The sequence below is a fragment of the Anguilla anguilla genome, chromosome 2, assembly GCF_013347855.1.
Source record: "Anguilla anguilla isolate fAngAng1 chromosome 2, fAngAng1.pri, whole genome shotgun sequence".
NCBI lineage: Eukaryota > Metazoa > Chordata > Actinopteri > Anguilliformes > Anguillidae > Anguilla > Anguilla anguilla.
Genome location: NC_049202.1, coordinates 18,881,932 through 18,942,879, shown reverse-complemented (window position 1 = coordinate 18,942,879; position 60,948 = coordinate 18,881,932). Strand labels below are relative to the sequence as shown.

The following is a 60,948-nucleotide window of genomic DNA, read 5'->3' as shown; positions in this document are numbered from 1 at the left end:
ATGGTGCCCCATCCTTTATGTAGAATTCCAGACACAGGCATATTCTATACTATGGCGGATTGAAGTTGTGCTGCCAGCTTGTGGTGGCCCAGCGCTATATTAAATGCCTTCATAGTGGTTTCAAATTGACTTCAAATTGTTATATTTTAGTCATATTTATATTTATATATTATATTTATGTTATTTATAGTGTTGCACCACTAGAGGGAGACTGAGAATTAGAATTCAGCAGGTTGCTATGGGGCAGTCTATGAAAATCAATGAAAATCCGAAAAAGCATGGGAGGCTGTGTAGCACAGTTCGAAGGGCAGCTGACTCTCAACCTGGTAATACCTGTCACATAACTCTAACAATGTCGAAGAATTATCTCTGGTGCTATCTGGATCTATATAACGATGTGAATTACTAAAATAAGCGCATACAGTATGGCAGTGAATATTTGTCATAAGCTGTAACGTGACTGTAACTGGTGTCTTCAAAAAAAGAAATTGTGGGGGGGGGGAGAGATCTTTATGTGAACCTATCGTGACACGATCTCTTTCGTTTCTTCCTACATTTACCACTTTCTGTGGAAAAAAATAGGTTTAGGAAAACAACGTTAAAAGTGACTCGGAAAATAAGACCAGCTGGCGTTTAATGTAGGCCAAGCTGTTTTCACAGATCCAAGTGCATTCAGTATTTAAATCGGTGGCATCACTTTTTTTAACGGAGAACGTAGGCTGTCTGGTTTCATTGACGGGGGAGCTGTTAAATCTACAGTACATTGCCATGATAAATTGAAATTTATCTGCTATGTGGTAGGCTGAGTTTAAGGCATGACTAGATGTGTTTCCATGGAAATAACTGAATGTGAAATTTGCATCGTGAAACCTGAAAGTCCAGGTTGTTGCACAATATATATTTTTTAATTAGCCAGCTACCTCATCAATCTCCCTTCTTTAAATACCCCACCAAGCACCCCCGTGGTCATTTTATAGCCTATGGGTCAGTAGGTGGCGTATCGTGGCTGTAGCGACAATTCCCTCCCATCCCCTTGGCTCCTATCTCGCGCTATCTGCTCGGTAAGAGTCCGGGGCGCTAGGACTGCACTGATTGGAGGGGTCGGGACACAGTTGATCACGTTTATGCGTTTGGTTGGAATGTTCCCCCTGCAAGAGGCACAGCCACGAAAGTGAGAGAAAGAAAGCAAGATACGGTGGAACACAGCACTTCTTTAAGCTCCCCCATACAACATTTTCCATGGGAATTATCTGTCGTTGCTACAGTTGTATGTACATTTCCAAGTTGCAACAATACAAATATTTGGCTTGTAAGACAGCTAAGTTTGGAGAACGGATTTAAAAACGAATAGGCTATTGCACTAGAAAGGTGAGTGGGAATTCCGGATCTTTAACTTACGTATTTTCTTTCCGGTTGAGGGGGAAAGTTTGTGTGGGCTAACAAAAAGTTGACCAAATGTTGCGTTTACATTTTAATGACTTCTTGTTTGTATTCTTTTGTGTATTTTTGAGGTACTGGGTATGTCTTTTTATGAGAATCGAATTGCGGGTGAATAATTGGGTAGTTGGCGTTACGCTAACTACCAGCTAACTTAGTTGAATAGCCGAAGTTAGCCGTCTGTCGTTGATCTGGAACAAAGTCAGAATTTAAGTGACCCAAGGCTGGAGTTAATGTATCCTCTTTATTTTAATTTTACATTTACCTTTGTCTTGTTTGCGGAAAAATTGTGACGTTGCATAATGTGCTGGTAGCAGTAATAAGTCGACGTTCGCTAGAAGCTGGAGCCAGAGGTAGGCGAAGTTTGTACGAGCAAAATAGTCGCGGCAAAACTAGTTAATTTACAGGCTCCTAATATCAATGTGCTTGCAAGCCGTATGATGTGACAAGCTTAAGGTTTAAGGCAGTGCTTTATCCATGTAGCCAGTTAAACGATACAAGTACGACTAGTTAATTTAATGCGTGGTTCTATTTAATTGGTTTGCATTTCTTTAGAGCCTTCTAGTGAATAAATGCTGATTATCACTCTAAGCTAAAGGTAACGAATTTTTTATGTTTTCATTGCCCGACGTTATTTTTTTTTATGTTAGTGCAACATTTTGCTCGAAACTAATAATATTGGTTGATTGAAACTTAAAATTTCCAAATATTCTGGCGAGCCGCTGTAAATGAGGGAAAAAAGCTTAGTTATTTTTAGTGACGCTCCCTGTTTTGCCACGTTTTGGTTTCTTCGAAGGAACTGAAGCGTCTTTGTAATTTATTATCAATCAATACCGAGACACTGTGACTGTGATCCCAGAAGCCTCTGAAACACCGCAAGTGGAGTTTTAAAAGCAGTAAATGTGTCACCCGTTGTTGTAGTTCAAAGCATTTTTTTAAATGCGAAACTCCAATTTTTGGTTTATGGAGCATGAAGTGTCTTTGTAGTTTCTAACGTTTTTAAACTGTGTGAAGTTTTATATTTTAATGCTGGCACATTTTATGTATGCTCAGGTATGCATTTGTAACGTAAGCCCATCCTAAAATTGTGGTTTTCTTATTAATTCAGCCGTGCATATAGTAATACGTTTTGCAAATGGAAAATCTGGTGCCAACACGCAGAAGTAGCCTATATTTAAAGTATTTGCATTTATGATCCTTAAAGAGTCCAGTGAAGCAACAGAAAAAATATGTTTGTATTAATGAGCATGCAAGTCATTGTACATTTTGCCATATATCATCCACTGAATGGGAAAATGTAGCAGGTCCTTCAAACCTCAGTCAACTGACAAGATATTTTTGATACTTTGAATGAACTTGTTGTGTTTTCAACCTTCTAAATTGTTTGCAACTTAGTTTCCACAAGTTTTAAAACACTTTATTTGAAGTCCATTTGGGCAGGAATGTCAGTGAAAACTTGAAGCGGTTGTAGAAATTTGAGTAATCTTTTTATATGAAATGTTTAAAATACAGGCTTGTAAGTGTGCTTCTCCATTAGGCTACATTGTACAGGCAGCAAACATCAGAGACCCATGCAAAGTATTGTTTGGTTAAGACTGGACAGCAGTGGCTTCTATGATTTTTCACAGCAAATAAAAGCGCTTTGCGATTGCTTGTTCTCTTCGCAGTTCAGAAAGTGAGAGTGAGGTGATCGGTAAGCTGAGATCCTTCTTCAGTTTTGTCAATGCAAACCAGCCCAAACGGCCCAAGAAGACTTAGTCTGAGGCCTGCATCAGGCCTGTTTGTTCAAAGAGTAAAAGTTCCACCACGTTTCAAACGTGCCACTCGCTCAGACTGCTCTGATGGGTTGTCTGGGTGATCTCACTTTTTTTTGGCTGAGACAGCAGTGATTCACTATCACCTGCTGTAAAAGGGTCAGGGCTGTTTGTGCGTAAGACCTCCACGCTGAGATAAAAGAAAGAGGAGGCGTGCATGTTTCAGCCGTAAGGTACGCACTTTCAGAGGTCTAAGTTCCATGGCTGTTACCGGTGAGGAAATCCATACAAGAGAGAGAGAGTTTAGTTACTATGACGGTACATTCTTCTACTTTTTGAGAGGGAAAAAAGAATATTGGTCACAGCTCTACTAGAAGTCCCCAGACTTATGACCTTTCTATGTAATGCTAGTGCTTTTAGTCCCGTCCCCCCACCAAAAAAAAAAAACAGCAGGATAATAGTTTGTGGTATACAGTTTACATTTTTAAAAAATGTTTTTCCCTTCCCTGTTTTTGTCAGAATTACTCTCCACTGGCACAAAAGGGGGAGAAATGTGCCAAGTCACAGTGTGGACCGATGACACAGTTTGAGCCGTGCCGAATTAGTCATGTTTTTCAAACCGGCCTTGGCGGTTGCCTCTCGCAGTCGCTCGCCGGCCTGTGCTCAGGTAATTGCGGTCGGCGTGCATGACGTGGTTGGAACAGCCAGAGGCGCAGACTTCCTGTGGGTTTGTTTTGAAGGCTCGTCCCCCCCCCCCTCTTTCGCCTTCTGCCGCTTGACAAACGAACGCTCTCTGGAGTCTTTCAAGTGCAGCGCAAGGGGGCCGGCGTTCCAGCAGTCCCTCAAGTCAACGGCAATGCAGGGAAAACGAGGGAAACTTTGGGGTTGGGGGCAGGAGGGGGGGGAATGGTTGGACGGTGTCCGGGGGGGGGGGGGGGGGGGGGGGTGGAGTGGTGGTTGCTGCGATTACAGGCAAAATAAATTTGATTTCCTCTGTAAACGCTGCGATTTATCCCCCTCCCCCCCCCCCCACACACACACACACCATTATCAAAAGAAAAGAAAATCAGAATCTGTGTTTTTTTCCCCCCCCCCCACCTTTCCGGGCCATATGCCGCCGTCTCCCCAGCAGGCCTGCAGAATGGTGTTTGGAGTACAGAGCTGGGGGGAGGGATTGAGTTGCCTCAGAGGCCACTCTTTTGGGGGTGGAGCGGGCGGATCGTGTTTCAGCTCCTGAGGTTCTCTGTCTGCTCTCTGCTCTCCGGCTGCAGACGCCGTGGCTGAGCCTCTGCTCACCGCCTGGATGGCTAGAGCTCTCTGGGGGCTTAAAGAAAGAAAAACGCTTATATTTGAGGCCCCCCCCCCCCCCCCCCCTTAAAGAAAGAAAAACGCTTATATTTGAGGCCCCCCCCCCCCCCCCCTTCTTAGTCTAATACAGAGGCCCCTCACACACGTCTTTGGAAGGGGAGCTGGCAGACTGGCCGTAGCCCTCCTTACATGGCGCAAACACGCCTGCATCCAGCGCCAGCCATGCGGGTTGCGTCTGAGAAACACGGCCCTTTCCACGCTAACCGCCAACAGCGGAGCCCTCGAGCTGCGCCGGAGCCCCCATTCACCTCGGCTCAGAGCCGTTCCCGCCCCGCGCAAGCCACAGCTCTTTCAGCCCTCTGTTTGTGAAACGAGTCCATTCACAGAAATAATGGCGGTTAATTTGTCAGCCCGAACAATACGGCGGCGGCCCTCAAAGTCTGACACGGCGATGCGACGGGGCCCGCGCGGCTACTTCACTAGAGCAGCGGCGCTCTGTCTGCTTCGTGTGTATCCCGGAACACTCAGCTTAACCTGGCGCAATGTAGACTGAGCCGTTTCACGTAGCAATATGTAAGGAACTATTTTAAGAGACAATTGCAGGGATGGAATGGGCCCTCCCACTGCGCGTGCAGTTTGAGCCGCTGTTGGCGGAAGCAGGATAATGGACCGCCAACCAGCGGGTTCCGCTCTCTGCACGCCAATTTAAAAACCCGGGGCTCTTACGCCATCCATGATTTCACCATCACGAGGGGTGCGAGAGTCCGTCAGAGGGAGCGAGTGTGACATCGAGGTGGCCTTATGTTTGTGCTCCCATCCATCCCCCTCTTTATTGGAATACAGTAAAGACATTTTCTCACAATCTTTTTTTCAAATGCACAGTCTCTGTAATAATTCTGCGTTGCTGTGTTATTGAAGTACTGTGAATAATGTGAACAGTGAATAAGTGCCTGGTACTGATGGGATGCACCTTGAAAAGTAGGTTTTTTTAAAAATTTGAAGCCTGTGGTCTAGAACTCATCCAATTGCTCATCCAATTACAGCACTGCAGTGTCAGCAGTTCTGAATGAGCAGCAGGTGTAGGCCTGTAGTTTCAGACCGTGTATTTGTAACATGTAACAACACTTGTTTTACGTCAACTATCTTGGTTACATCAACACTGAGCAGTTTGGTGTAAATATGTAACATATTTAGTTTAGCAAGTGTCATCACAATAGGCGCTGAATTGAATGAAAACAGTTTTGGGTTTTTAAGCAGTTGGGAGTAAATGGCTAGTTAGCTATCCAAAATGGAAGACGTGCTGTGAGACTATTTTGACCCGTTTTAATACTAAATTACGCAAGTGGCAACAGACCTTGCATAACTCTAGCTTGCTACTTGACTAGAAGGAGATGGACTAGAATGAGTATCTGTTTGGTTAGGGTTTGGGCAATTAGCTGAAATCATTTAGTAAACTTTCCATTGTATTGTGAGCCGATGTTTACAGGTCACAGTTATTGTTTTCCAGTTATTAGCCTGACCCTGTTTTTCCAGGGAAATGGCACCTCTCTTGCTAATAACCTTTAATTTCGAATGCAAAGTGTCTAATAAAAATAAGCGAATGGTCGTGTTTTAATTATTTGTGTGCATGGTATTAACAGGATAATCCATAGCCAGATGTGCGGCTAGCCTATATGATTTTAATGCACTCCGCATAGGGTGGTTCTTTGCCTCTGCATAACATAACATAAATCATAACACAAAAGTAACATGCATTGTAAAATGTGTATATATTTAGGCAAAATAATGATACTCTTCACAACTAGGCCTATATACTGTATCCTAAAATAAAGAATCACAATACTATATCAGCCTTTCCCCCTTGCTGATGCCCAAGTGCATAATGGGGAAAATGGAATCAAGGTGTAATGTGCAGCATTATTTAATTAAAAAAAAAAATAACTTTGTTAAAATATCTCTCTGCCATGTGAAGTAGGCAATATGGGCCAAATCCAGCATTTTAATTTTTCCTGGGAATTGTGCCAAGCACACCTAACATGCCAGTGTGAGTGTGTGGGCTTTTCCCTCTGCAAGGCTTGGGGCGCTAGCTCTCTGTACACTACATCCTGGGACTACAGTTCCCACACTCCCAGTGTACAGTGTGGGCTGATCACATGACTGCGCACCGTATGTGGGGGTGGGATTCCAGCCCTCTCCCTGCGCTCGAGTCAGCCAGGTGTTGGTGATGTGTGTGTGTGTGTGTGTGTGTGTGTGTGTTTAGTGTTTTTTTTCCCTGGCTCGGGAATGCAGTCTTAGTTTACGGCGGGCTGGCGCCAGGGCCAGCAAGTCGCCGTGGAGATGTGGAGCTCTCACCACCGCCTCAGACTGGGCCGAGCGAAGTGGCGGGGGCTGAGCCGAGGGCTCTGATTGGCTGAAAGCGCCTGTGAAAACAGCCGAGCCTCGGTACCTTGCCGTGTCAGCCGCCGGCCAGGTACTGAGAGCTAATCACGAGAGCTCGCGCGCTGGCCGTCCGCCCGGCTGGAAAAGTAAACACAGGCGTGCAACGGGAGTAATAAGCAAGTGCAGGCAACTGACAGCTCGCCTTGGCTTCGGGGCTGCTCTCTCGAGCTGTCTCTCTTCCTTTCGTCTCACTCTACTCCTTTCTTTTCTCAATTGCACACTCCTCCCATTGCTGTCTCCTGTCTTTATTTTTGTGTGTGTGTCTGTATGCATTTGTCTGTGTGTGTGCGTCTGTATGTATATCTGTGTGTGTGTGTATATATATATCTGTGTGTGTGTGTGTCTGTGTGTGTGTGTGAAGAAGGCCAGCTGCAGGAAATAATGTCTGCCTTCAGCTGCCTACATAATGTCTCCTCAAAATGTCCCGTCCTTTCATATTTCCTCCTTATATTCTTTCTAACCACCCTAATTCACACTGTCACTCTCTCTCCTCTGCCCTCCCCCTCCACACTCGCTCTTTCTGTGTCACCTTCCCTCACCCTCAGGTGCCCACACCCTGCACACAAGCGAACCCCCCCCCCCCCCCCCCCCCCTCCTGTGCACACAGCCAGCACAGTAAGCCAGTATTTATCCCAGCGATGCAGAGCAGACTGGGTGTAGGCCCGTCTGTTGGCCCCGCAGCCGGGAGGTCCCCCAGTGGAAACGTGAAATGTGTAACATGCACCAGATGTGACTGCTGCACATCTGGGAAACGCGTTGAGGTCCGATAATTAACGCGCGCGGAGCGCCGTGTCCTGCGGTGTGCGTGTTGAGGTCGTGGAGTCTCACACACGCTGGACCCAGGGGAGAGGTGGAGTAGATTGAGGTTCCCCTAGAGGAAAGGAATTTCGGCGAATGTGGACAGAGTGCACTCATGCCGTAAAAAGCTCTGGAAAGCAGAGTGCAAATACAGATACGCAGTTTTAAAGTCTCTTGCCAGAGAATAACATGATATTTTATGGGTATGTATTTAGGTACAGTGCAGTGTGTATGTCTTCGGACAGTGACATTTTTTCTTGTTTTGGCTCTGTACTCCAACACTGTATAAAAAATGGCTGTAATTCCAAAATGAGTCACTGGATATGTATGTGAATACCCTCAAATTAAAGCTGACAGTCAGCTGACTTCAGCCTCATATCCATTGTTTCATTTCAAATCCTGTCTGCTGGAGTACAGAGCCAAAACAACAAAGATTGTGTCACTGTCCAAATGCTTACGGACCGCACTGTGCATACGTAATTGCAACCAAGAGGCACAATCCGGTAATCCAGTTTAAATTGCACTAAGTTCTCCAAGAACCAGATCACATGTTGAGGAGAACAGACCATTCAGCCTGTCTAGCCATGTCATTTGCTTACCGTCTAGATAGCATCTAGCACTGTGCCAAACCTGGTCTTTAATGTCCTTAGGTGCTCTGCTTCTACTATGAGTCTGGATAGGATAATTATTGCAAGCATTAACTTTCAGTGTTGGGGGAAAGGTATCCTAGAATCAGTGTCTTGCATCGATAGAGCTTCACTTAATATGGCCTCCGTCATCCATTTTATTGAAGTGTCTAACACTAGAGTATTACATTGTAACCATGTAGACTGTATTCAAAATAACTTTTTTAAAGTTATCTAATCTTTTTTAAGCTTGATTGAAATAAAATTGAAAAAATTTAAATTTCACCAGTGAAAATGAATCAATACTCTTTATTTGTGATACATGTTATACCAGGGAAATGGGAGCTAACTGTGTACCCACAAGGTTTACCATGATCAAGTATAAACCGCTATGGTGCACAACTGGTGATGTACACAGGGAGGGAAGGGGAAGACCGAAAAGGGCAGAGGAAATCAAAAGCCTACATTACGTAGTAGGCTGGGCCTACATATTGGCCTACCTTTCTTTCAAGGATGGTCTCGCCCAACCTGACTTCACATTGCTCAGTCCAACGCTTCACATTTTGCGGGATGTTCGACCTCTGAATGTTTTTGCTGTGTTCACATTTGCCTTGTTCACGGGTTCTCCGCCTGTGATTCTAACCCGCAGACTTCCGGTTCAGAGGCACAAATCTTCGATTTTTCTCTGGACGTTACGGCGTGTGCCAGAAGCCCTGTAAAGAGTGCGTGTAGCTGAGTTACCCCGGCCTTCCTTCTCCACCTTTTAATTACACGTAGAGACCGTTGACTGTTCACTTCAATCACGTTCGCTGCCCTCACCAGGCTCCTACAGGGTTTCATGTGCACCGGTGCCGTCCTGTTGGTTTTGCTAAACCCCCTGGAATTAACTTGAGCAATGGAGTCTTCAGATGCCTGATCTCTACTTCCTACAACAGTCCCTGCTCGCTGTCTTTCTTTCTGAAGCCAACACACACACACACAGACACTTCACTCGAATATTCTTCTTTGGTACTTGTGTGTTGTATATTTTTTTGCCTGCTGTACGGTTGTTCTACGTTCTGTGCATGCGTGTGTTTGCTTTCTCGCCTGTCATACGTTAGAGAAAATGGTTGCACAACCGGCTCCATACTAACAGACAATGGCCTGGCTGTTTGGTTAAGGCAGTGCAGCATGTAGGTGTGTGGAATGACGGGGTAGTCCTCTCTTGGTAAGTGTTTGGGAGAATTTGTGTCTGACCTTGCCTGTGCATACTGGTGGGATTACAGGCTTTCTGAGGATCAACATTGTAGAAGAGGACTGATGACTCTTTTTCATTTCTTGTTTTTGTTGTTTTTCGTGAAATGCGTATTGAAAATCATGTATCAGTGGGTTAAATTGGCTTTTCACATGTGTTGCTATCCAGTTCAGTTTAAAAATGTAAATGTAAAAATGTAAAATTGTTTTTTTGATGATTTATGTTTAAAATTGTTGGCTGGTTTGATCGCGTTTGTTGGTTAGATTTTGTTGAGTGTCATTTTCTTGAAGGTCACATCACCAATATGTTGCTGTGATTTTATCAATAATGTCTGACAAAAGAGTGTTTAGGTAGTGTTTTGTCTTTGATGTAAAAGTTTACCGTTGTCAGGGGGTTTTCCCTCCTTGTCAGGTGTGAAAAATGTGGGTGGCAGTTCACTTTTGATCTGGGTCGAGGGGGAGCACTCCTTGAGTGTCCTGGGCAAGCGTCAAGACGTCTCTCAGGTTGGTGAGTGGTGACGGAATGTCTGATCTTATGGACTCTCGCTCTGCTGCCTAACCCCCTCCCCCCCATTGGTCAGTTGCCCTGACTTTGCCAGCCCGGTAGCCTGAGATGTGCTTTTAATTGGGCTACGTTCTCCTTAACACATTGGTTTGGAAGACATGCTGCAAGTCTAATTTCACACCAGCCGAATGTTCTTTCCTGTAAAACCACCAATGGAAAGCAGAGAATGAGTGGGCTAATTAACATAGAGCGCATTGAAAGCATCACCATGGGGAGCCTGCGTGGGGCCGTCCAGGGTGCTTTCTCTGGGCTTTTCATGGCTCAGAATGACAGGGACGGGACTTTATTCACGGTCATGTGATCGGATTTACCACATCTTGGGGGTAATGCGTATTAGCCTATCCTTTTTTAGCGGCCATTAATGATCAGATGATGACTGTACTGTCTTTTGACGTGCTGTAGCTTTGCGGTCTTCAGTAATGCTGCCATTGCAGTTACGCATGGTAGGAATCCACCGGGCACAGCGCTTGCGCTTACAATGGTTTTTCATGCCAGCACGGGCAGAATTCAGTCAAGTCGGCCGCCTCAGAATTCTCTGCGCAGGAAAATCCCTGTTTCTGCGTTGTGCCCCCCTCTCTGATTGTGACCTTTTCTGCTTTCCTCCATCTGAACAAATTAAAAAAATACATAATGGAGCAGGGACTCTCCACTCTTGTTTTTATGAATCAATAAAATGCCTTGATGGCCTGTGTAGCTATAGCCATTACTGAATGTGTATTCAGGGAGGGCTGTGTCTAAATTTATACGTGCGTGCGTGTGTTGTGTAATGTTCGATAAGACTTCTGGCTCATCTCATCATTCTCTCTGTCTCACAGTGTTCCTGCAGTAGTTTTTCACCCCCATACAGAGCTGGCCTCTTGCGCAGGTCGAGACTGATAAGACCATTGATTGCCATTGATAAAAGGCATTTTAAAAGGCTCCAGATGCATTGTAAATAATTCATGGCTGGCTCACAGGCTTTTAGCTATGCAACATCATTATCCCGAGTACTGTAATAACGCTGCAATGTTTCGTGCATATTCATTTGACATTTATTTCCTTTTAAAACGGAAAGCAAGGGCAATGCGAAATTTGAGGGAAGTCATTTCATGCGTAGTGCTTTGTCTGTACGCTGTGAGCACATCTGGACGTTTTGACCCATAACCTCTGTAAAACTCGTTTTTGAAACTACCGTTCTAAACAAGATAAATGCAGCTCCTACTGCTTGCCACTCCTGATACCCTTGTGTTTAGGGGGGAAGGTCATCCTTTTTTATTTTATGTTGCCTAGCAACCACAGGCATTGATTTATTACCATTTTGTTTTAAAGGTACATGCCTTTCTGTAAATGGTAGGCTATCTTGTGGATTCAACCATTTAAACCAGTTTAAACACGCACTGTCTTTGGCAGAGCTGAGAATCTCACCCCAGTAGACTTCTGGTCATTACTGGCTGTTGGCACTGCCGAGATTCGAACCTGCAACCGTAGGGCTCGGCTCGGTCCTGATGAAGTCCTGTCTGTCTGCAGCAATCAACAAGTGGCTCTTGTTCCACGGCCTACTACAGACTGCTTTTACTTCCCCCCCCCTAACAAAACTGTGCTCTCTCCCCTTCCTCTGATCTCTCAGGTTTTTATGGTACTGTGCTGCCTGATCTTCACCGTCCACTGTTGGAATGACATCAATCTGGACGCAGATGAGAGCAACCAGTGCTGTTCCTTCTTCTTGGATGTCTTCGGCTCCTTAATGAGGTAGGACACTCTCTTGCCACATGCGGTCGAGCAGGCAGGAAATTCTGCTGCCTGTACTGCTTCAGCTCGCAATGAGTAGACTCCAACTGTTTCATTGGTGGTCTTCTATGTTTGTTATTTGGCCCCCACACACCTGGCAAGCCAGTAAGAAGGAGGATACTTGTACCTCCCTCCAACACATAGGCTAACCCTCCCATATCCTACAAATGCATGGATGGTCAGGTAGGGTTCAGACATGGACCTGTCCTTTTGGGACCGTTTTTTCTACTGCATTATCATCAACCACTTTTGAGATAGATATGGAGCCTGAGCTTCAGAGGAACTTCCGGCGTGAGCCTGTATGCCCCTGGAATTCAGATTGAATGCCAAGTACTCTACTGTCTTGGTTGGATGAAAGTATGGATTTCCATACACTCTCTGGGCCTTGCGTTTTACCAGGGCTATGTCACTCTAGCTCTGAACATAGCCAAAGATGCATCACAATGTGCTCTCACAAGCTCCTCTAGATGGCCAAACGTCTGTATGAGCGTGTCTGGTCAGGGGATTTCTGGGCGACGACACCAATGTTTTCCATCTGAAGCATTTGTGATGCGTCCCCAGCATTGCTTTATTTTTTTCAGTTTTCCTGTGTTTTTTTTGTTTTTGCGAGGGACTGGAAAGTTTAGACGGGGGGTAGGTGGCGGTGTGCACGCATCCACGCGCTTGGTTCCCACTGGGCAGAAGAGCGCTAGACGGCGTACGCGCTCGGGAGTGTTTACAGAGCCAGCGCTGCTGGGGCGGAGCGAGTGGGCCCATCTCGTTCAATCACAGCCACATGTTTTCCGAGTCTGACTGGCTTCACGCGCCAGACTGACTCCATCAGCACTGCACCTATGGGAAGATCTGACACACGCCAGCTCTCTCGCTCTCTCTTTATCTGCTTTTCTCCACTCTCCGCCCCCCCATCCCCCTCTGTCAAGGATGCAATCAGGCTCTATTAGCCTGACAGGAGTTATTCAGTCTTTTATCTCCCCCCTTCCCTCCCTCCCTCTGTCTCTCGCTCCCTCTCTCCTGCCCGTTTTGACACATGCATGCACGCACATACAGCGCACAGAAACACACAACAGTGATGTGTAATTCAAGTGACTCAGTGAAGTTCACTATGCCTCAGCATTGTTTATTGTGACTCAGTGTAGTTCACTCTGCCTCAGCATTGTTTACTGTGGCTCAGTGTAGCTCATCCTGCCTTAGCATGGTTTACTGTGGCTCAGTGTAGCTCATCCTGCCTTAGCATTGTTTACTGAGTCTCAGTGTAGCTAACTCTGCCTCAGCATTGTTTACTGTGACTCAGTATAGCACACTCTGCCTCAGCATTGTTTACAGTGACTCAGTGTAGCTCAGAGGCCCTCAGCCTTGTTTACTGTGGCTCAGTATAGTTCACTCTGCCTCAGCATTGTTTACTGTGACTCAGTGTAGCTCAGAGGCCCTCAGCATTGTTTACTGTGGCTCAGTATAGCTCACTCTGCCTCAGCCTTGTTTACTGTGGCTCAGTGTAGCTCACTGCCTCAGCCTTGTTTACTGTGGCTCAGTGTAGCTCACTCTGCCTCAGCATTGTTTACTGTGGCTCAGTGTAGCTCACTCTGCCTCAGCATTGTTTACTGTGACTCAGTGTAGCTCACCCTGCCTCAGCATTGTTTACTGTGACTCAGTGTAGCTCAGAGGCCCTCAGTCTTGTTTACTGTGGCTCAGTGTAGCTCAGAGGCCCTCAGCATTGTTTACTGTGACTCAGTGTAGCTCACTCTGCCTCAGCCTTGTTTACTGGAGCTCAGTGTAGCTCATTCTGCCTCAGCATTGTTTACTGTGACACTGTGTAGCTCACTCGGCCTCAGCATTGTTTGATGTGCCCCAGCGTGCCTGTTTTATTTCCCAGTCAGACTCTTGGGGATGGTGGAACACCTGCTGGGCCAGAGTATCCAGAGGCCGTTTGACACTAGAGGCTGATTTGGACTGAAGCTCGGAATGTGTTTTTACAAAAGTTGTTTTTTTTGTTTGTTTGCCATTCTAATTAGTCAGAATGTTAATGGCACCCCCCAGAAACAGTCCTACTCTCTCTACCAGAGGGTGTTTATACCTTTGTTTTCTTGCTGTTTTCTCACTAATAAATTGCATGCATTTTGAATGGGCTGGTCTTCCCCCTATAGAGCTGGGGCCAGGCTGGCTCGTTCTAGCCCTTTCCACATTGCAGAGCTAGAACCAGCCTCATTCCCCCACACTGTATGCGCTCACCCCGTCCGGGGGAGGAACATGATGTGAACATTAGTTCCCAGGAATGTGACCGCAGAGAAGAATAGTGTAGCTGAATTGGCCCCTCTTCTGACCACACCCCCAACCCCCCTCACTGAATCCCACCCATTTACGGCCCCTTCATGGCTGCTCTGGAAGGGGGGAGGCGTGTCTTCCTGTGTATATTTGTGTTTTTGTTTTGGATTTTGAGTTGTGAGTCAGCATGCCAAACCTTTGAATTCATGGCAGAGTTTACATCAGGGTGCTGATATGGAGGGCCCTCTCTCTGTCTCTCTCTCTCTTTGTTTCACTTTTTATTTTGTTTGGCTGTTTTGTTTGTTAGACTTCAGTACTTTCATAAAAGATGGTAACAGTAGTGTTCTATAATGTAGTTCTGAGCTTCTCCATTCAGCCCCGTGTGTGCGGGTTGCTTGTGTGTGCGGGTGTGTGTGTGTGTGTGTCTGTGCTGATGTGTGTGTGCAGGTGTGTGTGTGTGTGTGTGTGTGTGTGTGTGTGTTTGTGCTAATGTGTGTGTGTGTGTGTGTGTGTGTGTTTGTGCTAATGTGTGTGTGTGTGTGTGTGTTTGTGTGCTTGTGCTAATGTGTGTGTGTGTGTGTGTGTGTGTGCAGGTGTGTGTGCTTGTGCTAATGTGTGTGTGTGTGTGTGTTTGTGCTAATGTGTGTGTGCGGGTGTATGTGTGTGAGTGTTTGTGTGTGTGTGTGTGGGTGTGTGTGTGTGTGTGTGTTTGTGCTAATGTGTGTGTGCGGGTGTATGTGTGTGAGTGTTTGTGTGTGTGTGTGTGTGTGTGCGGGTGTGTGTGTGTGTGTTTGTGCTAATGTGTGTGTGTGTGTGTGTGTGTCTGTGTGCTAATGTGTGTGTGAGGGTGTGTGTGTGTGTTTGTGCTAGTGTGTGTGTGTGTGTGTTTGTGCTAATGTGTGTGTGCGGGTGTATGTGTGTGAGTGTTTGTGTGTGTGTGTGCGGGTGTGTGTGTGTGTTTGTGCTAATGTGTGTGTGCGGGTGTATGTGTGTGAGTGTTTGTGTGTGTGTGTGTGTGTGTGTTTGTGCTAATGTGTGTGTGCGGGTGTGTGTGTCTGTGTGCTAATGTGTGTGTGTGGGTGTGTGTGTGTGTTTGTGCTAATGTGTGTGTGTGGGCAGGCAGGCAGGCACATGCGCTAGCCAGTCCTTTATGACGTGCTTTGAACAGGCCTCTGAGAGAAGTGTGCTGAGCGATTGTAACCTTTACAGCTGGACCTGGCCCTGCTTGCCAAGGGTGGAGGCTGGAGGCACGGCCTTTGATCAGGGACCGTACCCCCCAATCACCCCCCCCCCCCCACTGCAGTCCTCTGGGTGAGAGGGGGGAGGGTGATGACAGCAAAAACTGTTTACAGCGCTCCACTCCCCAGAACGCAATAGCAGGTAATGGAAAAGCAGCCCACCCTCTCCGAGCCTCCAGCATAGCAACCTCCAGGGAGAGCGAAAGGAGATCTCTGGCACCAGACTGGGGGGGGGGGGGGGTTCACGCCATAAAGAAGTGAAACAGTCTGGCCGAGCAAGAAAGCCCGGCCCGGCCCGGCCCAAAAAAAGTGCACCCCGCAAACGGGGCGGTGCCGGTCAGGTCGAGCGCTGCACCTCGTACGAGTCCCTCCGTTTGCTTCAGCGGGCGGAGAAGGGAGAGGGGGACGCGCGCACTGGAAACCCATCGGTCGCGGTGCGTTCGCACGCTTCCCTCGGCCCTGTCGTACCGCTTACGCTGCTGCGGGCTCGCCGCCTCCTGCCCTTTCACAGAAAACACAGTGTCATATTAGCGCTCGCGTGAACCGCACAGTACCGAGTCCGAGAGCGAAGTACGGCCTTAGTGACGTTCCTGAGCTCCGGCTCGGACGCAGTTTTACATGCTGCCATCAGCGTAATTTTAGAGTGCTGCTCACTTTTTAATTTTTGGTGACGTGTATGAGAAATTAAATGTGAAAGTATTGGCTCGGTGATATAATTTTGTCTTTTTGGTTGTGTACTCTAGCGCATTGGATTTGAAATAAAACATTAAGTGTGAGGTTAAAGAGCAGACTGTCAGCTTTAACCTGAGGGCATTTAGATCTAGGCTATATCAGGTGATCCATGTAGAAATTAAAGCCTTTTTTTATATGTAGTCCCTCTTTTTTGGGGACAAAAAAAATTTGACAAATTATCGTAGTCTGAAATGAAGTTTAGCACTTGGTTGCAAATTCTCTGCATTTAATGTATGCCTGAAGCCGTTTAACTTTATATGTGCCCACATATTTTGTTTTGGTATGTGACACAGTGGGACACATCAGCCTCTCTTCTGTGGGTAGGACGGTATGTTCTTTGCTGTAATTTTTTGGGCCATGCTTCTCGTGATGCAGTAAGAGGAATGTATTGGGGAAAACGTCAGCTAAGCCTCAAAACAATGTGCTTGCATACCATTTCAGCCTGAACCTTTTTCTCTGTTGTTTTTAAAACTGACGTCTGGTTTGGCGTTAGATTAAGGCTCCCCACGCTTTGAGTGTGTGAAAAGAACTTCGACAGGACCATGGCTTTAAGAAAACTGTCTCTGTCCAGACTTCTGTTCAGACCATGTAATGTTCGAAACCTTTTGACTGCAGAATGCTTGGTCTTGGCTTTCTGTGGTAAAAGGTTTTACGCAGGGTTTGTGTCTTTGGGATATTACCGGGTTAATTGACTTGACACAATGAACAGCAAGCATCAGTTAAAGAATCGAGTAATAAACATATTGTCACATGCTGAAGGGGAGGTATTTGTATTTGTAAAATGAACAGTGTCTCATTTTAGGCTACTTTTCGCAGTTGTTGGCCCTATATTTGACAGTTTGGTCGTGGAATGTGTCTTTGTGCCTGAGCCAGTATACACCTAATTGCAGCCAGTAAGAATCCGGTTAAGGGTAAAAGAATCCCAGAATTTTCCAACTGGTCCAGCTGTGGGACTATGATGCCCCTCCCTTCCTCTGAATCGATGGCATGTTGTAGTGCTGTGGAGAACGCATGATATGGGCAGTGGTGTGGGGTTGTATGAAGAGAAGCGGTCTTGTAACTGGAAGGCCGCGTGTTCAGGTCACTTTAGTCCCCCTCAGGAAACGGCACTTAACATTTACTGAGCATTTCAGTCAAAATCGATTGATTCATTCAAATTGGCTAACTGGATATTTAAAGCTGTCGGTCATTGTAAAAATATAAACAGTCATAATTGTGCTTACAATCATTTGCACAAGTGCGCCATTAATGCTAGCTTTTCGCTTTCGATCATAATTATGTTAAAAATCAGTTACAATACTGCTGACACTTTATTTCATAATTGAGAAGGACAGTGCACACCATGTCAACAATTAAATAAATTCCCAAAGTGCCGGAATTGGATAAACTGCTGATTTCCATCTGTTGAACAGACACTACGTAAATTATTTAAAATGTCTGCATGGAAAAGAGTGAAGATTATGCAAACGTGCTCATGTTTATGCTGCTTGGAAAGAAATGTGTGCTGGAGGTCCCCTAGGACAGCGTTGACAATCAATGATATTGTGAGAGAGCTGTTTATATTATAGTGCGTGTCGATTGGCTCGGGCCTGATTATTGTTTGAAGGGCTGACTGCTGTGTGAAATCGAGCTCCAGGTCTGTGTTGGAAGAGGAGTTTTCCTAAGTGGAAATCTGAGAGCAGACGCACTGCTGGGATTACTGGAAAGACTGCAGACTGCAGAACTGATTACTGGCAGGAATTTTTTTTTTTTTTTTTTTTTTTTTTTTGAGGGGTTTGTGTAACCGGGGTGGGGGGATGGAAACTGGCAACCCGGGCCCGTCGACAGACCCGCCAGAGTGTCTCGCGTGCATGCCGGCGCATGTGCCCACGCAAGTCTCCCTGTCAGAACATGCGATGTCAGCGCTACCCCCCCCCCACCCCCATGTCATTTTCATAAACCTAAACAGAAGGTGTGCTTGGAAACACCTTCCAAGAAAACTTTCCACCGTTTTACAGTCTTGCCTACAACCCTCCCCAGTCAATCTCTTCACGATCTTGTTTTTTTTTTTTTTTTCAACATTTTTGTTGAAGGAATGTGACAGCATGAGTTTAAAGGAGGCCAGCGTTTACTGGACGCTGTGTGTGTGTGTGTGTGTGTGTGTGTGTGTGTCCAGTTCTCGGGGTTATTGTCTGCTCCACGCTGGGAAATCAAACAGAGTGCCGGTGCTGAGGCTGGAGGACACACCGCTCACTGTTATGGAATGCAGCTGCGTTTAAAAAGCCTAAATAAACACAAATCAGAGCAGTTGTAGTCAAAACAAAAATAAATCTGTTAGCAATTTTGAAATTGGAGCATGAATCAAAACGGACGTGGTGTTTCACATCATGGAAGGTGCCGGTCCCACCCCCCCACCCCCCCCCCCCAGTCTGCTCTCACACACTTTTTTGATTAGATACTTCTGTGAGGCAAAATGTCCCTGAAGCATTATGCCTGACTGGCTCTTCCATGATTGTGTAGCGGTGAGAGGCCTCTTCGTTCTAGGGGTGGAGCGCTTCTGCCATTTTCTCTGAGCCGAGGGTGTCAAACACCAGGCCTCGAGGGCCTCGGTGTCTGCAGGAATTTGGGGTTTCCTTTCAGTCAGCAGCCAGTTAAGGCCTTGAGAAGACATTGTGTGGACTCTTTAGCCAATACAATGACTTAAATTAATCAGTAGTGCTGAAACACAGTAAGAACCAGCAGACCCTGCAGCCCTCCAGGACTGGAGTTTGACACCCCTGCTCTAAATGATAACTCGTATAAGCTCATTTGGAGTGTTATTTTTTTGAAATATGCGTTTAAAAAAATGAAAGATTGCCAATTTAAATTTTTTCTAAATGTTTAAGAATCTACTGTCGAGTAGACCTACTCCTTTCCTCTTGAAAACTGTCTCCTCCCTGATACCAAAGTCCAGGGGTCAGAAAGTAAAAGTCCTGCCGTGTCCTGATTTCACTAAATAGTTCTACCTTCTGCCTGAATGATTGTGCTAATTGGCAAATCCAGTTGATCGGAACAAAACACCGGGGAGGACTTTTGCTGTCTGAGCCTGGATCTTCTACTTTTTGTCTGTACCCAGAACTTTGGCACGGTTCCATGGAGCGTTGCGCTTTCTTTCCCCTCCCCCCTCCCCCTCACTCCCCATCTCTGGGCCCGCCGAGGCGATGGCTGCGATACAGGAGATACGACTCCGTCCAGCTGGAGTCCCGTTGCTGTTCCTGGACCAGTAGATGCATTCTGGAATGAAGGAAATTGCCGGTCGTCCTTCCGGCGCATCCGGCATTAAACGTTGTCTGGCCGTTGTGAGGAAACCTCATCCAGTTAGAGAGAGAGGGAGAATGAGATTTGTTTTTCGGGATATTTTGACATTCTTAATAAACAAAGTCGAGCCGTCGGCTGGTACACAGGCATAACTCTTCGGTCGTGTCATATGAAGGTCGTCGAGCTTTTGCAGGCCTTGCGTTGCAAGTCCGAGTCCGACGTGAGGAATTAATTTGCAACGCGGCCCCGCCGTGTCTCGCGAATCACAGCTGGCTCCAACGTGCTGCTCCTCGGGTTTCACGCACCCCTGAAAGATTTCGACCCCCCCCCCCCCCATCTGAACAGAGGATCAGAGGGACCCTCTCCTCCCAACTGCCTCCGTCACGCAAGGCTGATCCTCTACAAAGGGCCACTGCACAGCGAATGCTATCTGGGCTCAGATAACAGCGCCCCCTTGCCCCCCTTTGACTTTCCCTTTTAATTAACGGGGGGGACCCCACTGCCGCACAGCGATCAGTTTCCCCATAGGCTCTCCGGCATGGCCCACTTAGGGCGGTGTCTCTATCTTCCATGATCTCGAAGCTAACCCCCCCCCCCCCCACTGCGTTCCCGAAATGAATGAGATTTGTTTTCTGCTCTTGGTGCAGGTTTTTAATTCCCTTTTCAGTAAAACTCAGAATAAGACTGCACAGGGTGAAGTAGCCACTTGCCTATCCTATAGCCACAGTCCAGAGACGGTCACACGGGTTCACCTGCTGTCCATCATAACCAGAGAAGTGTGCGTGTCTCCCAGAGACGAACAACAGGCTCTTAACTTCCTTTCTTCCCTTGAGGTGATTTCTTTCTTGGTGATGCAGTGCTTCCATTTTGTGTGTGGGTCAGCGACCGTGGTCACTTGATTGCCACCACAACATCATGCTAAGGGTCTGGTCGTTTGATGTAGTGAAGCCTTGGTCTCAGTAGAGGGTGGTTGGTCCACATGGGTGGGATGGGCGGAGGCTAACGGGGTAAGGGAGCACTTCCCTTTATCCGCTTCCTGGCCTGGGGGGTTGGGACGGGGCTCTTGGCATGTTGAGGCCCATTCTGCAGGGATAGTCCCCAGGCGTCACACCCGTATAGGTTTCTGACCGTGCTTCTCGTGAGCATGCATTCGCACGCACTGTCCTTAGCTCTGTCCGGGGAGCCACAGACCACACCATTGCTGTGGAGTTTAAAATGTTCTGATCTGAAATTGGGTGATGATGTGCAGCCAAGGTGGCAAGTTTCAAATGACACAGGGTGCCTGCTGGTCCACAGGTTTCTTCCGTCATTGTTGAACTCCCTCTACAACCAACACCCCCCAACTCAAAGAGCAGGCCATTCGCCTGTCTCGTCCTGTTGGATGGAGGAGAGCTTGGACACGGTAGAGTATAAGGATCACCACAGGTCACTGGCCACGGTCCCCCACATGCACCGGCCCTCCCCAAACCTAATTTGGGTGGGGGGGGGGGGGAGACAGGGGCTAAGCACTCATAACTACAGCACGTCCTTGCATAGACATTTCTACTGGGTTTAGTTGTTTAGGAAGAGCGCCCAGCTCACGGGGTGAGGAGGTCGAGCCCAGCGGGGCCGAGACTTGGTTTTTGTTCCTGGATCCAGTTCTGAATTTGAGCCCGTCTTGCCTGCGGGTGTTCATCAGAGAAAAAGCCTGCGGTTCAAATGGCTCCCGTTAAAATGTTATCTGGCGAGCGCCGATTCGCTGGAGAGTGACATCAAGAGGAAAGGCTCGAGGGAGCAAAGAGGTAGCTGTCACGGTTGACTCGGCTTCATCAGAGCACGGGCTGACCTTTCCTCACGACCCCTGACCTATCACCTCTGACCCTTCCCCTCACATGCATCTTACTACAGTCACTGTTTTCCTTTGTTCCCTCGTTCCCTTCCCTTGCACCCTCGTAAGTTGACCATCGTAGTTTGTGATTCCAGGGGATCATTAAACATAAATGATAGTCAGCTACTTACAGTAGCCGATCGCTATTTGTTTTTGCCAAAATGCCTTTTTGTGAAAATTTGTTGTTCGTAATTATTAAAAAACATACAAAAAAACAAAGAAAATTTAAAAATATAAAAACCTTTTTCTTTTTTTTTGTACCAGAGAGAGCCTTTTGTGATTTGCACAGTTCCGCTTGATTCCTTTTCAGGTATTGAATTGATTTCACAGCTATGAATTAAATTTAACTAATTCGAATGTTATCTCTTGTTTCAGGATTGTGGACGAGAAGAACCAGTGAGAAGATAGCTTTCGTTTTTCTGCGCTCTCATAAAGCTCCACCCCTTCCATCTTTGGGCGGGGCCTTGATAACTCCCCCACAGGCCAACCGTGTTGCGGGATTACGAAACTCCAGTTTCTTAGCGGGATGGCGGGAATTCTGGCCCACGTCACCGTTCTAGGAGCCTGCTTCTTCCTCACACTCCGGGCAGAAGGTAAGAGCCTATTAAAAGAACATTAACTATTAGAAAAACACACATTCTCTTTATCTCTATCACTCTGTCTCTGTCTCTCTGATATAATTTGGGTCTGAGATTTACCGCAGCAGTTAATGCGGAGAAGATATTGAGAAGTGATTTTGGTCTTTAAAGTTTGGCACGTTGTGGATTTTCAGTATGTATCTGCTAGTCTTAGTGATTAGAGCAGAGGTTACACTGTAAGTGCCCTGACATTCCCTTGTGCAACTTCTAAAGTAGTAAGGTGTCCTGCTCAGCCCAGCTGAACACAAAATGCTCGCACAACGTTACTTGAATGTTTTATCAATGTTATAACTTTGCCGCTTCATGGCAGCAACATTGTGAGAATGTTTTGTGCTAGCTAGCTTGGCCGGGTTACCAACTGGGCAATACGGGGAACAACCCCAGGGGCCCCTGAACATTGGAGGGGTGGGGTGGGGGTGGAAATAGGAAATAGTTTAGCATGCCTGTTAACGTGCATTAATTTAATTTAACGGAGGAGGGGAGGACCTCTAAATTGTTTTGCCCTGGGGCCCACTATGGGTATAGTTCAGCCTTGGTCCTGCTCTAGATCCCCGTCTTGGCAATGGAGCCTGTTTAGTCATCTGGTAACAAGCCCATTTCCTCAACCACTGTATGTCACTTGGCTGTATCTATGCTGCAGTAAGTAACTTTCTTTCCGACCCCTCGTGCGAGGTAAGGCCATTTCTAATGTCGCCTGTAGCATAGGCTTCCATTTCCTGGTACTGGCCTGCAGCCGGGAGCCGTAATGGCGGCTTACGCATAACGCGCGCTAAAGTCACCAGGATTCCACATGTAGAGTTTTGCGAAGATGGGTGTTGTTTCCTGTCCCACTTCCAACTAGCCATTAGCCATTACCTGACCAATCAGGACAGACTGGTCAGTCAGAGGTTTGGAGAGCGTGAATGTAGAGGCAAGGAAAAGTGTGTGGAGCGTTGTGTTGGAATGTGTGTGTGTGTGTGTGTGTGGGGGATGGGAGGGGTGTTATCACACTGTTTGACTGCTCTAACGTGAGAGGGTAGGGGGTCTTGATTGAGTGCTCTCAGTGAATACAGCCGCCCCACTGAGAGCCATTTGGCTGAGATACACCCCCCAACCCCCCCCCCCACCCGCGCTCCCCTGGCTTAGACAATATTTACCCTCCAGATAACCTCACAATGGAAACCGAAACGCAGAGACATTCAGACCGCCCTGATCACAGAGCTCCGTTACTCAGCTCCGCCGAGCGGAAGAGGCCTTCACAAACACGGCTCGGCCCTTCAGAATGCTGGGGAGCGTGTGTTGCTCGGTCCTCTTGGCAGCGCTCGGACTCGTTTGACGTCAAACGTTCTTGGCCCCGGCGTTCAGCTCTAACGGAAGTCACCGGTTTAGAGGCCGGCGCCCCCCGTTATCGTTTTTTGTTTTTTTTGTTTTTTTCTACCCTCAGCGTGTGTCTGGTGCTCTTCGGTCGTGTCTTTTCATCGCGGGCTGCGGCCTAGTGAAATAGCTCGCCGTCAAACGACAACGGTGCTTTAAAAAAAAAAAGTTTTGTCCACTCTTTTTTTTTTGTGGCGGCTTCTGGAAAGCGCGTATGGAGAGCAGCGACTCAGGGTTAGCAAGGAAAACCAAAAACCGTGAAGTAGCAGAGCCCGTCCCTGTAAAAAACAGTGAGGGGCTAGAGGAGAGCTGTGCGTCATCTGAACCGTGGGGTGAGGGGGTGTGTGGAGTCTTTGGTGGGGGGGGGGGGGGGTTTGGTGGTGGAGCTGGAAGGATCAGTTTTCTCCCCTTTATCACACCGACTCCAGTGGGTGTAATATTTGCGGTGCTGTTGAAACCAAAGGAAGGGAATAAAAAAAGCTTACTCAGAGGAAAAAACGCTCTTCCCTGTCATTAGGAGTAGCAGGAGCAGCGCCCGCCCCCTCTCCCTAACTCCTCCCCCCCCCGTCACCCACCACGTCAGCTCCTTTCACCACGGCGCTCCGTCACCAAGGAAACGCGCGTGTGGAAGTGGCCGGAGAAGCAGTAGGCGAACGAACATGGGCATGGGCAGGGCGGAAGCATGGCCCCAGGCCTCATCTCGCAGGGACCTCCCAAACGACGCGTCAGCCGGGCTCAGCTGAGCTGTGATGACAGGGGAGCCATGTGCTAGACATTAAGGGTCTGGCCCGGTCCAGTCTCACCACCCCTTCACCTTCTTCCTTTTTTCCCCCCCTCTTTTTTTCCCAAAGGGTACATGCCCCTGAAAATTCCCCTAATCCTGAGGCCTGAGGTTAGCAGGGGGCTTGATTTACAGCGCCCCCTGCTGCCTGGGTTCACCCCGCCCCGCGCGCTGTCCTCCCTCCCTCCCCCGGCTCCCCGGGCCTCTCCCGGCCGGGCCCTGCTACAGGAAGCTCGTTGAGCTGTATTGTCAGCGGCCCCGCGCTCTCTGACACATTAACCGTTTCCTGTATTGCGCCGGCGGGGACCTCGTACAGCTCAGCTCGTACGCTCCACACACCCGTCTGCCCTCCGGAAGTTTCCGTGGGGAGGGGGGAGGAGGGAGGGTGGAGGGGGGGGGGGGTTGAGGCTGCTGTCAGCCGCACGAGTGGGAGGGAGGAAGGTCTGACATAGGCCAGGGTTTACAGACCCGCAGGAATCGCCCTCGTAGGGTCGCCCGCTCTGAATTAGGATCCTCTGCTGGAGGCCGCTGGGCCTCAGAACCAGAGGAGTTAGCGTTCGGCTGTCCTGCTACGCTTTCTGCAGAAAGCTCCACGGCTTCTGCTCGGGCACGTCTAACCGAATGCCCTTTCCCGGGTCGCGCTCACAAACTCTTAAAGAATTTGTTTGTTTTTTTTCTGCGGCCCACTTTAAAATAAGGATAATAATCTTAGCCGGAGGCTGGTTCGTTTCGCCTGCCCCAGCTCCGTTTTCTAACACCAGCCACCTGGCAGGTTTGAGTTCCCTTCGGCGTCTCCCATTGACGGTTTTCGGAGGAAACAAAAGAGGTGAAATTGGCTGTTAGCGGGTTAATGGGCCTCCCCATTGCCGCTTATTCATCTTTTGTTTAGTCTTTGTTGTGCTGACAACAGGGCAGGACAGCTGGCACGTCCTACGCCGAGGCTCGTCAAGGTGTGGAGCAGACAACCCCGCGTGCCCCCAGGCCTCAGCGCTGGCTAAATGACTCCTGTACCCCCCTCCCCCCTCCCCCCTCCCCCACCGACCCCTCCTCCTCCGTTCAGCCGCTCGCCGAGCCTCCTGCTGGCCACGTGCAGCACTGCGCCCTGAGGGTTGTTGTTGTTGTTGGTTGTGTGTGAGGGTGTTGGTTGTGTGTGAGGGTGCTGGCAGGCCTTGAAGTGTGTGATTCTTCATTACTGTGTCTGTGTGTGTGTGTGTGTGTGTCTGTGTGTGTGTGCGCGCCTGAATGTACACTGTTTGCCTTCAGGCTCCAGAGACACCAGTAGTAAAGTCAGGCCACATGTGCAAGCAGGCTCTGTGAAGCTCTAAGACCCGAGCCTTTCTGTGAGGCACAGGAAATTCCCAGCATCACCTTTTCCTCAAGGACTCATTTCTGTTAAGAGGCACCGGGATCTCAGAAGACCCGAGAATTAAAAAAGAAAAAAAAACAAGTTTCAGCCCTGGGTCAGCCCTCTCTCTTCTGCTAACTTGTAGTTGTAAATGTCCTTATTGTACCCAGAATCCTCTCTGAGACACCCATCACATTCTGTTGTAAGGGTTACCCCTCTTTCGTCTCTCTGCTATGTTTTTTTGGGTGTGAAGTTTGGGCTGCTCGCTGCGCGAGCTCGCAGACTGTAGGAGAACCCACGTGGACTTTCGGGTGGAGTTCAGGACAGGAAACCGCGTTAACGTCGCCGGCGTCACGCGCCTCCCTGTCTCCTCCAGCGGACCCTGACCCTGACCGGCGAACCGCCCGCGTCTCTGCTGAGCCCAGGCACGATCCAAAACGAGGCCGAACGCTTTAATGTGCTCGTTGGGCATCACAAACATGCGATTAGAATGTTCGTCACTGAACATTCCGATGCTGACGGGACAATCACTTCCGATCATTCTAAGCATTGGAGTTCTAGAACACTAGAGTTTTTTGAAAAGGAAAAAACATTCCAAAAAGCCTACACTTTGAAAGATTACAAGATAAATGAATTCAAAACCTCCCTTCGGTGGATGATTAACACTCTTATTAACAACGAAAATAAGATTTCTGATCTCTGACGCACACGAGCGGTTGCAGCGCTTGGCTCGGCTGTGTTTTTCTTTGATTGCTCCTTGCGTTGAAGTTTAAATGGGGGAGGGAGAGCTGGGCCTCGGCTCTCGTGTTTAAGAGCTGGGGTGTTTGATCTGGCTCCAGCCTGCAGTGTCTTTGGGCCCTCAAGGGCATTCGAGGGCTTTCTTGGTTAATGGCCTTGCAGCGCGATCCAATAAATATAAAACAAACACGGCCTGCTTTAGCCCTGACCACAAATTTGAAGCAGAAGCATCCACTGTTATGGACCTAAACCCCCTGAAGATATCATTAAACAGAAACATCCACTGTTTCAGACATAACCCCAGAATAATCCACAGTTTAATACCTAACACCGAAATATCATTGAGCAGAAACACGCAGAGTTTCATAACTGTTCTTCTGTCGCTGCGGTCTCATCGATTGGAGGCGTAGACCTTCCCCGGGGTTGAGAGAGTCCGTCTGTGCCACTCTCTCAGACTGGCCCAGGGGCACCACCCACAGGGGGCTTGAGCTGCGTCGGCTCCACCAGACCGTAACGGCTCACCTCACACGGGTCGTCCGAGCCGAACTCAGCTTCAGGAGACGGGACCGGAAGACTGAAGCAGCGAAGGCGAGCCGCTTCATCGCCACGACCGCGACGAAGGACGCGGACGCCGTCTCTCCCTGGCAGAGGCCTCGTTCTGCATCGCAGGGTTTCGATGAGCTCAACTCAGAATTCTAACTCATTTCGAAGTAAATAACTAATTAATGAAAACTAATGAAAGTTTGTTTGGGTGCCGGGTCAGAAGCACATGTAATGAAAGAATAATTAGCATTTACTTCTTGTAACAAAAAATTAGAAGGCCATAAGCAGTAAAGGGCAAACTTGTGTTGGGCTAGGCCATTATCCCCCAGAGGGAGGCCACGTTGTTGTTAGACGGAATGTGGCTGGAGATTAAGAAGTACTGTTGGGGTTTGGGAGTTTGGGAGGGGGAGAGGGGGGGGTTTCTCAGTCACAGGGCTGCCTGTGCAGTAATGGGGGTGTAGGGGGAGGTTGTTGGGGGGGGGTGGAGGTGGATTAAAGTTGTGGGAGCCCTGTTATCTCTGCTCTGTTTTCTCACTGATATAAGTGCTGTGAGATTCAAAGCCGCAAGCCCCCCCCCCCGGCCCCAGAGGTTTAGATAGCTCCCCCGATAATGGAGCCAATTGTCTCCCATTACGGTTCATTTTCTGGGGCCCCGATGGACCCCGCCTCGCCGTTTGCCTAATCGCTGTTTGCTCTGGGACTCTTGGCCTTTGTAGTTTGCGGTTTGTTGTTCAGCAGAAGAATGCGTGCAGCCCCCCCCCCCCCCCCCCCATTCTTCTCACATCGTAAGTTTAGGAAGTGCTGTTGTGATTTTCCACACTCCTCCTCTTTTATCGTTCTGCCCAACTCCACCCCTAACTTTTTTTCATTTTATTTTTTTTTTTAATACAGGCATGCAGTGTACACGTACCCACTGGCATTTAGATTGCCATCTCCAGATATGTGGCAGCGCTGAGACACTACAAAAGGGCTCCTGTTCCCCGTAGTTCATGACTTCACAGAGTCCAATGAGTTTGATACGGAAACATTAGCGCTTTAAATGCGTGGAAGCAGGCTTAAAATAAAGCAGCAGTGTATTACGGAGGCCAAGGCTGATCTTAAATGGCGAAGACGTCGGTGTTTTCAGGACCCTGAGGCACAGTGGTTGTAAAAATGGTCCAGGCTGGGAGTGTGGGCTGTGTTGGAGACAGGAGGGAGCGGGAGAAGCTCAGAGAGCTTTGTAAAGTGTAGGTTTGGAGGGCTTTCATGGGCATGTCTGAACTGGAAGGTGCGCTGTGAGAGTCTGCAGGAAGTGCCCCCCCCCCCCCACCAGGGAGGCAGTGCAGATGGGGAGGGAGGGAGAGAGGGAGGCCTTCTCATGTTTCAGCACATATTGCTCTTTCTTTCTCTGTCTCTTTTTTCTTTCTCTCTTCCATCCTCTCTTTCCCACCTTCTGTCTCTCTCGCTCTCTTCTTTTCTCTCTCTCTTTCACTTCTCTACCAAATGCCCATTTTCAATTGATGACTATTTAGAAAAAATGTAGGCCTATATATTTAAAAGTAAGAAAAAATCGATTCCATTGTAGTCGGTGGTTTCTCCTCATACCACCCTTGCTGGCCCCTCTGCTGCATTGTTGGCCAGCTTGGTTGTTTCCCTTGTACCTGGCTAATAATCCATCAGGGTATCATCCCCTGACCCTGATGCTGCACTGAGCTGCTCCGTTCTTACAGAGTGGAAATCGTACCCCTCCCCGGATGATCGCACGCTCAGACTGTTTAGGGTTCAGAACCCTGCTTCTCACCGTCCCCCCCCCCTCTCTCCTCTCCTCAGGCGGACAGGACCCGGACTACGTGCTCCAGGGCACAGGGGTGAAGCACAGTCCCGGCCCCTGGAGGGCCCCGGGGCCCGGGGAAGGCGGGACGCTGTCCCCCGAGGATGCCCCGCGGTTCCTCAGCTGCTACTGCTCTGGCCACTGCCCCAAGGACGCCACCAACAGCACCTGCAGGTGAGCATCCGCCCCCTTACACAGGCCCGCCCCCTTACGCTGGCCCGCCCCCTTACACTGGCCTGCCCCCTTACGCTGGCCTGCCCCCTTACACAGCCCCGCCCCCTTACACTGCCCCCTTACGCTGGCCCGCCCCCTTACGCAGGCCCGCCCCCTTACGCTGGCCCGCCCCCTTACGCAGGCCCGCCCCCTTACGCTGGCCCGCCCCCTTACGCTGGCCCGCCCCCTTACGCTGGCGCGCCCCCTTACGCTGGCGCGCCCCCTTACACAGCCCCGCCCCCTTACACTGCCCCCTTACGCTGGCCCGCCCCCTTATGCAGGCCCGCCCCCTTACGCTGGCCCGCCCCCTTACACAGGCCCGCCCCCTTACGCTGGCCGGCCACCTTATGTAGGCCCGCCCCCTTACGCTGGCCCACCCCCTTACGCTGGCCCGCCCCCTTATGCTGGCCTGCCAACTTTCCCAGGCCCACCCATTTTGTCACCTTTTTTAACGTTATTATTCATACCCACAATTCCCCCCTCACTGATGCCATGACAGTTTCACTGTGCCTCACTTCGGGCTTCCCCTTTTCGGGGTGTCAGGCCGTTTCCCTGATTGCCCGTGCGTGTCTGTGTTGCGTATTCTGCGTGCTCACTCTCGCGCGCGCGTTCACTCACAGGACCAACGGGCAATGCTTCGCCATCATAGAGGAGGACGAGCAGGGAGAGGCCGTCCTGAGCTTCGGCTGCGTGAAGTACGAAGGCTCCCACTTTCAGTGCAAGGTAAATGAGGGGGAACAACATCCGCATTTATTATAACGTATATTACAAAGCGCAGTTTTGCGATTTATCGTTGCAATGCTCGTCTCATTTTAAATCTATTTATTTAATGGATTCTGTCGTACAAAGCGCTTAGCTCAGAAGGTTAGCATCGCAGAATTAAGTGACTGCTGTAATAAAAGTAATAATCCTCCCGTATCCCAGGATTCTCCGCTCGCCCAGGCCAGACGGACGATCCAGTGCTGCCAGACGGACTTCTGCAACCGGGACCTGCAGCCTGAGCTCCCCCCGGCCGTCACACGAGGTGAGGTGTAGCATTTGACGTCAGACTCGCCGGCGGAAGCAGCGGCTGTAGCTTGGCTATTGCGTAGCGACCGCAGTGAGGTGGCGTAAAGCTGAGGCCTCGCAGCGAGTTACGAGACCGTACCGTCGACACAGCCCTCCCATTCAAAATAAGGGCGTCGCCCTCGGCCAGGCGCGATTTCGCCCTTTGGCTGTCTGGTAACGCGTTTGCCTTTGGAGTCCTTGGGCGAGTTGGAGGCCCACGTTCAGTTCCCACCTCGAGCGAATATAACTGGTCACGCTAGTCCGGCTGCTGCTACCACGGTCACTGCTACCACTGTCACTGCTGCCGCTGTCACTGCTGCCACGGTCACTGCTGCCACGGTCACTGCTGCCACTGTCACTGCTGCCGCTGTCACTGCTACCACTGTCACTGCTGCCGCTGCCACTGCTACCACTGTCACTGCTACCACTGTCACTGCTACCACTGTCACTGCTGCCACTGTCACTGCTGCCGCTGTCACTGCTGCCGCTGTCACTGCTACCACTGTCACTGCTGCCGCTGTCACTGCTGCCGCTGTCACTGCTGCCGCTGTCACTGCTGCCGCTGCCACTGCTACCACTGTCACTGCTGCCGCTGTCACTGCTGCCACTGTCACTGCTGCCGCTGCCACTGCTGCCGCTGCCACTGCTGCCGCTGTAACTGCTGCCGCTGTCACTGCTGCCACTGTCACTGCTGCCACGGTCACTGCTGCCGCTGCCACTGCTGCCGCTGCCACTGCTGCCACTGTCACTGCTGCCACGGTCACTGCTGCCACTGTCACTGCTGCTGGGGTGATAATGATCCGTTTTTTTCACTGAGGCGTTCATGTGTAGTGAAGTCCCCGTCCAGCTCCGTGGCTGAGAGCCTGACCTCACAAGCCCCACCCCTGATCTACGTCACATAGAGAATGTTCTTCTTCCTGTTCCCACAGACCCGCTGTTTTCCAGCGCACACTGGATCGCCATTTTGATCTCGGTGACGGTCTGCTGCTGCACCCTCATCGCCGTCATGGTGGTCTGCTATTACAGGTACAGTTTTACATCTGCTCCGCCTGCACCTGCCCTCCCCCCACCCTCCTCCCCCCTCCGCTTGTTCGTTTGGCCATGTGCCTGTTTAATTTACCGCGCTGGGGAGCTTCAGGCCGACGACGTTCTCAGCTGGGAGAGACTGAGTCGTGTCTCTAGCTGGGTGTCTGGCTAATTGATACTGGGTCGTGTTCAGATTCTGTGCTGCAGTACTAACTAAGAAAATAGCACTGCTTTAAAAGACAGTAGGAAAGCTGGGGAGAGATTGTTTATGCAGGGGGGTGATAGGGATGTGATTCTCCCTCTTCAGATGTAACTGTATGACTACTGAAAAAAATTCAGTTTTAGCAAAGGGGGGAAAAAACTGCTCTGCAGGTAAAAGTGTAACATGCGCTTTGGAGGTATAAGTGTGTAACATGCGCTTTGGAGGTATAAGTGTGTAACATGCGCTTTGGAGGTATAAGTGTGTAACATGCGCTTTGGAGGTATAAGTGTATAATGCATGTGTGTTTTGCAGGTATAAGTGTGTAACATGCGCTTTGGAGGTATAAGTGTGTAACATGCGCTTTGGAGGTATAAGTGTGTAACATGCGTTTTGGAGGTATAAGTGTGTAACATGCGTTTTGCAGGTGTAAGTGTGTAATGCACGTTTCGCAGGTATAAGTGTGTAACATGCGCTTTGGAGGTATAAGTGTGTAACATGCGCTTTGGAGGTATAAGTGTGTAACATGCGTTTTGCAGGTATAAGTGTATAATGCACGTTTCGCAGGTATAAGTGTATAATGCATGTGTGTTTTGGAGGTATAAGTGTATAATGCACGTTTCGCAGGTATAAGTGTATAATGCACGTTTCGCAGGTATAAGTGTGTAATGCATGTGTGTTTTGGAGGTATAAGTGTATAATGCACGTTTCGCAGGTATAAGTGTATAATGCACGTTTCGCAGGTATAAGTGTGTAATGCATGTGTGTTTTGGAGGTATAAGTGTATAATGCACGTTTCGCAGGTATAAGTGTATAATGCACGTTTCGCAGGTATAAGTGTGTAATGCATGTGTGTTTTGGAGGTATAAGTGTATAATGCACGTTTCGCAGGTATAAGTGTATAATGCACGTTTCGCAGGTATAAGTGTGTAATGCATGTGTGTTTTGGAGGTATAAGTGTATAATGCACGTTTCGCAGGTATAAGTGTATAATGCACGTTTCGCAGGTATAAGTGTGTAATGCATGTGTGTTTTGGAGGTATAAGTGTATAATGCACGTTTTGCAGGTGTAAGTGTGTAATGCACGTTTCGCAGGTATAAGTGTGTAATGCATGTGTGTTTTGGAGGTATAAGTGTATAATGCACGTTTCGCAGGTATAAGTGTATAATGCACGTTTCGCAGGTATAAGTGTGTAATGCATGTGTGTTTTGGAGGTATAAGTGTATAATGCACGTTTCGCAGGTATAAGTGTATAATGCATGTGTGTTTTGGAGGTATAAGTGTATAATGCACGTTTCGCAGGTATAAGTGTATAATGCACGTTTTGCAGGTATAAGTGTGTAACATGCGTTTTGCAGGTATAAGTGTATAATGCACGTTTCGCAGGTATAAGTGTGTAACATGCGTTTCGCAGGTATAAGTGTGTAATGCGTGTGTGTTTTGCAGGTATAAGTGTGTGATGCATGTGTGTTTTGCAGGTATAAGTGTATAACATGCGTTTTGCAGGTATAAGTGTATAATGCACATTTTGCAGGTATAAGTGTATAACATGTGTTTTGCAGGTATAAGTGTATAATGCACGTTTCGCAGGTATAAGTGTGTAATGCACGTGTGTTTTGCAGGTATAAGTGTATAATGCACATGTGCTTTGCAGGTATAAGTATATAACGTGTTTTGCAGGTACAAGTGGCAGGCGGAGAGGCGGCGGTATCAGCGGGAGCTGGTGCGGGACGAGGCCTTCATCCCAGCAGGAGACTCACTGAAGGACCTGATGAGCCAGTCGAGCACGGGCAGCGGGCTGGGCCTGCCCTTACTGGTGAGAGAGACACTCTTTACCCTCTTCAGAAACACAGCTTTCTGTCATATCCACCACCAGGCCTGCCCTTACTGGTGAGAGAGACTCTCAGTGTGTCTCACACACTCTTTACCCTCCTCAGAAACACAGCTTACTGTCACATCCACCACCAGGCCTGCCCTTACTGGTGAGAGAGACTCTCTTTACCCTCTTCAGAAACACAGCTTACTGTCACATCCACCTCAGGGCCTGCCCTTACTGGTGAGAGAGACTCTCAGTGTGTCACACACTCCTTACCTTCTTCAGAAACACAGCTTACTGTCACATCCACCACCAGGCCTGCCCTTACTGGTGAGAGAGACTCTCAGTGTGTTTCACACACTCTTTACCCTCCTCAGAAACACAGCTTACTGTCACATCCACCTCAGGGCCTGCCCTTACTGGTGAGAGAGACACTCTTTACCCTCTTCAGAAACAGCTTACTGTCACATCCACCACCAGGCCTGCCCTTACTGGTGAGAGAGACTCTCTTTACCCTCCTCAGAAACACAGCTTACTGTCACATCCACCACCAGGCCTGCCCTTACTGGTGAGAGAGACTCTCAGTGTGTTTCACACACTCTTTACCCTCCTCAGAAACACGTCTTTCTGTCACATCCACCTCTGAGCCTGCCCTTACTGGTGAGAGAGACTCTGTGTGTTTCACACACTCTTTACCCTCCTGAGAACCACAGCTTACTGTCACATCCACCACCAGGCATGCCCTTACTGGTGAGAGAGATGCTCAGGGTGTTTAACACACTTTACGCTCCTCAGAGACAGCTTTCTGTCACATCCAGCAATGACCCCCCCTTACTGGTGAGAGGCCTGCAGAGGGGTTCCTCCATGCACAGTCAGCCATGGCATTGGGCCAGGGAGGGAGGGTTTTAGGCTGGATATTCGTGCCACACACCGAACACCTTGTAGTCCGCCTGCAGAAATTCTGCTGCCTTCTGCGCAGTGACTGCTGGGTTGCAGAGCGATGAAGTGGAAGGCAGCTGCGCGCCTTCTTTCAGAATGATTTACATATTAATGCATACCCACGCAAATTCACGCACGATGCTGGAACTCTGCAGTTTCTCTGTAAGCAAGGCTCAGGTGAACTGTGTCACATAACTGTGGTTATATATGAAGTGTCTAGGGAGAGGTCAACTGAGCTCCAGGAACCCCTGGACCCTGTTTTAGTGAGGTATTCGGCTTCCTGTATTAAAGGTCAAAGTGTGCGCCTAGTCACATGTCTGCCATTGCCGAAGGTCAGAGCTGACGCCCCTCCCCTCCCCTCCCCTTTCCCTCCCCCAGGTGCAGCGCACCATCGCTAAGCAGATCCAGATGGTGCGGCAGATCGGGAAGGGCCGGTACGGCGAGGTGTGGCTGGGCCGCTGGCGGGGGGAGAAGGTGGCCGTCAAGGTGTTCTTCACCCGCGAGGAGGCCAGCTGGTTCCGCGAGACGGAGATCTACCAGACCGTCCTCATGAGACACGAGAACATCCTGGGTACCCCTTTATTAAGACATCCATCCTTCCTCTTATTAGGGAGGCGCGGTGCTGTGTTTCACCCCAGGGTGGCACTCCTGGGCTGTTCCGTCAGGCCAGGCCTGTCGGTTATGAAGGTTTCCTATGAGCAGTGTGTGTCTGCGTGTGTGCGTGCGTGTGTGTGTCTGCGTGTCTGCGTGTCTGCGTGTGTGCGTGTGTGCGTGCGTGCGTGTGTGCATGTGTGTGTGTGTATGTGGGTGCTTGCGTATGTGTGTTGCGCATAAGTCTGTTTCTGTGTGCTTGTGTCTCTGTGTCTCTGTATGCGTCTGTGCTTTTGAGCCTTTGTGTACAGTTCTGTGTCCCTGTGCGTAAGTGTTTGCGGTGCATCAGTCCAATCAGATTCCCTGAGATTATGTGAAGCCAATAAAAACGCTCGTAGCAGCCTTTCCCCTACGCCATCGCGAGGCTTGCTGACCCCGCCCCCCCTCCCCTCCCTCGTCTCCCCCAGGGTTCATCGCGGCGGACATCAAGAGCACGGGCGCCTTCACGCAGCTCTTCCTCATCACGGACTACCACGAGAACGGCTCGCTGTACGACTACCTGCGCTGCACCACGCTGGACGGCCGCGGCCTGCTGCGGCTGGCCTACTCCGCCGCCTGCGGCCTCTGCCACCTGCACACCGAGATCTACGGCACGCAGGGCAAGCCCGCCATCGCCCACCGCGACCTCAAGAGCAAGAACGTCCTCCTCAAGAAGAACGGCGCCTGCTGCATCGCCGACCTGGGGCTGGCCGTCAAATTCAACAGGTGTGTGTGTGTGTGTGTGTATGTGTATACGTTACACTGCACCACATTATACTACACTGCACTGTAGGCTACATTACATTACATTACACTTCAGTACAGCACATTACCATACACTGCACTGTAGGCTACATTACACTACATTACATAACACTGCACCACATTATACTACACTGCACTGTAGGCTACATTACACTACATTACATTACACTGCACTACACTATACTGCACTGCACTGTAGGCTACATTACACTACATTACATTACACTGCACCACATTATACTACACTGCACTGTAGGCTACATTACACTACATTACATTACACTGCACTACACTATACTGCACTGCACTGTAGGCTACATTACACTACATTACATTACACTGCACCACATTATACTCCACTGCACTGTAGGCTACATTACACTACATTACATTACACTGCACTACACTATACTGCACTGCACTGTAGGCTACATTACACTACATTACATTACACTGCACCACATTATACTACACTGCACTGTAGGCTACATTACACTACATTACATTACACTGCACTACACTATACTGCACTGCACTGTAGGCTACATTACACTACATTACATTACACTGCACTACACTATACTGCACTGCACTGTAGGCTACATTACACTACATTACATTACACTGCACTACACTATACTGCACTGCACTGTAGGCTACATTACACTACATTACATTACACTGCACCACATTATACTACACTGCACTGTAGGCTACATTACACTACATTACATTACACTGTACTACACTATACTGCACTGCACTGTAGGCTACATTACACTACATTACATTACACTGCACCACATTATACTACACTGCACTGTAGGCTACATTACACTACATTACATTACACTGCACTACACTATACTGCACTGCACTGTAGGCTACATTACACTACATTACATTACACTGCACTACACTATACTACACTGCACTGTAGGCTACATTACACTACATTACATTACACTGCACTACACTATACTGCACTGCACTGTAGGCTACATTACACTACATTGCATAACACTTCAGTACAGCACGTTACACTACACTGCACTACACTATACATATACTAGATTAAACTGCACTGCATTACAATACACTGTGCTGTATACATGTATGTGCACACACACACACACACACACACACACACACACGCCAACACATACCCCTGGGTTTGGCTGTCAATTTCACATACAATTCAATACTATCAGGTACATATACAATACTCTACACTAAACTACAATACACATACACAGCTGTAGTGGGCCAAATTGTGTGCATTACATTTGCATGTGTGTGTGTCCCTCAGTGAAACCAGCGAGGTGGATGTCCCGCTCAGCTCGCGGGTGGGTACCAGGCGATACATGGCCCCAGAGGTGCTGGACGACAGCCTAAACAAGAACCAGTTCCAGGCGTACATCATGGCCGACATCTACAGCTACAGCCTAATCGTCTGGGAGATGGCCCGCCGCTGCGTCACAGGAGGTCAGTGCTGTTCCTGTAACTGCTACCCCCATAACTATTGCCCCCACGAAACAGCTACTGTCCCCAAAACGCATGTTACAGACATCAATAAAAAACACACTCACACACACACACACAAAATGCACGTTACACACTTATACCTGCAACTACCGTCCCCACAGGACAGCTGTTGTCCCCACAAGTACCGTCCCCACAGCTTTTGTCCCCACAAAACGGCTACAGTCCCCAAAACTAGTGTCCCCGCTTCACAGCTACTATTCCCATAACTGCTACTCTCATGCCAGTTACTATTACATTCTTTAGCTCTGTCTTTCTGATTTTAGTGGTGTAATGGTAAATGGACTGCATTTATATAGCGCTTTTATCCAAAGCGCTTTACAATTGATGCCTCGCATTCACCAGAGCAGTTAGGGGTTAGGGGTTAGGTGTCTTGCTCAGGGACACTTCGACATGCCCAGGGCAGGGGATCGAACCGGCAACCCTCCGACTGCCAGACAAGCGCTCTTACCTCCTGGGCTAAGTGGCCCCATGGTGTGTTCTCCTGCTGCTTTATTGACTCTGTCTCCTGTGTGCAGGTATAGCAGAGGAGTACCAGCTGCCGTACAGCGGCATGGTGCCGGCAGACCCCTCCTTCGAGGATATGAGGGAAGTGGTTTGCGTGAAGGGCCTGAGGCCCACCGTGTCCAACCGCTGGAGCAGCGACGAGGTAGGGGCGGCTGTGGGAAATAATAATAATAATAACAATATTATTATTCATTTATTCATGTTATTTTTACAGAATAGCGATTTTAATGTCAACGTTGCTTTTATTTCACTGGTCACATATTAAAGAAGGGAAGGTGGTGGAGCTGTCGAATGCATCGTGTGTGCACGCAGAGCCAGCTGAATGTTTTTCCTGGCAGCTTTATTAGAAGTTAATGGCAGGCTTCCCTCCCCGCGCAGTGCCTCCGGGCTGTTCTGAAGCTGATGTGCGAGTGCTGGACGCAGAGCCCCGCCTCCCGGCTCACCGCCCTGCGGGTGAAGAAAACCCTCGCCAAGATGGTGGAGTCTCAGGACATCAAGATATGAGGCGGGTCCGTTTCGCTCCCGGGCGGACGGAACTGCCAGCTCGGGGCGTGGTTTCTGATGTCACGGCTGCGAGGGATCCAGGCTTCACCTCAAGGAAAAGGAAAAGGGGGGGTGGGGATGAGGGAGGTGGAGAGGGGCGAGCCTGACTGTGGCGGCTCCTCCCACCCTTCGTATACGGCGCTGGCTCTGGCGCCCCCTGCTGGACGGCACTTTGTGGACCATGTGTTAGACAGTCAGGCGCGTTGCTCCATGGACCCAGAGTGCTGTCAGCACAGGCTCCCCCTCCCTTTTCTGAACTCACACTCTGAGGACCAGAGTGACATCAGTGCTTTCTGTGAAAGCCGCATGTTAAATCAAGCAGGAGGATGTATACACACACACACACAGGAGGAACGCGGGAAACGAGTCGGAGAGGAGTCATTCGATCCCGAGTCCGGGCCTTTCGTTTGGCCTCGCAGTCGACCCCGTTGGGCGCGGTTGGCCCCTGGCAGCTATGAGGAGTGGCGATCTTTGGTCCCGTCAAAATGACTCTCGCCGTGTGTCACATTCACATTCCACAGAGCTTCACCAGAAGTGAAAGATAATGGCTTCTCTATAAAGACAACTGTCGGTGGCGGTTGGTCAAAAAAAAATAATTCTGTGTAATGTGTAAAGTTGCTGGGAGAATGAGATATGTGTGTGAGACCCGTCCTTGGCACAGGCCACATTTGAGTAGGTAAATGCTGTCACGCTGGTGTCTCAGTTTTACTGACGGTAAAATCATTTGTTTAAAAACCAGCCCTTTCCTCCAGTCCTCAACACTTCCTTTGATGATTTTCCACGTGGTAACAGCAGGTTCCGCTTGTGCCATACTCTAGATATGGATGCTTTGTGTGCAGCCACACCCCTTCATGAATATTTAAAAAGGCACCCGGAAGTCCATCTGATTGGTCCAGGCAGACTGTAGCGTGTATATATGCATGTATGTATGTCTGTCTGTACACACATCACATGAGCCCCGATTACTGATAAAATCACACAGTGAATAATGCTGAGTGTGTGTCACAAACAATATAACAATTTAATTTAATCAAGTGTGTAATAAAAGAGGCAAATACAATGCATAATATTTGTTACATTTTATTTAACATTTTGAATGTAAGCTCTGGGGGGGAAAAATGTAACAAAAAGAGAAACCTGGGAAGAAGTCGTGTGATTCTCACTGACTGTTAGGAGTGGGTGCATTGCCTCACATAGATGGAAAACATTTGAACTAAAATCAAGAACAAGTTTTGCTTGAGCTCATTTCTATTTTCTCCAAGGTTGGATTTTTTTTGTAGTATGTTGGAAGGAGACAATGTTTGATTTGTTTCAGGAGTGAATTGTCTACCTCCTCGCCCCCATCTCATTTTTACTGTTGGCACAAAACATCTTTAAATTTAGCTTCACTGAGAAGACCCGTAGCCATTTTGGCACACAAAAAGATTGCAAATGCTTTCTGTATTATTGGCTGGACCGCAACAGCGGGGCCAGCCCTACAAACGCGAATGTCTGTGACTGAGTGAGTAAGTGATGAAGTTACACCATTGGTCGGCCGGATCACGTGTGTTAGGTCCAGCCATACGCTAGGTTTTAACCTGGTCTTGTTTGTAGAAACCAGCGGATGAAAAACAATCCCTACAACTATAAATCATGCAGAATGTGCATGTGTTGGAAACCATGTCGACAGTAAGGTTTGCACCTGTTTTATAGTCATTGTGTAGGTAAATAAATTTAGCTATGTGTAGTGTATGTTAATGGACTCCCAAGCAGTAGTAGTATGTTCTCTCCCTTTGTCTATGTGTTATATATATGCATATAAGAATAACCTCTAAACCTCTATAACTTCTTTGTATTTTGTACAGCATCTGGTCCAAGTAAAAGGTGCCTTAATATGTTTACCAAGGGAAAATGAAACATTCAGTACACAGATTATGTCCATTTTATCAGTTTTTAATTAAATAAGCTTATTTTAGTACAAAGCATTGTGGTCTTGTCGTATTTGCTCAATGGAGTTGTTCAAGAGAGACCGTGAGGTCTTATAACTCTGGTAAATGGGAAATAACATAGAATGTCTGCAGTCAAGGGCATCTCAGTGGTTTCCAAATTGGTATCCAGATCCTACTGATGAATCAGAGGGAGATTGAGGTGAGTTGAGAGGTGAATGTTTAAAAAAATATTTTACAAAACCCATCAAAATGCCATCGATTTCCACTATGCATTCAGTCAGACACCAGTCAAACTCTGCAACTACTTAGTGAAGATGCAGGTGGCATGTATTTCACCATAACTGGCTACACATTGAGTGGAAGACAAAAACATTTATTGTATTTGTTTAAGTGGGTTCTGCAGTCCTGCACATTTGCAGGCATTTGAGTCTTTAGCCACGTGTTCCTGTTGATGGAGACATGCTGTGTGTCACACTAACAGTTGTAGAGTAGTGCGGAGGTGGAAACTCCAGGGGTCAGAAAGTAAAAGTTTGGCTATGTGTTTCTTCCACCCATGACCTCAGCCAGCTGATTTTACTAAACAGCACCACCTCTTCTTGCTAAAGAATTGTGCTAATTGGCAAATCCAGGTCATTGGAACAAAATATTGGGAGGACCTTTACTTCCTGAACCTGGATTTTTTACACCTCTAGATTTGGGTATTGTTGGGTAAAGGTAGGGAAAAGTCATAAACACTGCATATATATATTATTTATATTTTTATTTTGCCCAGTAGCACCAAGTGGGCTTTTTACACTGTATCATGGTCCCTGATGTCTCCCAGGTAACCAGCGAAATGTAAAGTGCTTTAAATGTACACACTATCACACAGAGGAAATGCAAGCACAGAGTGTCTTTAAAAATGTTTGTGAAACAAATAATTGTGTATGCTCTACACCAGAGTGCTGTCTACTATAAATATATTATGGTGTACAGAAAAGATCGGTCTTGTATAGTCTTTAAGGTGGGCATTGTCATAGCCTTGCATAGTATTACCCCCACCTGCTGGAAAGCAAAAGCATTGCAGCATGAATACCCCAGACTGACTCAATGGGATTGTCTCTCCCCACCCTAGTTTAATTCCTGAAGATTGCCTTAATCTAGGTGCCTGTAGTACCCATGGTCGGAGAAGTGACTGGTTTAACATGCAGTCTGGATTCTGGATGTTACTATCTAAAAGCCCTGTAATACTATGGGTCGCGTTTGAAAGACGTGGGTAAGATGGAGCCCAGTAATAGTGGAAGTCGCCCCAAAGTATCTCAGCAGGGCTCTGTGCTACCATTTTTTCGAAGGAGTGCATGTGCTCCAAAGTCGAAATATTTTGCAGCACATTAAAGCATCCCAACTGGTAGATGCACTCCTGAATAACTTTTACAGCTAGCACACATCGGTTTTTCAGAGCAAATTCTCCTAAACTGGCAGCGCTGTAGAGCCCTGCTTAGCCCCTCTCGCTTGCACCATCGTTACAGTTGCACGGTAATATTCCAAAGCTGCAGCTAGTGGATTCTGTCCCTCGAATCCTCATGCAGTAGCCGACTTTATACACAAAATGGCAGGGTTTGAAATAAGGAGGCATGAAGCTGATCTTGGGTCAGTGTTTGGGGGACAGGCTGACTACACGGTTTCCCCAGTGTGAGGCGGTTGCTCCTCAGGTGGTCCCCAGGACCAGCAGGCCGGCGAAGGCGTTGTCCGCCGGGTTTCCGGGCCCCACGGTCCCTCGCTCCAGCTCCAGGTGGACCCGCTCCCCCCGCCCCAGCTCCAGGGCGCAGACCCGGGTCACGGCCCCGCCCGCTTCGCCGCGGCCTCGCCGCACGGTGGCCGCCGGCGCCCCGTCCCTCTTCAGGACGGCCGCGCCGGGGCCCGGGCCGAAGTCCAGGGTCAGCAGGAAGAGGTAGAGCCCCGCGCGGGGCGCCCGGAAGACGCCCGTCCCCGCCGAGTACGCCCGCCCGCGGTTCAGCGTCACGCTCTCGAAGGTGAGCGGGCCGGGCCGCTGGGCACCGTCGCGGCTGCGGGCCAGGAAAGCGATGGAGGCGTCGGGAAACTGGGAGAGGTCTGGGAGAGATGGGGGCGGGTTGAGAAGATCAGTTCAGAACTGCCTGCGAACGCCTGGAACTAATGTAACCCGGGTAACAGTAGCCCAAGAAACCCCAACCAGCCTGTAGCACGAGGCTAACTGTGTCCTAGACTAGGCATCCAGTCACAGCTTATGACCTATTCAGCTCAAATTTATGACTATAGGTATATGTGAACTCCATTATGATGGCCCAAATATGATGCTCAGAATATCTTGAGCTTGAAGGTCAAGTCATATTGTAGGAGAACAGAGATGGGAAATAAATTGAAAATAATAAATAATTATTTTGAACAATCCAATCATGGTGATATTTTGTAAATATGGGAGTAAACTGAATGATGTAGACCTTAATATAGTAATTTGTACATCCTCTTGCAGTTTTCATAGGTCCCACAAGGAGGCAGTCTTGAACAACTTAGTTGAATCTTTCATGATATTCTTACTGTGTCAAATGGCAAAATTATACTATTAGGTTCAATGAGAGCATCTGAATACTACATTTATTTTCTCTAAGTTAGTGATTAAATGTATTAAGCTTATTCCACAAGCTCACAGTATGTAGTTATCTCGTGTCTTCAATACAGATATACACCATGGATTGCTTTTCCTTGTCTTGCATATGCAGTATATTACAGGATATCCCAGAGTGAATTTTAATCTTAATAGTCAATATCACTTCACGTCATGTAAGTTCTCATCTTCCATTTATTCAGTTAATGGTGTGCAGCTGTGCCTTGTTTTTATGTGACTTACTGGGCTACGTATATGTGAAAACAAATGTCCTTTTTTTGTGATAAAGGATATATATATATTCTAGATGTGTCCTAAAAAAATACTGATTATAGGTGAATGGCATCTTTAAATCAAACTGATGTATTTTTTTACCTGCTGCCTTTGGGACCGGTTCCCTTTTACTGCGTGAGTTAATCATCTCTGCTCTGTGACGGTCGCTCCTCCCCTCGTCTTTCCTCTGCTTTTTTAACTTCTTCTTCCCCTCTTTTTCCCTCACTGCTGCCCACAGTACTTCCAGGTCCAGCGTCCCGTTGGAACGCTCCAGGCCGCCCGTGTTGCCAAAGACGTTCCGGAACACGTGCAGGTGATCCTCCAACTCCCTGCGCAGCGTGACAACCTCGTCCTGCAGTTCCACCGCCAGGCCTGTGGGGGCAACGGTAGTGGTGCGTGAGGTGCAGTTGCAGCAGCGGTCGAGGCAACTCCGACCCTCCAGCTGGCCCAGCCTGGTCTCCAGCTCCTCCACCTCTCTCCCCAGGCTCCAGAAGTCGCTGACAGAGTAGTCCTCGGGGCCGTACGCCGCGTCAGCCTCCCTCTTGAACCTCTCCGTGAGGGCGGCCGAAGGGTCGTCGTTAGCAACGGGACTTTCCAGAGCGGCCAGGGTCACGGCGTGACTCCCGACCTGCTCCTGAGCGAGCAGGATCCTACTCCGGAGCAGGGGTATGGAGTACTCCCGCTGCTCCTCGGGCGGGAGCCTCTTGAACTCCAGCACCTCCTCCTCCAGCAGGACCTCCAGCACCTCCGAGTGGCGGATGGCGTCCTTCAGCAGCGAGGAGAAGGAGCCGGCGAGACGGCGCATCTCCTTGGTCTTCTCGCCGTCCCGCCGCAGCAGGGCCAGGACGTCCCGCTGGACCTGCTCCTGGGCGGCCTGCAGCCGGGTCACGTTGAGCGCCATCGCGCGACCCCTGTCCTGCTCCGAGGCCAGAGAGTCCCGGACCTGCCGCAGCCCCTGCCGCAGGTCGGACAGCGAGCCGACCCCAGGGCCCGGTCCCGGTCCCCCAGCGCCCTCCTCCCGGGCCCGCCGGTCCTCCTCGGCCGCCCGGGCGGCGCCGGCCACGTCCCGCTGCAGCTCGGACACGGCCTTCGCCAGGGCGGGGCAGTCGCATCCCGGCGGGGCGGCGGCGCCGCCGAGCCGCTCCCGGAGGTACCGCATGTCGGAGTCCAGCTCGCTCAGGTGCTCCCCGTGGGCGGTGAGGTTGTCGGCCAGCTCGGCCACCCTGCCCAGCATCGCGGCCTTGGCGTCCTCCACGTCCAGCGCCGTGTCGCTGAAGTGGGCCTGGGTGCCGCGTCCCGTCAGCGCCAGCTTCCCCTCCAGGCCCCGGAGGCCCCTCTGCAGGTCCCCGAGGTGGCGGACTGCCGTTTCTGATTTCCCCTCCAGGGCGGCGACCCTGGCGCCATTGCTCGACACCGTGGCCTGCAGCCTTCCGATGGCCTGCCACGCGGCCGCTCCCAGCCCAGGCTCGCCTCCGCCCCCGACGCCCCACCCCAGCGCCGCCTCCTCCAGCCGACGCTGATTCAGTATTACATCCTCCAAGGTTGCGTTCAGCGACCGAAGGCTGGCCTGGAGGTAAACAGGGCACAGGTGTTCTCATTCACTATGTCTGTTTGACTGAGCACGCTAAACCAGGATATTTAATTATTTCCTATCCTCTGGCCTGTGTGTCTAATGCAGGGGTGCACAAGTCTGGTTGTGAAGGGCTGGTCTGCAGGCTGGTTTTACTTTAGTTTAGTTTTCCGACAGCTTTATAAACTGTGCTGGTTCACTCCTGTACTTGAACATGGCACAATCTTTAGGATGCACTTGCAGTCTGCGGCTGTAGGCGGTGCTATAGCACTATATATGGAGCTATAATTGCCAAGCGCCTCACCTCCAGTGTAGTATCAGTCATAATCGACACTGGCATGGTCAGGATTCAGTCTGGACTGTGGGTCCAGATTTTGCCCTTAACCAGGGTAGCAAGCCAGTTAAACTTTAAATAATGTAATTTATGTATCAGGAGAGGTATTCTGTGTGGGGCCCATGTTATTGTGCAGAATGTCCAGGAGAAACATAGCAGCCGCCAGTTAGCTTGCGTTCTCACCTGATTTTGCCCAATCTTGATGTCGGTGTCGGCCTTGAAGGCGGTCAGGTGGTGGTGCAGCGCAGCATGCTGGGATTGCAGTCGACCCTCAAGCTCGTTCTGCCTGGCGCTCAGCAGGGCCCTCACCTGGCCGATCTGGTTAGTGCTCGCTATGAGCCGGGCCTCAAGATTGTGGCCTCTAGGTCCTCCTCCTCCTCCTCCTCCTCCTCCTCTATGTGGGGCCCCGCCCTGCTGGTCCCTCCGCAGCTCAGCCAGGCCGTGGGAGAGGCGCCCCACCTCCTGGGACAGCCGCCTCAGGGTGCGGTTGAAGCCGTCCAGCACGGGGGAAAGTTGAGCCATCAGCGCTGCAGTGGTGTGGTGGAGGGGCGGGGTCCCAGATGTAGGCGGGGCAGGGAGAGGCACAGAGGCCACAGCCCCTCTGTGCTCACCTAGAAGACACAGCCAAAATGGGTACCTTGATCATACACGCAGTCCCATTCTTTCCACGTTAAATAATATTTGACGAGACTGAATATTTCAACTGAAACGGAGTGATATGCTGCTGAGCTGTTTGCAGAGGCAAGTATAAGCTGTGTCATTTCCTACTGTTACACAAACATTTTTTTTCCTTGTTGTACTTTTTTTACAATCCCAAAACGCTTCCAGGATGAAGCCCAACCCATGTCCCCACTCCTGCCCTCACCCATGCTTTTTATTATTATTCATGAACCCTTTTATTTTTTATTTATAAGGGAACATGTACAATATTAAATATACATTTTGCCATTTGACATATTTTATTATAGTTAGCTCAAGCTAATTCTCATCTGCCATCCTTAAACAGGTTACAATTAAATACAAACATACATACATACATACATACATACAAACAAACAATCCATACAATAATACTACAGATACTGTACATAACACTAGGTCAGGCTGATGACAAAGGCTAGACATGGGAGAAGCTGCAAAATTGAAAATTCAGGGCAAAGTAGGCCTCCATGTGCATTAAATTCTGGTCAAGTGTAGTCAATAAGTCAGTGATTACATGCTTATTTGGCTGTAAGCCAGGTTTTTAGTTTGGCTGTAATATTGCTAAAGGAACTACAGCTCTTAGTAACAGCCGGAAATATGTCCCATTGTCCGTCGAAAAAGTACAGTACGATCTGCTCTGATGTGGCACTTATTCCCTTTAGAACCAGATTGTCCGTTAGAGAACACACGGTTACTTTGTGAGTAATTGAACAAAGTTGAAAGGAAACTGCTGTGTCGGGTACAAGATGTGTGGCATCTATATTACAGCTGAAAGGGATCATGGGAAAGCATACATGCATTTACATATATACACGTACCAAAACGTACACCAAAACACATGCACACATACGCACACATCCTCACATAAGAACTTCCCAGTGTTTAGATTGATGGTTCACTTTAATACATTCTTAAAAATTAAGATTTCATATATGCGAAGCTGGTGACTATATTGAAAATAGATAAGCAAAACACAGGAGCAGAAAATGGACTCCTACCAGTCTGTTTGACGTCACGGGGAGAGACAGCGGGGTGTGGTGAGTTGCCAAGTGGGTCCCCGGGAGGCTGGAAGTCCCTCTGTTCCCAGCTGAGGTCCTCTGAGAGTTGTGTCTCCCGAGCAGATGCTTTACAGATAGAGAGAGAGAGAGATGGAGGGGGAGATACAGAGGGAGAGAGAGAGATGGAGGGAGAGATACAGAGAGGGTGAGAGAATATCTCATGTCATGCTATTAATGCTCATTTGGATCCTTTATTCCTCAAATCCATCAAATAAAATGCCTGTAGGGTTGACCTTCTTCCCAGTCTACACTCCAGCAGTTGACTGATGGCCGTAGGCATGCCAAGATGCCAATGTTTCCATGTTTAGCACTCTTTCTGTTTTGGTTTCACCCCATTTTAACGTGCCTGTAACTGCACATTTTGTGTTTGATTTGGGTTTTTTTTTGCACGAATGTCCTTGTCATGAAACAACAAAACAAAGTGCTCCAAATAAAAATGGGGGGGAAAAAATGAGGAAAGCGTCAGGCCCTGGGGAAATGGGCTATGCGCTGATGGACAGTTTCCTGCAGCTGGGGTGAATTCACCTTGCTCCCTGATTGGTTCTTGGAAGTCGCCTTCCCCGCATTTTGGCCTTATCTCATACGTTCCATATGTACACGCCTTTGTTGACCTTTGTGATGTGGGAGCCATACCATTACTGCACACATCTAGAGGTCATAACACTGTGGCAGACTCCAAAAGCAAGGCCACAGTCAAACTGCAACCCACTTGCCCTTATCTCTGAGTCGAAAAAGGTTTGGTGACAGCAGGCGTTTCAGTAGCAGCATTGTGAATGCGCTTGTCAAGGGTGAGGAAGAAGGAAACGGTGGGCGGGGTCAGATCCTGGGCAGAAGAGGCACGAGTTGGGCTTGGAGGGGTGGAGTGGTTGTAGTAGATTCGTATCTCACAGGATATGAGTATGAGTCACTGAGGACCCCTGGTTTAGGAAGTGCTGTCAACAGGGGTGTGGAGAGTGCTGCTTTAATGACCTGGGAATTTACCCCCCACTCCCCCCACCCTTGTTTTTAACTGTGTAAAAAAAAAGCTGCCAAGAATTTTAGGATCTATTCAAAACATGCCCATGTCTTTCTATTCAAAACATGCCCATGTCTTGTGTATTGTGTGTGTGAGAGAGAAATGTCTGGATGTGTGCGTGTTTGTGTGTGTGTGTGTCTGGGTGTGTGCGTGTGTCTGCGTGTGTGTGTGTGTGTGTGTTTGTGTGTATGTGTGTGTCTGTGTGTGTGTGTCTGGATGTGTGCGTGTGTGTGTGTGTGTGTGTGCGTGTGTGCGTGTTTTACTCGTGAGCTCTGTTTAGGGTTTCTCTTCCGCATACGCCCTCGCTTAATGCCTCTGCTTAATGCCTCTGGTTGCCCTGAGAACCGGCCGACCCACCCTTTCCTTCTCACGGCGGTATTTAAAGGCCCTCGCCCGGCCTCTCGGAGTTCCCCTCTCCCCGCAGCGCGCCGCTTCCTCCGTTTGTCCGGGCGAGCGAGGCGAGAGGCGGGGGAGAGAGGGCAGGAGCGGCAGGCTGACACACCCCCGGCGGGCACACGTATGGCCACCCTCCCGCTCGGAACGGGTAAACATCCTACGGCAGTGCCAGGGGACCCACCCTGCAGCTGGGCGTCGCCGAGCCCCTCCCGAGGGTCCCCAGCGGTCCGGTCCCCAGGCTCCGAGGCATGGGCATCTGCCGCTGTAAATCACACAGAGGACAGTGGCGCTTCCCCAGCTTTCTCAGGCAAAATTTAGCCACGGTTCCCACGCTTGCCTACGCTGCCGAACCAAAGACCACAGGACCTTTCAAGGCCGCGTTTCCCCAATTTCAAGGACCAATACAATCCTAGTTTGACATAGGTTAGGTCAGAGTAATGTTTCCTGTGTGAACTGGACTTAACGTGTTCGTGGCTTTGAATAACTGTTACATATTGAGTATTGGACCTTATCGGACCTGTGTTTTGTAGTTATTCCAACGTCCTTCGGTACGCACTTATTGTACGTCGCTTTGGATAAAATAAGTGTAATGTAATACAAGTGAGCAGTAATGCAGCAGACCCTCAGTACACCTGTTAGCTTCAATATCCCTAAAAATGAATGTGCTTTAAACAATCCAGGTCCCTGTAGAACAGAGTAGAATGTAGATTCTACTCCAGGACATATTTTATTGCCATGGGGTATAAATGAGGTGAGGCGTAATGTGCAATCAAGGGGTCAGTGATTTGAACTAACCAAATATTTGGAGAGCCAAATATATAAACTGGTATATATTGGACAGGTTCGGGTGAGCCAGTGATCAGCAACTCCCAGTAACTCATCCAATACAGGGTTCAAAAAGCCTCAATTTCCTTTTACAGCTTATAGCCATTGCTTACACAGGAAGTCTATATTAGATGTTCCCTGATTCTAAATCAGTAGGTATGAGCTAAGGCTGGCTGACTGAGTAAGCAAGCCAAATTTTACCAGTTGTTTGTATGTACTGTATAAAGAAGATGGGTGACTAGCCCAGAATACGTCTATCTATATAAGATCTTCCCACCGAGCCCTGAAATGGAGGCCCTGTATTTGAAGGGAACTTGGCAGGGTCTTATTTATGACAGAAATGTTTAAACCATATTTAGGGAAAAGCAAACAGGCTTAAGAACTGCAGTATTTATGAATAAGTCTGTACTAGGCCAAATCCAGATGACTGTTTATTTTCAAAGAAGGGTTTCTTGAGAGGGTTTCATACAGAGTAGTTCACCTCACTATGCCTCCACAAAAGATGAACCTGATATTAGCGGGCAGCGGTGTTGGGAAATCTACTCTGAAAGCGTAGTTTTACAAAGTACCAATTACTTCACACTGAAAGCATTTGAATTACAGCAAAGCTACCCTACAGAGAAATGTAGCTTGTGAAACTACAGTTACTCAAAACATGTAGTTCAAACTTTAGAAAATTATCATAATCATGTTCTCCAGACACGTGAGCAATGCCTTTTTATACACTGGGAGAACCAGCAATGTGTGGCAAATGGTAGTTTTCTGTTGGAAAACGTAGAGTAGCAGAATGTTTCTCACCAATCAGGATTAGAGGAAAAAGAGAGAGAATAGGCAGTATTTGGTCAATGAGGTTTGAGGAAACAGTATTTTAGGGCCAAAAGTAGTTGGTAGTTCATGTACTTAACTACACCTCAAAATGACAAAAAAGTAATTGACTACTCTAGCCACTACAAACATTTAAATAAACTACCAGCAAACTACTGCAAAATTTAATTAAACTACTACACTGTTTGGCAGCTATATATTTTAAGCATATTTTAAAAGTAAAGTAATGCTTAAATATGTAGTTTAGATCAATTTTAGCCAGAACTTTAAAATTTCAACAAATTTCACTTTCATTCTGTTCAGGTCCTTGTTTAACATTATATGTATTTTTAAAGTTTTCCATGGGAAAAAAAGCAGCAGCTAAAATGGCTTCATAATCATGTGACATAGATTCTCCTGTGATTAACGGCTTGAGTCTTGGTGACATCACCGTACCGGTGGCTTCACAGTCATGTCCTCCAAAACCCGGGCAGCAGTGCCACAGAAGAGACGTGACAATCTTCTCCTCGTCTTTATATACAGGCCTGAGAGAGACCTTGTACCTGTTAACACACACATGCGCAAACAGCCGTTGTCAAACATTTACAAACCTTCTTAGCAAAGCAGCATATAATTTGGCTGAGATTTCAAAGTGTGCTTTACTTCTGTGAAGCAGATGAAAGCAAGTGAAAGCTTTTCCCTAGAATAGTATTAACACATACAAACTGTCAGGCCAATCAGGGAAATGTAGTTGCTACCTGCAAACCTGCGGTCAGAACAGTGTAGTAAGGTACCAATCCCAATATGACCTCACTAATATAAATATATCTGCTTTAACCAGAGGTGAAAGAGGACCGTCCAACCTTCTGATCAATCATACAATAACAGAGTAAATGAGACTGAGATTACAGCTGAAATTACAAATAATTGAGAGGATTAATGCGGTGGAGTACCAGCACATGTTTACACTGCTAATGTTCATTTGGAAAAAAAAATTACATGTTAGCGTGCTGGTACTCTCCACTTTTGAATGAGAGGGTAAAGACAGTGACATGATGCAGAGGTGTGCGTCTATCAGAGTCTTGCTATTCTTTTTGTTGTTGTTTTTTTATGGTAGGGAGTGCATTGTGGGATTGTGCTTCCAGAGCGTGAGGTACTCACATGACCACCCGGCAGTCGGCCTGGCCGTTGGGACAGGGGCTCAGGGACTTGGCTATGTAACTCTCCTTGCCCACGACCACAGCTTCGGTGACCTTGTGCTGGTGCACGAAGCTGCACCAGTTCCTACAGAGGAGAGGAGACTCGGTAAGCCTGTCGACTGCCCACCCTTCGGTCCTGCTACACCCAAAAGCCAGCAGCCACGCCACCATGTACTCCTCCTGCTCCTGCTCAATGGCTGTAGCTAAGCAAGTGTGGGCTTGGTTAGTACTTGGACGGGAGACCACCTGGGAAAACTACGTTGCTGCTGGAAGTGGTGTTGGTGGGTCAGCAGGGGGACAATCGTCCCTCTGGTCAAATAAACTCCAATGTCCCAGTGCAGTGATGGGGACACTGTGCTGTAGGAGATGCCGTTTTTCGGATGAGACGTAAAACCGAGGTCCTGATTCACTGTGGTCATTAAAGACCCCATGCCATTTGTTACAAAGAGCAGGGGGTTCCCCGGTGTCCTGGCTAAATTCCTGACCTGGCTCTCTCGAACTTGCCACCTAATCATCTCCTGATTTAATTGGCTAAAAAAATGTTCTCTCACTTTCCACCTTAGCTAATGTTTGGTGAGCGTTCTGGCGCAAAATGGCTGCTGTGCATCACCCAGGTGGGTGCTACACATCGGTGGTGGGTGAGGTGAGTTCCCACTCATCACTGTAAAGCACTTTGAGCATTTGGAAAAGTGCTATATAAATGCAATGACTCATTCAAAAGACCAGCAGCAAGGATAAATGGGGGAAAAAAGAGTATAATCTGGAACATTCTTCTTTATTTTCAGCTAGACAGTTGCATCCAGATCAAATGTGGTCTCTACTGTTTAGGGTTCCTACTCTTAAATAATATGAAGATCTTTGCTAAGAACATAACACATTTTCACATACATTGATGCCCCTTCACTATTTTTAGAGACCTCAATAATTGTAGATAATTGTTGTACAGTATACAAAATGAGTAAGCTCAGTTCTGTTCAGCCACTTGCGATTTGGTCTTTGGTCTTTGAATTTGGCTGGCCAGGGCTTTTTTTGAACAGCATTTTGAAAGAGGCTCTTCATCTTCAACACTCTCTGCTTCTTTTCTTCTCGCCGTACCCCAAAATTTCAGAATGAAACCATATGGGAACAGTGCCACAGAAATGACTGTGAAACTTTGCATCACGGTGCATGCTGTGCGGAAATCATCAGATCTTGCTTTAGTAGAGAATCTCATACATTCGAATGCTGTTCTCTTTAGAGCTGTGTGCTCAGTTAAGCACGGACTATATTCAGCGTTCCTTTTGCCCTGCCCTTCAGAGATAGTTTCAGACAAACTAACGGCAAGGAAATAGGATTAAGTGACAAGATGTTCCACTCTGAGAACCTTAGATATCATATCTGACTGGGTCATTTGGGAGTGAAATAAATTTGTAAGCATCATTTTCAAACTTGCAATATATTGGCATCTTTTTCAAAGTTCTTAAAGATATTGAAAAATCTTAACATGTTCCATTTAAATCCATTACATGTACCGTGTGACATATGCATTAGTGAAAACAAATTGCGCCAAGACTTCTTCCTTCTCATTAAAATTAACGTATTACACAAATCATTTTCATCACTTATAAGTTGAATACAACAAACATGCAACCAACCTTCAAGTGAAATATTTTGAATAATAAACAAATATTCATGAAATAGACTTTGTTTTGAACCAATCCACGTTGGTTCTTTGCAGGTGTACGTCACATGGTGAACAAATTATTTTTTTGCCCACTACCTAAACACTGGTAAAGGGATCCTGAAAAGATTAGCACTTGCCCTGCCAAACAAGTTAACGGGTGTGGCGCAAGGCCGACAGGAAGTGACATGAGTCACAGTGCGTATCCGTAGACCAGAATACATACTTCCACAGATAGAAATTCAGATTTCCAAGTCCCCCATGTAATTCATGCCTGCGCAGAGCATCTAAAATCTCTCAAAATCATTTCATTTCAGGTAAAGGTTATACCAAATTTGCAGTACCCCCTGTTGAAATGCCAGCACGGTGGCCTTGGCTGAAATAAGTGGGAGTTTGGGACCTGCATGAGTGGCCTTCAAAATGCATGAGACTTCAGGCCTATGTGGCTGTTGTACTGAAGTGGACCACTAGCCATATCAGGCCTAGTTAGCAGGCTTTGGGCGGGCATATATTATACGATGATCTCACGGGTTACGACGTCGGGAGATCGGATGTCTTCTCACACTTAACGAGGTTCAGATTGTGACAACAGTTTGGATGATATCATGGACTATACGAGCTCACGACCAGATCAGATGACGTCGGCAAAGCACAGCAGGTAAAACATCATACACAGAACCACCTCCTGATTGGTCAACGGGAATTGAAACACAGAATCAGTTCGCATGACCTCTCACACCTGACGAATTTAAGCCGTTTGACGTCAGGAAACAGTCGGGAGCCCGTGAACCAGTTGGATCAGTTCGGAATGGATGTTATGACCTAACGTTTTTCTTACGATTTGGTCCCGATCAGAAAAAAACTATGGGGAGCCTGCAACTCATATAATGTACACCCACCCTTAGAGCACCAAGCTTTCCCAAAATGTAATCTGTCCCAGTGAGAGAAAGAGAGGAGGTCTGGGAAGGTCTGGTGCATTGCAGTCCAGTGTTAAACTGCAGAAACAAAGGTTAACGTGGAAAATGTGTCCCGTACTGCCGGACCCAAACAGGCTTTGGCTTCCTTCCTGTCTCTGCTGACATCCATCAACTGATCCAAGGTCAGGTTTCCCACTAAGGTGAAACACAGTCAAGATAACCACCACTGATCCAAGGTCAGCTTTCCCACCAAGGTGAAGCACAGTCAAGACAACCACCACTGATCCAAGGTCAGCTTTCTCACAAAGGTGAAACGTAGTCAAGATAACCACCACTGATCCAAGGTCAACTTTCCCACCAAGGTGAAACACAGTCAAGGCAACCACCACTGATCCATGGTCATCTTTCTCACAGGCTGAACACAGGCAGGACACCATCCACCTCCTAACCTAATCAGCTTTCCCACAGAAGGCTAAGTAAACAGCAGGGCTACCACTGATTTCAGATCAGCTTTCTCTGTGGGACATTCAAAGGCACGCATTACCTAATACATCTAACTAAAGTCTGTCTTTGTAACACACAACTCACTGTAGCTTGAGTCAAACATACACTCAACTTACTTCCATGTCACGTGACACATATATCACAATGTAGGTCAGGCCAAACTCAACCAAATGTGTAAACTACAGTACAGACCGCGTGCACTATATACTCAGCTGACTGAAATATCATACTGTAGACTTCAAAGAGCCTACAATGCACTCTGTACGCTCATTTATCTATTGGGGGGATGTCAGAATGGTGAAGTCAGTCTGTAGAGAACACCTATCAAGTGAAGAGTTCACAGTTACAGGTCCTCTCGTTACTGTACCTCCTCACAGCCGTAGGTGAGACGAGCTAACTGTGTAATCAACTGCTTTAAGTGATTCATTGATCAATGAATTTCTGAGTAAGGATGACTACCAGACTCTGCAGCTCTTCAGGACCAGGGCTGGTGATGCCTGGTGAGACGCACTGCTCTTCATCACACTCATCATTAAGCGAAATATTTAGCCAAACTGAAGACCGAAGAAAAATGTAAACATTAACCATGATAATAAAATTAATATTTTCTTCAAGGCATCGACAGAGAATGGCACTAATTTTGTTGATGTGCAGTGTGTAGCCGCTTACCTATCCACAATGTATACGGCTTTGAGTATGGAAGCTCCTAGCAATTCCTCTTTACATCCCAGAGCTGGATTTCAGCCCAAGCATTGTCAGAAGGTCAGATCCTATCACTCAACACAGGAAATATATAGCCCTTTTATGCTTTCCGCTTATGAGAGTGAATTGCTATTGATTTGTCCTGGCAAAGTGAGTACACATGCAGACTAGTAACAGTGGACACATACCACACAGAGGCATTAATATCCAGAACACAGCAGTGATCAGCTGCATGTTGAATACAGGATAAAGGAGGAGAATTTGATGTGTTGTCATTTGCTTGTGAAACGCATCACTTCTCTTCATCCTGACCATGTGAGTTCAACTTGACACCAAACTGTCATTCAACAATAAAACTAGATGACAAAAGTGACAATTTTATGTAATATAATAATAATGTAATAATTGTAATATATTATTATTATTATTATTATTAGAAGTAGTAGAACATGATCATAAATATTATATCCAGTATTTATTTGTTGTCTATAATACCACATCCTGCAACAGGTATTTCACTCTGAATTCTGTTTTTGTCACACCATAGTTACACGTGCCACTTGATGAAACATGCTCGCACTACTCATGATACTGGGATAGACACTCCCACTATCGCAAAAGTGCGTCCCCCCCCATTCAAAAAAACCCAGCATTCCTGAGCCGCGGATCACTCTGATACATATTCAGTCTCAGATCTTGGCTGATAATACATCTGCTAGACTGATAGCATCTACGGGGCGAAAGCAGGACTCACCCTGTTCGCGCGCCATTGCTTTGAAACTTCCCCGAAGGGGGCGCTGACTCCTCTCGGCTTCCCACGTGGGGGTACACGGGACCCCCCGGTAAAGGGCCGTATCCGGGGACAGGGGGGCTCTTCCCGTGCACCCCGAACCTTTGAGGCTGCCACCCCGCGTGACCTTGAACCCCGTCCTCCTCGACCTCAGGGTCGCGAGCCCTGATGTCGCAGAGCGCCTCCAGGAGAAAGCCCAGCAGGAGTAGGAGGACCCTCGCCATCGTGTGCTCTGCTCCTCAGCCCTCAGTCTGAGGATCTTTCCGGGGCAGGCGCTCGTTTAAGAGCCCCTTCTCCCAGGCTCGGAAACGCCCCCCCCCCCCCCTCTTCTTCCCTCCTTTGAGCTCCGGTGGACTTCCCCCCCACCCCTCCCCTCCACGCTTCTCCTCCTGCTCTGCCACTCGAAGGTTTCAAAGTCCTGCTCAACAATGCCCGGAAACAGGGCCGCCCACCCAGGGCAGGCCCCCGTGTGGAAAGGTTGCGAGCGCTGGAACAATGCCACCGCGCTTCAGGGAGGGCGAGGGGCATCGAGCCCCGCCCCCTTCTTCTCTCGGCGGGTCCTCGGAGTTCTCCTGAAGGCCTCCCCTCCCTCCGCGGTCCAGGAAGTTTAAGTCAGCAAAAAAAAAAAGTGAGACTGGATGCGAAGGAACGGGTGAGAAACGTGACCCAGGTCAGGGAGGTGCGATTTGTTTTCCCCGCTGACCGCCGTCTCGGGTTGTGAAATGCGTGGGTGACACGGGTTCCGGAGGGCCATAGGTCTTGTCGGGTGGATGTGAGGGAACAGCCCAGAACTGGAATAAACAGAGGGACAGGGACATGCTAACCAAAGAGCAGGCCCTATGTGAGAAGACATACAGAAATAAATCCTTTCCCTCTGGCTATGAACCAAGCAGTGCAGCACTTGATTTGATGCTGAAGGAGCGATTTCTCATAAACACGACCAACTGAGCAGAAGATTCCGGGATGAAAATAAAACCTTCAAATTCACTTATTCCCGATCCTTCTCTGTGCTACCAGCAGGTGGTGGCATACTTACACAAAAGGAGCAATCAAAAGAACATTTCACAGCAAAGGAACACTTCATTCGATTAGTAAGATTACATCCGCCCCAGGAGGAGTGCATCACACAGGCAAAGCCACGGTGACACGTTGGAGGAGTAGAAGGAAAAAGAGAGGTGTTCAGAGGTGACGCGAGAGGCTGTGCTCCACTTCCTGCTCGGGTCCTGTGTTCACTTCCTGCCTGCTGTGGAAGGCAGTGCGCCCCACCTCACTACCTCCAACCCACTGTTTGGCAACTCCTTAAATGCTGCCCAGGACCCTTCCCAGGACCTGGCAACAACCTGGCAACCCCAGATGGACCATGGCAGCTGCAGATACGCAACAGAATTGTTTGCGCTGCCATAGAGTTCGGTGCGATGCTGCATTGGGCATTCTTCTATTCCCTAATTGAATTTCTGTTCATTTCTCAATTAATAATTAACTGGCTTAACTACTGAAATGGAAATGGAAATTACCCCATTGGTGTGGTGGGAGATTCCTCTACTGTCAGGAGATGTTACATTTTAAGGCATTAATCATTCTTAATAATAATAATTAATAATAATACTAATCATTTATTACTTAATTTATTTGCTGTTCATTTTATAGGGAGGGATACAAACTAACATAGAGACATTGTATTAAAACAGCGATCAGGTGCATTGCCCCAAAACATTTATATGTTCAATTTTGCTTGTGCTTAGATGGCCCGTTAAAGCAAATCAATGTCAAAAAGAGTACCATCTGAAAATCAAACATGCCAGCACTGTGATAATTCCAAAAGAATGACTTTTGATACAGAATGACACGTTTACATTTCTGAATGCGCATGTGGGTAAGTACTGTATGACTCTAGGCTCACTGCTGTCTAATGCGTCCCTTGGTCTCTTGCTGTTTTTCTTTCTCTTCTTTCTCTAATTTTTCTCCCCAAATTTAGAATGACCAAGTCCACTGTGTCGCTCAAGCCTCACATGAGGAGCCCTGAAGCACGCACCCACTGATGTTCTCACTTGTTAAGTGTTAAGACCCAACACAGTAAACATTTTTGTGGCGAAAAGTCGGTGAAGTGCCGTTTGTGTGGGGTGCATTTTGAAACCATGCATTAATGTAAAACGCTGCTCTTGGAAAGGCTGAATGTGGAAAAATGTAGCAAATTTTGAGTGTGCAAATTTTTACAATAGGCAGCCCCTACGTTTGGACAGGTGTAAAGTTGGTGAAAACCCAGCGAAATTTGATTGAAAAGTAAGTTTTCATGCTGACGAAGATGAATCCAGTGTAAAACCTGAGCTATATTGGGGTCAGCCTAAAACGTTCATGTCAAAATATCTCTCAACCTAGATTTCCACCCTAGATATTCTGACTTTTTCTAACTGGGAACCCTTTGATCCTTCAATATATACGAGCAAGACCCTCATTCTAATCCTAAGTGAATGTCCAAGACCCTAATACTTGTAGAGAACAGAGCGTGTGTGAGTGCATTCAATTACAGGAAGGGTCTGTGACTCATAGTCATCACCCCAGCTCTCTTCCTAAACATCTAGAGTCACAGTTCGTGGGATTTCCTGTGAAACAGCAGTATATCCAATGTTCTGTTATAGATCAGTTGTTGTGGATGTAACACACAGGTCACAAGTTGTACAATTAAGCATGTTGTATGCCGCAGAGGGTACACTTGCTGTGTAGCACAGAGCTACCACCTGCCATTTCGCTGACGGGAGTGCTGGGGAGAATGAGGTGTTGTCGGCTCGTTGAACCTCGGGGCACCCAATCAAGAAGAGGAAGAAACCTACTAATTACAAGGTCTTGAGGGCAGGGTGTGGTGTTGGAATTCATCTGAGCTCATGCAGACAGAAAAATCAGCGACAACAAAATAAAACACAGGAAATTTTTTCAAGCAAAGCCTTTTTAAAAGAAATGAGAGCACCTGCCACGTGTCTGTGTTTGTCAGCGACGGAGGGCAGAAGTCCAGCAGGGGTCGACGGCGAGACGACAAAGGTCCAAGCCCCACGTCAGACCTGGAGCGCGGCTGTTTATTCAGTTTCGCTTTATGTGTGCAGTGAACTTTATGCTTCCTGGAGCCATGGCAGGAGGAAACTGCAGGGTGTAGCCCGCGAGCCACCGCTCTCTGCAAGGGGTGTAAACAAACTGCGCCGATTCTCTTCCACAGCCCCGCAGAAGCATTTTGGGAGGAGGATTCTGGGATTGATATCGGAGACCTGCTCATTTTTGAGGGGCACGTATTGCATTGTGTGAACAAGTGCAGGCTTGCCATTGTCTTGCCATTGGCAAGTACAGGCTGGGTGGCAGTGTAATAATAATAATAATAATACATTTATTTTATATAGCGCTTTTCATGAACTCAAAGACGCTTTACAATAGGTGGTACATACATACATATATACACACAAACATTGAAACATACAATTCAAGTGTATTATAAGGAGCTAGTCTTGTAACCTATAGGTTACAGGTTTGATTCCCAGGTAGAACACTGCAATTGTACCCTTGAGCAAGGTTCTTAACCTGCATTACTTCAGTATGTATCCTGCTGTAAAAATGGACATTTCTATGTAATCAAGTGCAGTGTGTTTTATAAACTATTCATCTGCTTGTTTCAAACACAGTTAGCCTGTAGGTACTATACCTTCAACTCATGGTCCCTCTTGTTAGCGGACTGGTGACCTAGACCTTATTTAAATTTTTTAATTAAAAATTGAAATCGGAAATGAAACTTGTAGCTCAATTGGATCTTTCACAGCTCCGATCAGACTGTAGCTTGCAAAATGGCAGCAGCTTTTGTCCCTTGATTTTTCTCCTAAAAACGCAATGAAAAGCTGTAGGGCTGCCAGGCTGCAGCTCAAGCAGTTTCTTATGTAATATGAGGTGGGTCCGAGAGACCAATGGTTCGCTCCCAAGAATGATTGACTGTCCAATCAGGGAGCTGGCATGGCACGGCAGACCGGCAGGCAGCAGGATGTCCCCTACTGGAATGTTGCATTTTCATGGCTCCCCCCCCCCCCCCCCCCCCCCCGCCAGTTTACTAATGGATGGGTCCAATATGGTGACCAACAGGGTGAACTCTCCTGACTGATTCACATTGTTTTAAAAAATGTTTTACACTGTATCATTCTCAACCGTAAGAGGATCGGCTCTCCTGATGCACCGTGTGTGAAATCTAGCCAGGGCTTTGCTCCTAATCAATGACAATTTGTCCTGCTACAGGCTGCTGCCTAGCCTTGCGATATCAAACAACCCAGCTTGTCGAGCTTCCAGAACAAAAAGGAAAGAATTTCTGAATATTTTTCTTGAAGCAGAAGATGCTCATGCATTTTGGACACTGAGGCTCGGATGATGGACATACGTTGAAAATGCATCAGCATCTTTTTTTGTTCAATAACATTTTCTTTTTAACCCAAACGAGTGAAGGGTCAGACTTCTTTAATTTTCTAATAATGATATATAATACAATTATAAAATATAACATATTGCAATGTTTACATCATTTATTATAATTCTATAGTTCTAATATATATGCAATGCAATTTTCAATATGTTGTGCTATATTAGCCTCCTTTGATACCTTTGATCGTTCTTCTCCCGTACCTGTGAGTTGTCCTGCCTCCTCTTTCTCGGTCTCCTGAGCCTGGGGCCTCAGAACACACGCATGCCCATGCGCATCGCATGCGATCATCCTCATTCTTCATCGCACGCTGTCACCTAACGGCAGCAAATGCAAGAGTCTGTGTTTCTGCATGGGCTGGCTGCAACACGTGCATCAATGCCCAGACTGCGCCCGCAGGTTCATTATTATTATTATTATTATTATTATTATCATTATTATTATTATTATTATTAGTAGTAGTAGTAGTAGAAGAAGTACTAGTGGTAGTAATAGTAGTAGTGGTAGTAGCCGTATTAGCATTAGTATTGCATCAGGCTATGCAGCAGGTCTTTACTATAGTGCTGCTATTGTCTGGGGCTGGGGAGAGCACATCAGCCCATCCACCAGCCTCAGAGGAAAAGTACAAAAGAAATGTGCCAATGCAGTGTTAGCGGTGAGAGCCAGTCGTTACCCTGGCCAGAACAAGGACAGGAACGGATGCAGAGCTCAGGAAATAGTATGCTTTCCATACCTGGCCCTTGTCATAACGTGAGTTCTTGTACTAAGTGCATGCAGATGGCAATGAGCTCAAGGCTCTAAAGAGTGACATGTTTAGCAGCTAGTGGCTAAAACACCTGGTCACCTGCATTCTCAAGTCTGCTAGCACTAAGGACTTAGGACTGCAGTTCCTTTTTTGACACCGACTGTGTCTGGTCAACCTTTCAAATAATTAATATTCTATCATTAACTCTGCTGACAGAAGTGGCCTGAACTGAACATTTTAAAAGTTCAGTTTTACTCTGAAGTAATTTACCTGAATTGTATGCATGAATTATCTGCATGATCTTAAACTGACAAGGAGAGCATCTAACAGATGTCACACGTTCATTAACTGAAATCCACTCCTATCAAAAAAGCCCGTTTTTAATGCATTAATCCATATCTTTAATGGAAAGTAATTAACCAGTATTGACACGTCCTCTTCTCCCTGAGTACCTGCAAATGAGCAGCTCCCGTGTTCCCACAGCACTCACGGGATGGCCCTCGGCCAATCAGGAGAGAGAGGGGGAGGTGACGGGGGCTGGGCAAGCGACATCGCTGCAGACTGCTGGATACTGAAAATGCTGAGTGGTGTATTTGCGTACCTGGCAGAATTCACTGCTGTCGGAAAGGACTGGGAGTGAGTCAGCTTTTTCTCTCCGGTTATTATAAGATTTGGGCTTTAAGTACCTGCTATTTCAATGACTTAGGACACAAGTGTTTTACACCCAGGG

General features: G+C 48.0%; 2 protein-coding genes across 4 annotated transcripts; one reads left to right on the top strand and one right to left on the bottom strand.

The window, feature by feature from the left end:
• Positions 1–1,000: 1,000 nt before the first annotated feature.
• Positions 1,001–38,865, top strand: LOC118220994 (bone morphogenetic protein receptor type-1A-like). 2 transcript variants are annotated; one of them, XM_035405530.1, is made up of 13 exons: positions 1,001–1,368; positions 11,767–11,888; positions 21,675–21,892; positions 28,507–28,681; positions 29,341–29,443; positions 29,645–29,744; positions 30,697–30,793; positions 32,674–32,809; positions 34,127–34,319; positions 34,807–35,104; positions 36,453–36,628; positions 37,204–37,334; positions 37,571–38,865. In XM_035405530.1, exons 3-13 carry the CDS (start codon positions 21,826–21,828, stop codon positions 37,694–37,696), a joined length of 1,602 nt encoding a protein of 533 aa, XP_035261421.1. In that variant the 5' UTR covers positions 1,001–1,368; positions 11,767–11,888; positions 21,675–21,825; the 3' UTR covers positions 37,697–38,865. The 2 variants fall into 2 exon arrangements, with proteins under 2 accessions (XP_035261421.1, XP_035261422.1); XM_035405531.1 differs by lacking the exon at positions 1,001–1,368 and adding an exon at positions 1,772–1,790.
• A 460-nt stretch (positions 38,866–39,325) lies between these two features.
• Positions 39,326–55,310, bottom strand: LOC118220993 (multimerin-2-like). 2 transcript variants are annotated; one of them, XM_035405528.1, is made up of 8 exons: positions 55,000–55,310; positions 50,425–50,547; positions 49,720–49,826; positions 47,816–47,896; positions 46,164–46,289; positions 44,647–45,074; positions 42,662–44,126; positions 39,326–41,754 (listed from the first exon to the last, which is right to left on the bottom strand). In XM_035405528.1, the coding sequence occupies exons 1-8, from the start codon at positions 55,257–55,259 to the stop codon at positions 41,351–41,353; spliced, it is 2,994 nt and encodes a 997-aa protein (XP_035261419.1). In that variant the 5' UTR covers positions 55,260–55,310; the 3' UTR covers positions 39,326–41,350. The 2 variants fall into 2 exon arrangements, with proteins under 2 accessions (XP_035261419.1, XP_035261420.1); XM_035405529.1 differs by lacking the exon at positions 47,816–47,896.
• Positions 55,311–60,948: the final 5,638 nt, after the last annotated feature.

Coding starts and splice junctions, on each gene's coding strand:
- LOC118220994 (XM_035405530.1), top strand. CDS start 21,826: ATGGCGGGAATTCTGGCCCACGTCACCGTTCTAGGAGCCTGCTTCTTC. Junction 30,794..32,673: donor ATGGTGGTCTGCTATTACAG/GTACAGTTTTAC, acceptor CGTGTTTTGCAG/GTACAAGTGGCAGGCGGAGA. Junction 37,335..37,570: donor ACCGCTGGAGCAGCGACGAG/GTAGGGGCGGCT, acceptor CTCCCCGCGCAG/TGCCTCCGGGCTGTTCTGAA.
- LOC118220993 (XM_035405528.1), bottom strand. CDS start 55,259: ATGGCGAGGGTCCTCCTACTCCTGCTGGGCTTTCTCCTGGAGGCGCTC. Junction 50,548..54,999: donor AGCAATGGCGCGCGAACAGG/GTGAGTCCTGCT, acceptor TCTCCTCTGTAG/GAACTGGTGCAGCTTCGTGC. Junction 49,827..50,424: donor GCCGACTGCCGGGTGGTCAT/GTGAGTACCTCA, acceptor GTGTGTTAACAG/GTACAAGGTCTCTCTCAGGC.